General features: G+C 39.3%; 1 pseudogene; it reads left to right on the forward strand.

Annotated features, from left to right (window-relative positions):
• The first annotated feature begins 23,214 nt into the window (after positions 1–23,214).
• LOC131276889 (vomeronasal type-2 receptor 116-like) lies at positions 23,215–47,270 on the forward strand (annotated as a pseudogene).
• Positions 47,271–72,089: the final 24,819 nt, after the last annotated feature.

Genomic DNA, 72,089 nt, shown 5'->3' on the forward strand with positions numbered 1-72,089 from the left:
GCTTTTAGCATGTACTCCAAACATTCTAGGTAAGCTTTTAGCATATTTAGTTTGCATTTTCCCTAAATACTTAAAGTTTATAGACTTTGCATTGTTAAACTGTTTCCTGGGACTGGAGTCCTTGCCATTGTTACCAAGGGCAGGACTGCAGCCTCTTACCATCACACCCACAAGTCAGAGAGCTTAGCATATCTCTGAAGAGACAAAGAGCCTCCCACCCATAGCCCACATCATTTCCCCCCTTTGCCAAAGTTTAACTTGCTAAGCTTTGGCATAATTATTGTTGGAGCTATGAGGTGGATGACTCTTTGTTGTTTTCATTGATTATTTTTCAATCTTTAGTGTAGCATCCAGGACTGTTTTTTAAAAGATTAGAAGTTTTCATTCTGGACAGCAGAATCCTGGGGCAGTGGCCTCCTGCAGTCACCCTGCGGCCACCGGTGCTCACATGAATTTCCAGTGAGGTTCCAGATCCATCAATTACTTTTATTTTACCCTTGAAGAGTTTACACCTTTAATTTAAAACGGGTGCTGAAGGCAGATGATCTCTTTTCTGTAACTGCTTCCTGCTGGCCATGGGCTGTAGTCATTGCCTAATAAGGTGTAAAGCTCTTAATTTATTTTAACTGGAGGAAGATGGATCTGGCATTCTGTATGAAGTTGGATGAAGTTTTCATATGGTTAATAAGATGTTCACTCTGAAAGAAACAAACTTAATTAAAAATTTGGAATACCCATTTTTAAAAGAGGACATTGGATTACAGAGGTAGACAAGGTTAGGTGCCTATAAAGATGGCACTCCTTAAAAGCTGGTGGGAACAGTATATATATTCTTTTTTAAGTTATTCATCTTCAGAGAGAAATTGCAACAGACTCTTAGCTTTGTCTGAAGACACATTCCAAGCTGTTCAATGATTGGCACTCATTAGCTCTGTCAGATGCTCCTGGTCAACTGGCACTCCTTGGGCAACTGGCTTCATTCAGGATTAGAACACTAAGTTGGAAATTTTCTTAGTTTTCCCATGTGGGAGTGATCAGAACTACAGAATAAGGTTTTTTACACCTTGGTTTTAAATGTACAATTTCTAGCAATTTTGATTTGTTCAATAGGTGACTCACCATCAGCAAGCAAGCCTCACTTTTGCTACACAGCAGAGTACAGTAGACTATAGTAAGTTGACTGAGACTGGCTGAGACTGCCACCTTATTCTATAGACATGTTTATTAACTGTTTAGAAAATGATTTTACCAGGAATTTAACATGTCTAATATACTTCTGCACTTGATCCAAAATAGAAAAGATAACGTTATAATTATTAGACATATATTTAGTACAGGATAAAAGTACAGCACTTAATATTAACTAATGTATTACTTAATGCATAATTATTCAGAGTTGCAATTATTAGTTTTGAGTTTCAGGTTTGTAATACTTTACATGTTATCTCTCCATGAGAGCAGGCCATAATGCCAATTGTGTTTAAGTTTCACTTACAGTATCCTGTAATCATGGCTCCACTTAGCATGTTCTTCGAAGCAGTGAGCAAGTCGCAGCATCCTTGATCTTGGAGAGATTTTCCATTATTCTACTAGCCTGGTGCATAGTGCTCTCAGGCACCATGGAATAGTGCCAGTCTGGAGGCAATATCCATTGTACACTTGGCTGTACCGAGTCATTATTGGCTGCAGGAGCTTAAAACTGCAACATAGTTTCCATCGACTTCAGGAGCAGAACTAGAGGCTGATATAGCAAATATTTTTAATTGAGGGTCAGTGACCAGCCTAGCCAATAACTCACATGGAGAGGCCACCTGTAATGTATTCAAGTCCTGGTTTGAATGCACAAGAGTTTGACAATGTTAAAGTTTATTCCTTGTTTATATATATATTTTAAACAACTTAATGCAACACATATATCAAATGACTGCTTACTTACACAATTTTACTATGAACAGTAGGTACTTTACTTTAGTAATAGAGGAAAAATATTATTTTTCATTGTTAAAATGAAAACAGAATATTTCCAATAGAATCAAGATAGCTTTTTATTACCATTTACTTAAATATGTACTTTGTGGTGGCCTTCAGACAGGTTTTATTATCATTAAGTTATTTCTGCTACCAATACCAATCTAAGGTTTAGTTAGTAATGACTTCTAGAACTAGAACTATTTAAACATTTTGAGGTTGGCAGATGTTTTACAAACTCCTTATAATTTACTATAACCATATTGACTAGCCATCTCATGTTTAAATAAACTTATTAAATTACAATTACCAAAGAAATTTACTCTATTTATTTAAGAGAGCATATCTACAATCTTTTTCCTTTAGCCTAATTTCACCAATGTGAACTTACAATTTTCATTACTCTAAAGATTTTGTACATAATGTTAATTTAGCTTATAAATTAACTATGGGAGATTACACTCAAGTTAAATAAAATTAAAACCATTATAGCTTATGCAAGGAATGTTCTCTTTTTCCCTTACAGGAAGTTAAAAACTTCTTTTCTTTGTTTAAGTTATGAAAATGAATAATTTAAAAGCATATTGACTACCAGGTTTTAAAACACATTACACAATTACTTAACTTTTTAAATCATAACCCAGGAAAGATCTCTCCATAGTTTTTATGGACTTTACTTACTGAAATTTGTTAATAGAGCCACTAATTACCTTATTTTGTTGGAAAGAAATCTGGAAGTAAATAAGGCTCACCAGATTGTGGAGAAGAAAATAATTTATTCTCAATCTTGCAAGAAGGGGCACAGAGCCAGATATGGCTGGTGCCCTGAACAAAGAAAAATGACACAATTTATACCCCTAAGCCTAGCACACAACCTCTTCCTCTGTTTTTCCATAGATTGGGTACTTCAGAAGTTACAGCTTATCTGAGATCTAACTTTCCCATGCAAAAGTTTGTGATTTAACTGCTTCCTCTATCACATTCCAACCATTTTAGTATTTACCTGTTGCCCTTTGTTAAATAAGGAATAGAAATGGCACCGACTTAGCTCCTTCTTGGGCATCCTTTCACTGCCCATAGGACTGGCCTAAAATGGTCTCCTCCACTGCTGTCCACCCGGGAGTGGGAGACTGAGGCAGCAGGCCACCAGGTTACAAAAATCAACATTTTTTTTTCCTTTATGTGAAAACTTACCTAATCCTTGTTATTTTTCTTTTACATTTTATGGCTGACCAAAGGTTTAAACTGGGAAATTACTGGGAAAACTGATTCTTAATTCCCTGGCCTAGTAGATAGGTTTAATCTGCCACACCTAGTCTTGCCTTTAAAACTTTTGCAAAGAGAAGGCCCTTTCCCAATTGTTTCTATAATCAGATTTCTGACTTTTTCATCCTGCATATTTTAATTTGGGGTTTAAGAACATTTATTTACATATAACTGCATATTTAATTTTTAACAATTTGAGCAAATAGGCAGACATGAATAGTTTGACACAAAAACATAACTTTAAACTTCTAATGTTTACAAAACAAGTGTGACTACAAAACATTTCAAAGACTCCTGAAACTTTTCTTAATTTGCACTATGACTGTGCAGTTTTACACTATGACCATGCAGTTTTACACAAGAATTTTTTAAATTAATGGATTATAAGCAAAATGTTCTCAATGCTTTAGCACTATTTTTTGCTTCAGAACTTTATATTTTACTTTGAAATTAGCAGAATTTTGGATAAGCAATAAGATTAATTTTATATATATTTACTAAGGCTATTTGAAGCCTTAGGGAGACAGATTGCTTTCTCTCATGAATTACTACTCTTAGGAACACTGACTGTCAAAGCAGGAGACTTCTCCCCCTCCACCCTCCCTTTTTGATTTTGGAGATAATAAAACTACAGTGGTCATTTAACCTTATTCCATCAGGCAGCAATTTATTTAGTTTACACCTGAATTCATGAGAGAAAGGGTTACTAATGCCAGGAGAGGAGACAGTGATGTCCCAGCTCTTCTTAATTATGAAATAACCATAGGCAAAGGCAAGGGGTGAGGTTAGGCTTAAAGTAACCATAAACAAAGGAAAGGTTAGTTTAGAATTTACAATTAAATAATAGTTTCAGGCTAAATTCACTCAGCTTTAATTTCAATTATTATCTTTTCACTGTTTGATAATATAAATGCATTTATAAATTATTTTAACTCTTAGTTACAGTTTTTATTAATTTTTTAAAAACCTGTTAATTTTATAACACCTTTAAATACCTTTTATTCGACTTATAACATATTAAATGAACTTAAAGATTACCTTAATTTTTTCCTTTAAAGTAAAAGAATAAATCTCTTGCAATTACTTTGAAATAAAAAGCTACTTTTCAGGATTTGATTTCTAGAACATTATGTTCTTTTAAAAGAGGTAAGACTCTTCTTCAAACACTGAGGAAATGATGAGGTTAAAGCACAAGAAGCTATTTTGATAAAACTGATTTTCTTTGTATACTGATCTTACTCAATTTTAATCATAAAATTTTCCTTCCACAAACCTTCTACACTTTCAGTATTCATTCGGGTTTTGTCCCACACTCTACTCTTTCCAATAATCAATCATTTTATCTTAGGACAAAATCATCTTCTGTTTCCTTAACAATAAAAACACATTCCATATATCCCACATACTAAGTTACCAGGCAAACTTCTTACAATATATAATTGCCATTAATACTAAACAAGCTTGTTAAAATAATGAACTTTTCTTCACTTTAAATACTTAGTAGCAAGTAATACCAGAAACAGTTTTTTTGGGAGCAAGTTGGCAGGGGAGACTGGCTGCTGAATAAGTTTGTTATAAAATTACCTTTTATTATTATTATTATTATCAATTCAGTTTTTGTTTAATAATGAATTTCTGCAATTAGTCATTTAAATACCTTAAGTTAAACAATGCTTTGTAAAACTTTTATAATTATTTATACCCTTAAGACAAATTTTACCTTCACAGAACACATTCTCTTACGTAAAGTTACTATAATACCTTCTAAGAAACTGGACAGAATGCAAACGTATTTTGGCTTTGACACCCTATGGAGGGAACTTTCCTGCCTTTATTATGATTCTGCTTTTCACCCCTTTCACTTCCCCCCCTTCTAGGCAGTCGGGTGCACAACGATCAAACAGGAATGCTGCTTATGAATAGAATGTGTGGACTCACTGGAAAGGGGCAAGCCGCTCCCCACCTTCCAGCTCTCAGCCAAAATGGGCAGACAGAACCTACTCAAATTCAGCAACTCTCCCAGGGACTTAGCCACCCTGACTGGGACATCCCCAACAAACTTGGGTGCTTGGTGTGGACACAGAAGCCCTCCAAGCCCCGGCAAAGGGACAGACCAGAGACAAGAAAGCAGAGCATGCACAAACATCTAGACTCTGCAAACATCCAGACTCCTCAGTTTTGCCCCGTAATCATTTCACCCCCTTGCCAATGGCAAGGGAGGGCTCCAGCTCAGCTGTAATTCTACTTTACATAAGGACACAACCCCAATACTAGCATTGAGCTGACACAGACAGAAGCACAAAGGTCACTAATCTGACCCACAAGTTCTATATATATATTTTCAGCATGGCTGCCCCCACAGCCATCACAAACCTTAGAACACTTAACATTTGGTATAAAGAAAATTTCTTCAGAATTTAGCACCATAACAAAAGATTTCAGCTAGACTTTTTCCACTGTTTAACTTTACACCGAGACCAAGCTCCTCTAAAAAGCCAATCCATTTTCCTATAACCGAGTTTTGTTTTGTTTTGTTTTTTTAATCTAGACCAATTTCCAGGACGTTAGGACTCAAACCTATACACAGCCCTTTCTATTAAAGTAAAGCCTCCACTCCTTTAGTGGATATAAAACTAGTACCAGATTGTAACATGCAGTTAGACAAACCCAAAACACCAGGGTTTTTTGCTGGTTTTTCTCCTTTTCCCAGGCCTAGAGAGAATGGCTTCCCCCCCAGTTTTCTGGGGCTACTGGGGTTCTCTCAGGAGGTGATCAGCCTCCCCTTCCCAGCAATTAAAGCTAAGGCTTTCCAGAGTGTGCTCACCTGGGTAGAATTACCTTCTTCCATGTTCAGAGTTCTTTTTTGTTCCCAGAATCCTCCTCCTCAGACCTTCCATTACCCTAGATTTTTGTCTGGAAGACTCCGGTGGATCCCACATCTTTTCTGGATTAAATTTAATCCAGGGGTGCCCAGATTTGGGGTTCACCTGAGTCCTCCTGTTTTACTCAGGGATTTGAAGGGGCAGCAAAATGCTACCGTCTCTGGCCTTCTTTTGTTGTCCCAGCGGAGTAGCCAAAAATGTAGAATTTGAGAGAGGTTCAATTATTTGTGTATAGAGAGACCAGGACTCAGGAATGATTTTGAGAAGGAAAAATGGATTATTGATGGCTGGCCGGACTCGGTAGCTTTCTGTTTCAATCCCGAGCCCTGAACAAGATTTTTGAATCCCTTTTATACGGAGAGGAAAGGCCAAATGGTCCCTTTGTTTCAGTTCTCAATAGGCTTCAATTAGCATATATATCTTCCACATCTTAGGTGAGCTTTTACCATGGACTTCAGACATTCTAGGTAAGCTTTTAGCATATTTAGTTTGCATTTCCCCTAAATACTTAAAGTTTATAGACCTTGCATTGTTAAAGTGTTTCCTGGGACTGGAGTCCTTGCCATTGTTACCAAGGGCAGGACTGCAGCCTCTTACCATCACACCCACAATCAGAGAGCTTAGGTTATCTCTGAAGAGACAAAGAGCCTCCCACTCATAGCCCACATCAAACCCATTTGTAAATAGAACTTTTGAGGAAGCTATTAGGTAAGCTGTGCCCAAATTGAATGAGGGTAGGTGTTAATCCAATATGGCTGAAGGCCTTAGATGCAAAGATAATTGGACACAGAGAGGAAGCCATTGGGAGTAGCCAAATAAAGGAAATCCACAGAACACAGGGGAGGAATTATATCCCAAAAGTATCTACAGGTGGACTAATTTTTTTTTAAAGATTTATTTTTATTTTATTTAATTCCCCTCCCCTCCCCCAGTTGTCTGTTTTCTGTGTCTTTTTGCTGCGTCTTGTTTCTTTGTCCGCTTCTGTTGTCGTCAGTGGCACGGGAAGTGTGAGCGGCACCATTCCTCGGCAGGCTGCACTTTCTTTCACGCTGTGTGGCTCTCCTTATGGGGTGCACTCCTTGAGCGTGGGGCTCCCCTACGCGGGGGACACCCCTGGGTGGCGCGGCACTCCTTGCGCACATCAGCATTGCGCATGGGCCAGCTCCACACAGGTCAAGGAGGCCCGGGGTTTGAACCCCAGACCTCCCATGTGGTAGACGGATGCCCTAACCACTGGGCCAAAGTCCGTTTCCCTAATTTTTATTTACTGTACAAAACAGCACATATTGGACATTTTCCAGTGGAAAATATCAAGCTTAAATTTTGGACATTTCTATCCCATTATTTCTTCTAATTTGTTTTTTTGTTATTCACTGTATTCTTTCTTTCAGGAACATCTTTAGTGACTGGAATCACTCAAGATTATCTCAATGACACTCATTTTCTTTGTTATTGTTCACTGCTTTCTCATTCTATTCTGAGTTATTGGTAAATTCTACAGTTCATTTACTATGTTCAGGTCTGGTCTAAGTATTTGTACAAATATTTAAATTGTATAATTCATTTCCACTAGCTTATACATTGTTTTCATGAATTACAATTTTGCTTTTTCTTAACTCTATGTTCTTGATTACTATATTGTTTCTATTTTTATTACTATTTTTTGTCTTTATTTAATTTTTAATATTACATTAAAAAAATATGTGGTCCCCATATACAACCACCCCCCTCACCCCACTCCTCCACCCTTAACAACAATCTCCTCCATCATCATGAGACATTCCTTGCATTTGATGAATACATCTCAGTGCACTGCTGCACCTCATGGTCAATGGTCCACATCATAGTCCACACTCTACCACGTTCCACCCAGTGGGCCATGGGAGGACATACAATGTCTGATAATGGGCCCTACAGCATCACCCAGGATAACTCCAAGTCCCAAAAATGCCTCCACATCTCATCTCTTCCTCCCATTCCCTACCACCAGCAGCCACCACGGCCACATTTTTTCCACACCTATGCCACATTTTCTTTGGTTACTAATCACAATAGTTCATGAATATATTATCAGTAAGTCCACTCTAATCCATACTATATTCCTCTATCCTGTGGAGCTTGGAATGGTTGTGTCCACTCCATATCTATGTCAAAAGTGGGATTAGATTCCACAAGGATGCTGGATGCAATCTTCCTGCTTTCAGTTGTAGGCACTCTAGGCTCCATGGTGTGGTGGTTGACCTTCTTCAACTCCATGTTAGCTGAGTGGGGTAAGTCCAATAAACCAGAGTGTAGGAGCTGAAGTCTGTTGAGGCTCAGGGCCTGGCTACCACATGGACAGTTCAGAGATTCACGTCCCCTGGATATACATTAAACCCTAAAACAAACTACAGTTCTGGTAAAAGTAACAGGATAGGCTTGTGAACAAAGATCACATCTGAGTCCAGCTCCATCACATGGAAACACAAACTCCAAAGTAGGACCAACTGACATGGCACTGAACTCCATCTGTCATGACCACAGAACATATGGGTCTCTGGTAGCCCTTAGAAGAACCAATACCTGGGATTGTATCTACTTTATCTGTCACTGGGACTCTGCTGAGGTGTGCATAAGGACATCTCCTCTGATAACCTCCTGGCTCTTTTTGGAGACTCATAGCCATATAAACTCATTTGTCCTTTCCATTTCCCCCTTGATTCAGGTCAAAAAGCATTTTTAACTCCTGGTATTATATGTAGATTGATATATTATGCTGGTCTGAGTTGACCCTTTTATTCAAGGTTATTTTCTAGTTACATCCTCAGCTGGTACTTGGTAGTAATCCCTCGGTGCCAGGGAGGCTCACCTCCAGGAGTCATGTCCCATGCTTGGGGGAAGGCAATGCAATTACATGCTGAGTTTGGCTTCGAGACTGGCCACATTTGAGCAACATGGAAGCTCTCAGGAGGGAACTATTAGGCACCCTACAGCTCTGGGCCTAGTTCTTATTTCAGGTGCTCAGGGTCACAAGCATAGTCATTAGTATCAAGGGTTCATTGTTGAACCTTCCTTCTTTTTTTGCCTTTGCCATTGCACTTGGGGGATTCTTGCTGCTGCCTTTAGGGACTGTGATAGAGCTCCCCTGACTAGGAACTCAGCACTCTCTCAGTTGTTGTTTTAATTGTATCCACTATGAAAATATCCAAACATTTTTACATACCCTGGATGTATGACCTGGAGAAATCCTGGCCAGCCATGTCACCCCTTTCAATAACATCCCACACCGGTATTCCTTCACTGCCATTGTTAAACTTCTCTGTGATCCAAAACTTCCTGAAAAGTGGAGCCCAATATATTGCCAGGTTCCATTAATAGTAACATGGATTATAGTAATGAGTTTAAAAGTTAGATATAGAATACAAATTAATTTGGAAAAATTACGGTAAAAATAAATTGGTGTATCAAAAAATTGAAAAATGCAAAAGATTGGTTTTTGATGTTGTGCCTTCCATCACTGCAATGTGTTACCCTGTATGCAAATTGGCAAGGCAACTACTTCCGTCTTTTCCTCAGTGTCTATGTTCTATATTTTATTTTCTTTTTTCTAATTATTATGCTTATCTTCACCAGAGTTTTAGATCACAGTACTTCATATATACAATATACAGTACTCCCACATATCTAACATAAAAATCTTTTCACTTCCACAGCAATAATCTTTTTACATATTCATACAATATTTACTGAAACTAATGTACAGATATTGAGAAAACAGCTTTCAAACAAGGTAACATTTGGGTTTACATTGTGGTTTATATTTTAGACTATATGATTTTCTAAATTTTTAGTTATCTTATGTTTTACATTATGATTTACATTTTAGCCTATGAGCCCCTAAATATTTTTGGTGTAATTTTACATGTCTTATATCCATCCTTGCATACATTTGTGGAACACTTCTATTGCCCATGCAGTTACATTGGTTCCATCTATTCAATACCTCTTTCCCCCACCCCTTAGGGTCCCCAGTGACAGTCAATCTTCGTTGTTTAAAGGGCCATGTTCAGAGTTACTTGCAACAGTGTTAAGAGCTTGACATGTTCACCTGCCCTAATGCCCTGGGAGGCACCATTTCTCTTGAGAGATACAATTCCCTCTATTTGAGGGCCTCAGTCATCCCCAGGATGTGTTTATACCTTCACTCTCATTATATGGGTCTCTATCCAATGATGTAACCCACTTTGGAAAAATGACCATTCCCATATTCCCTAGGAACCTGTCCTGCATCAGATTATCCCCTTTAAGCATCTTAAACAGGTAACCTTCCTCATTATATTTTTGAAAACGTTTTCTAAGCATTATACTCTCAACCAAATACCTGACAATCTCCTATGTTTGTACGTTGCCCCACCCTCCCCCCAATTTCTTGGGCAATATTACCCATCCTCCCATCCCTAGCTCCCCCTCAACCCTGCAAAGCCCCACCCAAAGGTAACCCTGTGCCCCCATTTTATCCTTCCTTGTACAAATACTTACCTCCAGTTTATCAGAGATTTCACCCATGTAGGTATCAGCTAACATCCTTCCTCTACCCGCAATTTCCTGTAAGACTATCATCCAGTCTTTAGCTCTCTGAGGCAGCTTGGCTTATTTATTTCATATCACTGAGGTCATGTAGTATTTGTCTTTCAATGCCTGGGTTGCTTCACTCAACATAAGGTTCTCAAGATTCATCCATGTTATCACATGTGTTTGTAGTGTATTTGTTATTAAAGCTGAGTATTATTCAATTGTATGTATGTAACACATTTTATTTATCCATTCATCTGTTGATGGGCATTTGGTTTGATTCCAACTTTTGTCAACAGTGAACAATGCTGCTATGAACATTGGTGTTCATATATTGGTTTGTGTCCTTGTTTTCCGTTCTGCAGGGTATATACCCAGTAGTGGAATTGATGGGTCATATGGCAAATCTATGGCTAGTTTTTTTGAGAAACTGCCAAACTATCCTCCAGAATGGGTGGTTCCTTCTGCATTCGCACCAATGCTGGATGAGTGTTCCCATTACTCCACATCCACTCCAGCATTTGTAGTCTTCCATTTTTTTTTCATAGCTGCCAATCTCATGGGTGTAAGATGGTATTTCATTGTAGTTTTGATGTGCAATTCCCTGATAGCTAGAGATTTGGAGGATTTTTTCATGTGTTTTTTAGCCATTTGTATTTCTTCTTTAGAGAAGTGTCTGTTTAAATCTTTATCCAATTTTTAAAATGGGTTGTTTATCTTTTTATTTTCAAGAAATAGGTGTTCTTCATATATGCAGGCTATAAGTGTCCTATCAGATATATGGTTACCAAATATTTCTCCCATTGTGTAGGCTCTCTTTTCACTTTCTTGACAAACTCCTTTGACGTGCAGAAGGCTTTAATTTTGAGGATGTCCCATTTATCTATTATCTATTTGAGGATGTCCCGGTATCTATGAGTGCTGCTCATGCTTTTGGTGTGAAGTTCATGAAGTGATTTCCTATTATAAGGTCTCATAGATGTTTCCCTACACTATTTTCCAAAGTCTTTGTGGTCTTGGCTCTTATATTTAGGTCTTTGATCCATCTCGCATTGATTTTTTTATAAGGTGAGAGATGGTAATCCTCTTTCATTCTTTTACATATGGATATCCAGTTCTCAAGGCACCATTTGTTGAAGAGGTCACTCTCTCCCAGTTGAGAGGGTTTGGTGGCTTTATTGAATATTATATGACTATATATATGAGGATGTGTATCAGAACTCTCAATCTGGTTCCATTAGTCTTTTGTCTTTCCTTGTGCCAATACCATGCTCTTTTCACTAATGTAGCTTTGCAGTATGTTTTGAAGTCAATTAGTGTGATTACTCCAGTTTCGTTTTTCTTTTTCAATATGTCTTTGGCTATTCTGGGACTCTTTCCTTTCCAAATAACTTTCATACTAGTTTTTCTAGTTCCTTAAATAATGATGTATTGATTTTTATTGGTATTGCATTGTATGTGTAGCTCAGTTTTGGTAGGATAGACATCTTAATAATATTTAGTATTCCTCTCCATGAACAGGGAATATTCTTCCATTTATGTAGGTTTTATATGATTTCCTTGAACAGTGTTAGTAGTTTTCTGTGTATAAGTTTTTTACATCTTTAGTTAAATTTATTCTTAAATATTTGATTTTTCATTGACTATTGTAAATGGTATTTTTTTCTTGATTTCCTCCTGAGCTTGCTCATTATTGGTGTACAGAAATGCTACTGGTTTTTGCACATTGATCTTATAACCTGCAACTTTACTAAACTCATTTATGAGTTCTAGAAGCTTTCTTGTAGGCTTCTCAGGGTTCCTATGCATAGGACCTTGTCATCTGCAATTAATAAAATTTTGACTTCTTCCTAACCAATTTGAATACCTTTTATATCTGGCTCTCACCTCAGTGCTCGAGCAAGTACTTCTAAGACAATGTTAAATAGAAGGGGTGAGAGTGGGCATCCCTGTCTTGTTCCTGATCTTAGAGGGAAGGATTTTAGGATTTCACCATTGTAAATCATGTTGGCTGTGGGTTTTTCATATATACTCTTTATTGTATTCAGAAAATTTTCTTATATTCCAATCTTTTGCAATGTTTTTATCAAGAAAGGGTGCTGTATTTTGTCAAATTCTTTTTCTGCATCTATAGATATAATCAGGTGATTTTTTCCCTTCAATCTGTTTATATGGTGTATTATCTTGTTTGATTTTCCTATATTGAACCATCCTTGCATACCTGGAATGAATCCCACTTGGTCATTGTGGATAATTCACTTAATGTGTTGTTGAATATGGTTAGCAAGTATTTTGTTGAGGATTTTTGCCTCTCCAGTCATTAGAGAAATTGGTCTGTAATTTTCCTTTCTTGTGGTGTCTTTGTTTGGCTTTGGTACAAGGGTAATGTTGGCATCATAGAATGATTTAGGTAATGTTCCTTCTGTTTCTATTATTTTGGAAGAGTTTCAGCAGGATTGGTGTTACTTCTTTCCAGAATGTTTTGTAGAATTCACCTGTGAAACTGTCTGGGCTTGCACTCTTCTTAGTTGGGAGGTTTTTAATGGTGGATTCTATCTCTTTATTTGAGTTTGGTGTGTTGAGATCATCAATTTCTTCTTTTGTCAATATAGGCGGCTTATATGTTTCTAGGAATTTGTCCATTTCCTCTGAATTGTCATTTTTGTTGGAATATAGTTTTTATAGTATCCTCTTATGATAGTCTCTATTTCTGTGGGGTCAGTGGTGATATCTCTTTTCTCATTTCTTATTTTGTGTATTTGCATGTTCTCTCTTTTTTTCTTTGTTAGTCTTGCTAAGGGTTTGTCAATTTTATTGATCTTCTCAAAGAACCAGCTCTTGGTTTTGTTTATCTTTTCAAGTGCTTTCTTATTTTCTATTTCATTTAGTTCTGCTCTTATCTTTGTTCTTTCTTTATTTCTTCTTCCTGTGGGGTTACTTTGTGTTTCATTTTTTTTTTTTTACTAATTCCTCTGAATGTGCTGTTATTTCTTCAATTTTTGTTCTTCTTTTTTAATGTATGAATATATGGCTATAAATTTCACTCTCAGTATTTCTTTTGCTGTGTCCCTTAAGTTTTGGTATGTTTTGTTATCATTTTCATTAATTTCAAGGTAATTATTTCTTTTGAAATTTCCTTTTTGACCCACTGTTTTTCAAAGAGTGTGCTGTTTAATTTCCATATCATGGTATGAAATCTGGGCCTCTGAACCTTGCAGAATTCCAGCCTCACTCCACTGTGATCAGAGATATTGTTTTGTATGATTGAGATCTTTCTGAATACTTGGAGCCTTTCTTTGTGGCCTAGGATATGGTCTATCTTGGAGAATGATCCATGTACACTGGAGAAAAATGTATATCCTGCTGTATTTGGGTGTAATTATCTGTATATGTCTATTAGATCCAGCTTCTCTAATATACTGTTCAAATATTTTGTTTCTTTATTGATTCTCTTTTGAGATGTTGTATCCTAAGCTGATAGTGGTGTATTAGTCTCCCACTATAATTGTAGAGGCATCTATTCTTTCACTTAGTTTTTCCAGTGTTTGATCATGTATTTGGAGGTGCCCTTGTTAGGAGCATAAATATTTATGATCGTTTATTCTTCTTGAAAGATTGTTCCTTTCAGTAATTTGTAGTATCCTTCTTTGTCTCTCACAATTGTTTCACATTTAAAGTCTATTTTGCCTGATATTTATATAACTAGTCCTGCCTTCTCTCAGTTATTTTTTACATGTAAGATTGTTTTCCAGCCATTCACTTTCAACATCCATGTAACCCTGGGTCTAAGTAGTGTTTCTTGTAGACAGCATATAGATTGGTATTATTTCCTTATCCAATCTCCCAGTCTGAATCTTTTGACAAGTGAGTTTAAGACATTGGCATTCAGTGTTATTATTTTCAAGGGATTATTGATGTTAGCCATATTGTGATTGGACTTGTGTTTGTCATATTTTGTTTTTTTTTCCTTCTCCTTCTGTCTTTTTTGTTGCTCTTACATTCTCCTCCAGCTTCACCTCTCCTGTTTTTTTCTTTCTTCCTGCAGAACTCCCTTTAGTAATTCTTGAAGGGCAGGGTTCTTGTTGGCATACTCATTCAATTTCTGTTTATCTGTGAATATTTTGAACTCTCCATCATTTTTGAATGCTAGTTTAGCTGGGTAGAGAATTCTTGGCTGGAAATTTTTTTCCCTTTTGGTCCCTTGACAATATCTTACCACTGCCTTCTTTCCTCCATGGTTTCAAATGAGAAATCAGCACTTAATCTTATGGAGCCTCCCTTGTAAATGATTGTTTTCTTTTCTGTGTTGATTTTAGAATTTTCTCTTTGTCTTGAGCATTGGATAATTTGACAAGTATATGCCTTGGGGTGGGCCTGTTGGGATTTATGGTGTTTGTGGTGTGTTGTGCTTCCTGGACATGTACATCCATCTCTCTCAGTAGATTTGAGAAGTTTTCAGCCATTATTTCCTCCAATACTGCTTCTGTCCCTTTTCCCTTCTCTTCTCCTTCTGGGATGCCTATAATACGTATGTTTGTGCATTTTGCCTTTTCATTCAGGTCCCTAAGTCCTAGGTGGATTTTTTCTATCTTTTTATCGGTCAGTTCTACTATCTGTTTAATTCCAGATATACTGTCTTCCATGTCACTAATTCTCTCTTCTGCCTCTTCTAATCTGCTGCTATTTGATGAGAGTGTATTTTTGATTTCTTGAACTTTGGTTTTCATCCCCATAATATCTGTTATCTTTTTGTGTATGTCTGCAATTTCCTCTCCAAGTTTTTTCTTCATTATTGTTAGTTTCTTCCTTTACTTCATTAAGTTGGTCTCTAATGTATGTTTTGAGATCTTTAATTACTTGTCTGATGTTCTGCTCCCCTTCCAGGTTTTTAGTTTCATAATTGGATTCAGCCATGTTTTCTTGATTATTGGTTTGTTTTGTAGTTATTTGTTGCTGACCGGTTATCATTTTATCTTGACGGATTTAATCAGTTCCTTAGCTTCTTTGTCTACTCTGGGGGATTAATTAGTTGTTGTTCGTGCATAAGTGTTATGTCTTCTCTTTGTCATTTTGTTCTTCTTACTCAATTTTCTTGTTGCTTTGTAAGTTCACTATGATGGAATATATTAGGGTCAGGGAAAGCAAAACGTGTAAGAAAAGAAAATGTATAAAGTAGTATTGGTAATATATGTTAACAGAGCAACAATATCAGATCTGGAAGAATGGGTATTAGACTCATGTAAGTTGGGTAGGTTTATAGCAGTAAGTAGAGTACCTATAATGAGACAGTCAACTGAATATGGGGAGGAATACTGTATGAATTAAAAAGCCAGTGTTTTCAGGAGAGAGGGAAAGAGAAAAGAAAGACAATATTATCAAGAGTGGGTAAAAGACAGAAAATAGAACAGAGGTATTAGAAATTAAAAGTGAGACAATTTGAGGGACAAAGAAAGGAAGGTGGAATGTAAGAGAAGCAGTAGATGATGGATGATGGTATGATGTGGGGGAAAGTGGATCATGTAGGTTGCCAAAATCAATTCACACAGAAAAGAGGAAATGGAGGATGAGGGAACACAGCAAGTATGAAGCACTCCCTGCAGCTCCTATTGTATAAATAAAATAAAATAAGATGACAAAGAGAGAAAAGAAAAAAAAAGAGAAGAGAAAAAATTCGTGGGCAAAGAAAAGGGGATGAAATAAGCAAAAAGAAAAAAAGAAAAAGAGAAAAAAAAACTAAATAAATGAAGAAGGACCTTGGGGGATAAAATTGGAGAAAAGACCAAGAGACAATGCAATATTACCAACCAAGACAAGAAAAAAAAGAAAAAAGAGAGAGAGAGAGAAAAAAAAAAACACAAGTGCCAAGGGCTAGGGTAATCAGGGACATCAGATGGACCTCAGGGTGTGGTGGATTCAGGGATGGGAAGTCTTTGACACTGCAGACTCAAGACTCAAGGTGTGTATCTGGAGCATGGGCCACCAGGGTTTAGGGCACTCAGACCTGGGAACCATGCATCTGGTTAATAGGGGGCCTGGGAGCACCATAGCACAACACAGCCTTCAGTGATCCCAGCAGCTGGGCACAAGCCATAGTGGGAGGTGTCCCACCTACACCCTCTGACCTCTGTGTATAAACACAAAATTTCACCTCTCACAAGAGTCTCTTCTGTCACTGTCTTACCAAATTGACATCTAGATACCTCCTGCCATGTAAGCCCCCAAAACAGTCCACTGGGGGTGCCACTGCACTACAAAGATTTCAGGGACAGCTGTGGCTGGGCTGTCAGCCCTAGGGGGAGGGGTTCCATCTAGAACTTCTGACCTCTGTGTCAGAAACCATAAGTTCCACCTCTTGCAAGAATCTCTTCTGTCACTGTCTCACCAAATCGACATCCAGACACTTCCTGCCCTACAAGCCCCCGAAATAGCCCACTCAGGGTTTGGGAACTCCCCACACAACAAAGATCCCAGGGATCACTGCAGACCAGCCACCAGCCCCAGGGGGAAGGGTCCCACTCACAACCCCGACCTCCATGAAAGAGACCCAAAATTCTACGTCTTGCAAGAATCCCTCTGTCACTGTCCCAATAAATTGATGTCCAGACACATCCTGCCCTGCAAGCACCCAAAACAGCCCAGTTCAGCAGGACTTCAACCCTACTCAGCCGCTTCTTTGCAGGAGAGATTATGAGGTTCACTCACTCAGATGCCATCTTGCCCCACCTCCCATTTTACTATTCACATTTGTTTCTTAATGCACATAATATTCCTTACTTCTTTGAAGAGCTTAATATAATTGATTTTTGAGATTTTCTTATTAGTTCTATTTTTTTCCTGAGGGACTTCATCTCCCATTTTTGTAGACTGAGCAGTCTTAATTACTAACATATTCCCTCATATCTTCAGATGAATTGTATGAACTTTTTCTCTCCTTCCATGGCTTACTCCTTTCTACCTCAACCAGCACACAGGAATTTCTACCAGAGAAGTAGGATTTCCATGATTATTCAAGAATAATCTTTAAAAATCTAATCTCTCACACTTAAAAGCTACAGAATTCCCCTGGAAAGACAGTTGCTAGAAGCAGGGAAATAAGAGAGGTGAGCTGCCCATCTTTGTGAGCAGGGGGTCACCTCATGACTATCTTGCACAAGATGGCAGAATGAAGAGAGATGATGTCATGCTAACTATCAATGCTATAGACTTCATCAATTTAAATCACAGTGAGGTGGTAGCTATGCTGAAAGTCAGTGCTGCTTCCCCAGCTGATGCCCTTAAAACACTGGAGTTCCAGTTTTAGAGGAGCCAGCGAAAGCCATGGAAGAGTGCCAAGTGCTTTCAGTTACAATGAGAACCATGCCAATTGGTCCCCATCGTGGGTCACTTGCCTTGGCCTTCCAAGACCTCTGCATGGCTGCCATGATCTAGTTCTAAGAAGCTATTTGGGAAGTTGGGAATTTCCTATTGTTGGTTGACAGGAGGAGAGCCACACCAATCATACTTCCTTCCTTAAAACTATCATCCTGGAAAGGCATGCTTATTAAGACAGAAGACTAAAATGTGGAGATAAGATTGTAGGGGTGAATGGCTTATCCACCATGGGAGTGAGCCATTCCACCCTAGTCCCCAAGCTGAGGGATCAGAGGAAGAAAGTCACATTGACCATTATTTGTTGGCCTGGAAGCTTCCTGTAGATTTTTTAAAAAAATTTAATGTATTTTTTATTTATTTTTAAAAGATCCAGGGATCACACAAAATGTAACAAAAAATAGAGATTCTCATATGCCCCACTTCCCCAGCCACAACTTTTTTGAAATTGGTTGTGAATCAAGCATCTTTTCTAGTGAAAAGAGAAATTATAAGGTGATTATAATTTAGTGCTGAAGGTGAATAATCCTGCTGCATTAAAGATTCATTTCCAAAGGAGTATTTTGTTCTGAAGCAGTTTTTACTAAAAATCCTTTCTGGAATTTGTATTGTATTTATCAGCAAACTTGTCTGGAAATATTTTTTTATTTATGCAATTAAAATGGATAAAGATAAAACCATACTGCTATTAGATATACACTCATATATCACTGTTGAGTAACAGAAGAAGATAGTTTTTGTAAGAGTCTTAAATGTTTTAGAGGCTCTTGTTTTCCCCATTATTTTTTTAATTATGAACTTAATTGTTTCAAGTAAGTGATTGAAAAGTTCTTTTTCTTAATCTGAAACATTAAATTTTTGATGTGATCTTTCAATCAAATATCGGTCACTAGATTATTTCATATTTTGAAATATTTTTGAAAGCTATGAGCACCCATTTTGTTGGTCCTTTATTTGATATGGTTGTCCTTTGTAAAAGCATAAATAATGAATAAGAAAAAAGTATCTTTTCCTTTTAATGTTATGCATACTTGAAAAAAAGTTTCATTTAGAAACCTAGTTCAGAATGTATGTTAATTTATAAATGACTCTGGAATAAATGGTCTTGATGATCAGAGAATGTAATTCAAAATACTATGTCTGTGGAGAAGCACAACCACTTTATTTTCCAACTTAGTGGTTTCCTTGCTGTGGTATAGTGTATCTGCATGTCACTAATGATTTCAGTTAATTTTATAATGATTAAAAAAATCACTGGGGTGGGGGGCGGGGGAAAGGACAGAAAAATCAATCAATCAATAAATCTTAAAAAAAAATCATATCTCTTTTGAATAAGCAAGAAATTGCAATTATAATGATTACTGATGTATTCAGCCCTTTGCTGCACTCTTTGGTCAACAAAAAACCAGGACACAGTGAAATGCCCTCTATGTTATAGTATGGTTATTTGATGATTGCTTTTGAAATAATTTGATTATAGAATTCTTTGATATTTTAATTGACATGGAACAAATGTTTTCCTGCTCTGCAGATAGAATTTTGTAACATACTTTGCTAATTTTAAGAACATTTTATAAGAGTATATCATTTTTCCTGGGACTAGCTGTCCATCAAAAAATATCATAATTACTGGTTTGTTATATATGAAATACTTACACTAAGCCCTATGGTATAATAAGCATTTTTGGAGGAAATTTTTTTTCAATGTTATTTTTACTTTTGGAAGCCTTGGAATGAGCTTAAGCCACGTTTTCTTACAAAGGACTGTTGATACAGGTCAGAATGATATTTTGAAACTATGAAAACACTTGGATTTTCTCATTTTAAGCTATCTGATTAAATATTTTTATTTGTTCTGTGCCTTCTTTACATTATTTCAGAATTTTTCAGATTTAGGAGATCTCAAGACTTATGGGTTCTTGGGAAGCAGACTTGGCCCAGTGGTTAGGGCATCCATCTATCACATGGGAGGTATGCGGTTCAAACCCTGGGCTTCCTTGACCCGTGTGGAGCTGGCCCATGTGCAGTGCTGATGCATGCAAGGAGTGCCCTGCTATGCAGATGTGTCCCACACATAGTGGTGGACCCCATAAGGAGAGCTGCCCAGCATGAAAGAAAGTACAGCCTGCCCAGGAATGGCATTGCACACACAGAGAGCTGACACAAGATGATGCAACAAAAAGAATCACAGATTCCCATGCCCCTGACAACTACAGAAGCGGACAAAAAAGAACACACAGCAAAATAGCCACAGAGAACAGACAACTTGGGTGGGGGAGAGAAATAAATAAAATAAATACATCTTTAAAAAAACAAATGCATTTATTAAGGCATTCTTCTATGTGCTTGGGAGACATCACTGAACATAACTGGCAAAAATATTTAAAATAAAAAAGACTTATGCCTTCCTCTCAAGTTCTGAGACTTACCCTTCACAGACCAAATGAATTGTGCCTTAAACATATGCTATTTTACACAGTCCCATGTTAATGCATGAGTTTCCATCTCTCATCCCACAAGCTTCCACATACTCCTAGTTTAGCATATGTAAAAACAAAGAAACCATTTTTTCTTGGAAAGTAGAATATTCAAAGTTTCAGACAACTATTCCAGCACTAAAAAGAAAAAAAAGATCAGTTTCATAGAAGACCTTATTTGCTTCATCATGAATTGGATAAGGAAACATTATTTCTTGAAATATAACTGAGGAAGGACCAGTTGGGCATGACTACATTTACCTTTTTAAAATATTTTGTATTTTAAACATAAATGTTCCATGAAAAATTTAGGGGATTCCCATATGCCCCACTCCCTCCCCTCACACACTTTCCAACATTAACATTCTTCCTTAGTGTGGTACATTTGTTACAGATGAGGAACACATGTTGAAGCACTGCAGCTAAGAGTGGATTTTAGTTTACATTATATTTTGCACTCTGTCCCACACAATGTAGTAAGTTATGATGAAATATATAATGGCTTATATCTATCACTGCAATGTCATTCAGGACAATTCCAAAGTCCACAAAATGCCCCATATTACACCTGTATTTCCATTTTCCTGCTCCTCTGAACCTCCGGTGACCGTTGTCTCCACCTCAATGATAAATATCTTACATTGCTAGAATAACAATAAGTGTATAGAAGAATACCATGAATTTTCTATAGTCCACATTTCATTTCCTTATCCTGAGGATGCTGGGATAGTGATATTTACCCCTCCTATAAATGAGAGAGTCTTAGAATCCATGGAGCTGATGGATGGGAATACATTGCGTGCAGTTGAGATTCTCTCTGTTCCTTGGGATGGATGTGGTCCATCATCATCTCCTTGATACTTGTCCTGGGTGAGTACAATGAACTGGAGAGTAGGTGCAAGAAATCTGTTGAGATATAGGGCCAAACTGGCACATGGAACACCAAAACATTTAAGTCCTATCAAGTCTAGTACTAAGTATAGTTTTAAATAGAATGTGCAGAAGAGCAATTTGTAGGAAACCACAAAGGAGTCTAACTCAGATACACATGGGAGCATAAATTCCAAAGTAGGGCCAATTGGCAGGGTACAAAATACAATTTCAGCTTGAGAGCCCTTTTTGCCAATTTGAATCACTTGGATCACATACATCCCAATAAACTTCAGCATGATATTCATCCTCACATAAATGTCTCAATATCCTCAAATATTGTAATGGCCTTACCAATACCTATGACCTCAATAAAACCACAATGGAGTATGTTTATATGTGAACTTCACTACTACCTGGAAGAGAGAGAAAAAAGCCCCTGTTGTCTGTTTATGTTGTCTATTTGTTCCTTGTGTTATTGGATCTCTGCCATCAACAGCCTCAAGGATCAGAAACTGGCCCATAGTCAGAGGAGGTACACTTGATGTGGATTTCCCAAAACCTAGAGCTTCCTGCCCTGACCATTGATAAACTTGCAAGAGTATGTGCCTGTGAGATGGGCACAACTTTACATTCCCTTCCAAGTTAGTGGCCATAAGCCCTTTATTTTTTATCCAGGGTAATAAAAAGCCATATTGGTTGCCTGTGTCTTAGATGTTTGATATGGTGGAGAATATATGGGGTATTAAAGTGACCGTTCTCTGCTTTGGGGTGACAAAAAATAAATGTTTCCAACATAACTCTATGTTCCCATAAAGGTGCAATTATTAGGAAAAACTCTCTGTAGATGAGAAATGGATCAGCACAAGCTGCTGATCTATGGTATTAATGCATTTTACAGGGGCTGAGGAGGAGACAAGGGTGTCAAATTTTAGGAATTCAAAATGCAGTTTTATTTTCGCATTAATCTTATGCTACAGATTTGTAATTTATGAAAATTGCATGACTGCTGAATCCCAGGCAGGGGCACATTGAATCGTGGGTGTTTCTGGTCACAGGAATGGTATGCAGGCCTGCATCTACCTTAGGAGGCATGTTGTTGTCCTAACCTGAGACATAGTTGTGTGAGGCTGTCCATCTCACTGTTGGACCATGGAGTGCATGATTCCAGGATGTCCTTAGCTAAAACATGACTGGCATGAGCCCCTTTTGACAGACCACCCTTGTGATGCAGTTAACACCAGTTTATTCACTGGGCCTGGTTGATTGACAAGGGATAGCACTAAATCTGCCTGGAGAGTGGGTGGTCCCTGGGGCCTTGCGATCCCTGGACTGGGGTGAAATGATAGCACCTAGGGGTGCTGAGGCTAATCCAAAACATATTTTCCGACTTTTGTTTTTCACCTGGGCATGGAGCCTCAGATGCAGAGCCCCAGGGCAAAAAGTGTTACAGGTCCCCCTATTGTCTAGAGGATTTGGAAAAGCTTAGCAAAAAAAGGTCATCACAGCCCTTAGATTTGACTTTCGAGTTCATAACAACAGCATATACACACAGATGTATTTATATATATAAACAGTATATATATATACAGTATATATATATATATACACTTATATATATATTTATATACTGCTTGAGTCTGCAGGTTCCATTTCAGCTCTTCATGCCCCTTACCTTGCACATAATGAAAGCTTTGGCTAAACTGGGAGCTACTTCTAAGATGTAACTATTGATTTTGATTGTCCTGCTCCTGCAACTTCCCCTTTCTGCATGGAGGTTAACGGATCCTGCCTGCTTCTACAGAATAAAACCCAATGTATTTAAGGATGGAGATCTGGTTATTGTGGGGTTTTTCCCCCTCTATACATTTCTAACACAAGAAAGGACTGCCCGGCCTTTCAAAGGATTCTTTTTGCAGCAGTAAGTGCCTTTTTCATTTATTTTCTGCCTCATTATTATGATAAGCAATGCCTAGACAATTTGCAGATGGCTAGATCAACACACTCCACATTATTGTCCTTGCCTTCCCCACTGCACACCTAGATCACAGATTGTCCATAATCTTCTGACTGGATATTTTTCTTTCAAAGGAAAGTGAGTATATTTTATCTTTCTTCCTTTTAGTTCCCATGACATTCTTTTTTCCATTTCTGGAACATAAGGGATTCATCCTTCTCCAGCCTCTCCTCTCTCCTTGCCTCTCTCCTTGCCTCTCCTCTGACCTCAGCTGCCACGAGTAGTGAATGAAATGATATTCTTTAGAAACACAGCCCACTACCATTAGGGCATTGCTAAGAGGTTGTAGAAAAATGTCTTTTCCCCAAATTAAGGGTCTGCTAATGATTCTTTTCCCATAAGAATAATTGCTAATATTCCTACAAAGATGCCACAGATATCTGGGGTCCACTTGCTTGGACAGATTTCTTACTGTAGACAACTGGTTACTCTCTGAAATATCTTTATATCATAGCCCATCAGGTATCCTCCTTCTCTCCTCCAGCTGCCAGCCAAGCCAGGCTTAAAATGATGAAGGATCTGAGTGACACTTTCCACTCCAGCATGATTCTAAATGCCATTTCTGTAGGCAATGGTCTAAAAAACGAATTGATAAATTAAAACTGCAGGGGTGATAGGTTTCAAAAAATTCTTTAAAATATTTTTGATGGGCTTCTGGCTAATAGATATAGCTTGAGTGAGAAGAGGGTATTTTACTAAAAGAAAATGATAGCTTAATCTGGTTTTGAAAGTGCCAGACACATATGTTTTGCAAGCAGCTGCACACATTTGTGACTGGAGATGGCAAGGTTCAGAAATTGCTGTAGAAAGAGTTTGCAACTTAGTTTTCTTCCTTTTCATGTCTAGTTGTTTTTCTGCTTATCTCTTTTATTCTTTGACAGACCTCAAGTGATTCACTGCTCATTTTCTTACCATAATTTTCCAAAATCTTTGTAAGTATCTGTAATACACACACACCTCTTTCTGATGGGTACTGCTGATGGCTGTCTTTCCAGAAGCATCAGGGACATAGGAGTTGAGGGTGATTGATTCAGGTATTCTGGCCTGAATCTCTTAGGAAAGAAGGCAAGTTTGACTCATATCCCAGCTTGAAGCACCCTGTAAGGTGGAGGGGAAGAGTTTGTGCACTGTCAGAGAAGGAGATACTAAAGTATTAGATACTAATTCTGCTGTCCACTCAAACTACCTAAGGAAAATGAGCACTTGTTGGATTTGCATAGCTGAAGAGTAGAAACCAGGAGTGACATTTACTAGAATGCCCTGATAATTAAATAAGGCTTTCTTTTCTGTGGTGACTTATCCACTAGGTTCAGAAGGTGCAGTGCCCAGTGCTGACCACACTGGGGGTCAAGAAATGTTTTAATATCCTTTTAAATCTGAAGAATAAATAAATGTTTTAATATATAATATTATTAAATTTGTTTTTAAAATAACTAAGTCATAAAATGCAAAAATATATATAAATGTCTCAGACCATGAAAGTTGTCATGAATCCCTGAACGTATTCATTACTTTTCTGTGCTAAAAAATTTGTATATTACAAGCGTGAGATCATTCTGTCCCCATTCCCCTTTAACATGCTTACATATAAAAGAAGAAATCACAAACATGTTTCATATAAATATGTGTTTCCAATATACAATTTGTATGTCTACTTATCTTATAGTCTTAGGGTTATTTTATTTCAGCAAAATTTTTGTGTTTTTATTGGGTTCTAATATTTTATTACTATAATTAAGTACATAATGGATATAGTAATAGAACTTTGCATTATAAAAGAAGCTAACAGAATTTTTGTAGTTAAGTGGTTGGGTGCAATTTTGGATATTTTTTAAATGTATTTTAAACCTATTGTAAAAGAATCTTCCAGAAGTACACTAATTGACAATTTTACTAGCCATAAAGAAAATATCTCCTTCCTTGTATTGTTTTTTTATCATACTTGAATAAATCGATGTTAGATATTGGTCTCCTGTTGATCACATTTGCATTTATTTTAACAACTGTTGCATTAATATTTTCTTCAGTTATTTGGTCTTAAGAATATATTTGGTGATTTGTCTTTTAAGTCTTGGGTCATATTTCTATTCATGTATACACCATTTCACTTTTTTCAAATGTTTTCATTACTGAAAATATAAAGTATGTGTTTGCAAACATTTATTTTAGGGCTGTGGATTTAGACAATGGTTGAGCACCTGCTTCCCAAGTACAAGGTCCTGGGTTCAATCCCTTGGACCTTCTAAAAAGTCTTTTTTTCCTGTTGTTCCTTTTTTAAAAAATAGTTTAATCGTGGAGTATTTAAATTAAAAAAAAATAAAAAATCAGTATTAAAGTAAAATCCAATCATCTTTTCTCCTATTCTGTCTGACTTTTTGGCCATGCTACCCCAATCTGTAAGTTTATTAATAGATGTGCTAATTCCAGTAATTTGTTTTATTTTTTGAAATATGGAAAGAGTTTGCCTCTAGTATGAAGTAGATTACCTCAATTTAATATTTCAAAATGATTTCCTTTCTCCATTAATTAAACCCATTATTTCCCCCTTACTAGTTTTTCAAGACCACCTTGAAGATGCATGAAACATTCCCTTAGACATACATCATTTCTCTATTTTCTATTATTTCCTAGAGATACAACAATATCTTCCTCTGTCATTACCACACTCCTTAAAATATTGTGGCTAATTAAAAATTGCAGTTATTGGTTTTGTAAAATCAAAATCTGCCTTTAGTGTTCTCAATTATTTTCCCTAATTTCCTGAACTTTGCATACTTCCAAAAACCTCTAAAATTGTATTAACATTACCTTTAAAATAACTCTCTGAATTTTTATAATTTTTGTACTAACATACATACAACCTCCAAATTTTCCATTTTAAACACTGTCAAGTGTACAATTCAGTGTAATTAATGGCATTCACAATGTTGGGACACTATCACAATCATCCCTTACCCCAAACTTTCATCATCTCTAAAAAAAAATACTTGCCCAATTAGAAACGATTCCCCTTCCCTCATCGGCTGGGCCCTGGTAACTTATCTATCTGTGTTAGCTTTTTTTAAGAAATCATTTTTTGACTATATTAATACAGCATAAATCTATTCAAAGTGTACATATAGTTATGCATTTATCATTTTAATAATTACTAGATCATTTTCATTATTCCAGTAATAGTAATAATAATAAAAAGCAAAAACAGGAAAACTCATCACCTCTCAATCTTTCTATGCTTCCCATACTGTGTTTAGGTACTATTTTGTTTCTATTAGTTTATTTGTATTTATATTTTGTATACATTCTCTTATATGTGCAACATCACCCATATTTGTATTTCACATAAGGTTTTAATGTTATATAGCCCGAGGTTAAATTTTTTAGTTACCCTTATAGTAGTATACATGTCCTTAGATTTTACTTTTCATCCTTAGCCATATCCATTTAAAAGCTCCGCGCTAGTTGCTTACACTATCATGTGCTTTTTCCACTTATATTCATTTCCAAAGGTTTACAAACAACCTTTTAAAATAATTCTGCAAATTGTTAAAAACTGTCCATTCCCTACCCTCATTCTATTTTCTATTTATTAATGCCACGAATTTATACAACATATTTAGTTCATAATAGCACCATCATACAATATTTATGCTGTGTTAACTTTTATAGAAATTTTGTAGATTTGTTTGTGTTAGAGGTTTGCAGGAAATAACAAGCCGTACCTCAGTTCCCATGATATGCACTGGGAAAAAGGTAAACCACCTCCCCAGTGTGGCACTTTCCCACAGCTTAAACAAGGGAACCCAGTCAAGACAGGTGTGAAGGGAGATAGAGATCTTCACCATCTGCATATCAGAGGGATATGGAAATCTTTACTACCTCTACCTGCATATCAGAGGGAGACTTTAAAACCTTACAGATCAAAAGAAACGGTTGCTCCTGCAGCATTCCAAGAAGCCATAGACTCCCTCAAACCCCTCCCACTACCTCACTCAGACCCTCAAGCCCTCTCCCACTAACTATCATTTCCCCACCTAGGAAAGTTCTGTATAAATTCAAGTCCCATCCTTCCAGGAGTGGGCTGGCGTCTCTCTTCAGACTCCCAGGATGCTGGTGGGGGAACTGAAGTCTGTTCTTCAGACCCCCTCCATTGGAAGAGCTTCTCAATAAATAAATTATTTGCTTATGGTCAATCAGTCTCCGTGTCCCAGTAAGAGCCGTATTTTTTCCAACAGTGTGTATCTTTGCGAAATTGTTTCCAACGTTTTACATTCCTTGATAAGAGCTTTATGATTTTATCCACAGGAGATGCAGCAATTTTTTAATCTATTGCTATCATATATATCATCCCCAAAAGCTTCTATAAACTGTTGGTATACTATTGAAAAGCCATTGACTGTTATATATTTGTTTGTGTACTGCCTTATCAATTGCATATCTTTATCACATTTACTATTGGAGTTCCCTTGTGAACAATCTTATCTACAGCAAAGTACTGTGGGTCGTTGCTCTTTCCATTGTTTTTCACCTGTTATTTTATTGCATTATCTGATAGACTAGAAATTCCAACAAGGTACTAATTAATTCTGCCCCCTACAGAACTTATACATACTCTTGATTTTAATAGGAGTGTTTTTTGTTCAAGGAATTTTTAGCAATATTCATCCGACAATACATGAGGAAAATGACTTATCAGTAAACTTGGCTAATAGTGAGGATTCAATTAGACTGCAAGGGGGAGAGTATCTGACTGTGGAGATGAGTCTCTAGATGGGGGTGATTCAACCATCCCTGACCCTCACCTACTTTCAATTGTGATTCACTGTCTCTGTATGAAGCAAAGTCTATATTCTAAAGTTAAGAAAGTTTGTGTTTTTAAGCATATTCAGTAAATACTCTTCTCCTAAAATAATATGTTCAATTGGAAGTTGTTTCATTTTCTTAAATTATTTCTTTCTTTTACTGTATTGTGAAAGCGTTTCTCACTAGGCAACTCAATTTATTTTCATAAAGCCTGTACCATGCTTTTTCTATATTTATGTTTACAAGAAATTTTGAGGAAAAATGGAAAATATGAAAGGCAACATACGGAATTAGACGTAAAGATTCCCAAGGCAGATAATAACCAAAATATATCAGAGGTAGATATACCACACAAAATGGATAAGGATAAAATGCATTATTAGGAATCAAATGATAAATTCATAATGATAAAAACACTCATCACAAATGTATAGTAATTGTTATATATTAATGAAGATTAAAAGCCTAAGATGAATAAAGCAATAAAGAGAAACAAGAAGATATAAAATCAGTTATCATAGTGGAAACTTTCAACATTTATCTCTCAAACAAAGGATAACATATATCTAAGAAATATCAATTGTATTTGGAAAAAAAACAAGTTCGATTTATTGAGCACATTTGGATACCTGTGTCCTACTATTGAAAAATATCCATTCTTGCCAAGCACACGGGGTGCATTAACGTACATTTAGTAATATGTTAACCAAGCCTGAACAGAAGGAACTTTGAAATAAATACAAGGTGCTTTTCTTTTTCTTGGAATTTCAGATACATTTAATAAAAATGAAAGGTGTTTCCTTTGGCCTGGATGATAATTTCTTAATAAATAAATGAGAACTTAGTGTAATCTGCAGAAAAATGAAAATAATAAGGATTATTTGCAGGAAGTACCACTGAAGTTCTTGACTAATTATTAATAACAGGATTTTTTAAAATTAGCAAATGGATGATAGACTTTTTAGACTTTATGATGCAGTTCCTCTTAGATTCCTAAAGTGTTTCCTGTCTTATTAGGTATGCGTAATATTCACCTCCCCCTTCATCATTTTCACTCTCTCAAATCTTCCTGCCTTGCCTGAATCCTCCTTCACTGTGTCTCTGAGGCTCTTCACAGTTTGTTGATTTTTGATGATGGAAGATCCAAAACTTGATGGGGTAGATGTTTAGGCTAACTGACTGTCAGTCTTCTGCAGGTCATTTTGTCTGTCCCATTACTTCTGTCCCTATTGCAGATCTGAACTTTTAAGGAGACTCACACTTTAGTTGGAATTAATCTGTCTTCAAACTCATGCCAATATTCCTGACATTCTACAAATCATTTAATGATGTGCTAATATTTTAAAAAGTATTTTGGTTCCAGAATTAAAGAACAAATCCTACCATGAAGGTATTCTGTTTTTCCATTCATTGAACCTTCCATTGTAGCTACCCTTACCTATTCCCATATAGGTAGAATTCAGTCAGGGCTTTAAAGAAATATTTAGCTTTTTAGCATTAGCTAAAATATTGTGGATTAGAAGACCCAGTCTAGAATGACTTCACGGTGCTTTGCTCCTTAATTTGGTCATTGAATTGGATTGGTAGATAATCATGATTTGTGTCTTTTGCCTAAATATTCCTGTGCCCACCACAAAGGTTTCTAACCAAGAACTACCAGTATGTTCTGGCCATGCTTTTTGCCATCGAAGTGATCAACAGGAATCCCCATCTATTACCCAACATTTCTCTGGGATTTGATATCTACAATGCCCGGCACAGTGAACAGAGAACTTTGGAAATTCCCATCATTTGGCAATCCGGGCTGGGCAAGTACAACCCTAATTACAACTGTAGGAAAGAAAGCAAGTCAGTAGCAGTCCTTACAGGACAATCATGGGCACTTTCCGTTCAGGTTGGGATACTGCTGGAACTCTACAAAATTCCACAGGTAAGCCGGGGCGCGGGGGAGGGGGCCGAGTATTAAATCAAGTATCCTTTGGTGTGATTTTCAGGAAACTTAAAAGTTCAAGTATGGAATTGTTTATGTATTTCTGAAAGGGTGTGGCCATTATACAGAATGTTGGGATGTGCACATGTCCTTTATATGGAATAGATATAAAGGAAAGGGGCGAAAAGACAAAGGAGTTCCCCAGACCTCAGACACTGATGAATGATTTTCTAAAACACTCCCAGGGATCAGGAGATGATTAGAAAATAGAAAGAGCAAGACTTTTCTTCTATGTTTCTAAGAATGCTTGTTATTTATTGGGGTTGAGAGGGTAGTTCACCAATTCTCTGCTTCACATGGACTTATTTTCTCCTTACCCCTTAGCTTTCCTATGGCTTTTATGATCCTAATCTGAGGGATGATGGCCAGTTTCCATCAATTTATCAGATGGCTCCCAAGGATACCTCTCTGGCCCTTGGCATGGTTTCATTGATGCTGCATTTCAGCTGGACCTGGGTGGGGCTGGTCATCTCAGAAGACAAGAGAGGTTTCCAGTTTCTATGGGACTTCAGAGAAGAGATGGACAGGAATGGAATCTGTGCAGCCTTTGTGGAAATGATCCCTATCACTGAGAAATCATATTTCATATTCGAGTGGCACTATCATTTACGTATCAAAGAATCACCAGTGAAAGTGGTTGTCATTTATGGTGACTCTGACTCACTATTGGTTTTGAGTTTTTGTAGATGGAGAGTGTTAGTGATAGGGAAAGTCTGGATCACAACCTCGAAATGGGATGTTACCACAAGTGAAAGAGACTTTTTCCTTGACTCATTCCATGGGACTCTCATTTTTTCATACCACCATGGTGAGATACCGGGTTTCAAAACTTTTATCCAGACTGTTAACCCTGTAAAATACCCAGAAGACTTTTACCTTGCTAAATTGTGGTTCATCTCTTTTGATTGCTTGCTTTCTGAATCCGACTGTAACACTCTGGAAAGTAGTCCTCCCAATGCCTCCTTGGAGTTGATGCCTTGGTGGCAGTTTGACAAGGACATGAATGAAGGGAGTTATAATGTATATAATGCAGTGTATGCTGTAGCTCAGAGCCTTCAGGAAATGCTTCTTCAACAAGTAGAAATGCAGTCAGTGGGAAATGGAGATGGGCTTATTTTTGAGCCTTGGCAGGTAATGCCACTTCCACTTAATAGCATGTGTTTTTTAGAACATATCATAAATGTGACTTTCTTAGAGTGCTGTATGTGCTCAAATTTATAGGTTAGGGTTCGTTCCCCAAAAGCCCAGAATTCAGTGTACTTGTTTTAGTGTCTAGGAGGTAAATCTAATCTTAGGTAGAAAAGTTCATCAAAAAGGAAATGCCATTGGGTGGGAGGAAATGAGTTTACAATCTTTGTTACTAAGGATCTCAACCTCATTCCCAACTAATATTTTAAATAGAAAATATCAAGACATCTTCCACCAGTCACTTAAATGACAACAGGACTTAATGCCTTTTAGACAGTGTTGAGTATTGTACATACATTATCACATTTAATTCCACAACTACTTTAGGTATTGATAACCATGCTTTGCAATATGATTATCTGGGATAATTCAAAGATTAAATGAGTATGGTTAGGTATAATCCACCTTAAGATTTTCTGCAACTGATGTGTATAGATTGGTTTATCACCTTGCCTTTGGAGTTTTCTGTACAAATTGAGTGTTAGTGTATTGACTCTATGATATGTTAGTCCTCCATACATTTTATTTTATTGAAATATTCAGACATGAAAATACAAAAAAATAAGTGTATAGTGAAACTGTGAACTTACAAAACAACCAGGCATATTATCATACATTGGTCACATGCATCACACCACCACCAACATCTCGCATTGTTTTGAAACTTTTGTTATAAGCTATGCAAGGGCATCATCAAAATATTACTAATAATTATAGCCCATAACTTACATTTGGTGTATTTTCCCCCAAACTACTATATTATTTTTTATATATTTTATTATAGAGGTTGTGAAGTTAGAAAACAATCATGCACATGTTTAGAATTCCCATACAACATACATTCACCAACATATCACACAGTGTTGGAATATTTAATATGGATTATCAGATAATATCATCAGACTATTATCAACAATCATTGCCGATAGTGTACATTTGTCAAATTTCTCCATACCCCACCACTATCAACACAATATATTTTTAGCATTGAGGAGAATATTACAGTAACGCTCATAACCACAGTCAAGAGGTCACACTAATTGTATTTTTCCCATGCTTATCCACATTCTCACTACACTGAAATAGTGACACAATTCTAGAATAGCTCACAGAAGGACACTCTTGTAAATCAACCATCAACCATAATTGTCACCCAGCTCTGGGTTCACTGTTTTTCAGCCCCTAGACTATTCTCTAGCTTACTTTCATTTGACTTTTATATCCCTAGCCTACCCTTTCAGCCGCAATATCATTTACAAATCAGATACTACTCATTTTAATGTGTTACCATCAACTATATCAATTTCCGCATTTTAGAGTCAAGTTAATTAAAATCCAACGTACATTAAGCATCAATAGTCCTTCTCAGCCCTCCTCTTATCTCCTAATGACTTCTACTTAGATTTTACCTCCATGCATTTACTTTTCATATTTAGTTCATATTAATAAGACTATAGCAATATTTGTCCTTTTTTTCTGACTTACTTCACCTAGCATGATGTCTTCAGGAATCATCCATGTTATGATAAGTGCCCCAATTTCATTTCTTCTTACTGCAGCATTGTATTCCATCATATGTATATACCAGATTTTGTTTATCCATTCATTGGTTGATGGACACTTGGGTCATTTTCATCTTTTGGTAATTGTGAATAATGCTGCTATGAACATTGGTCTGCAGATGTCTGTATATCTCACATATTCAGTTCTTCTAGCTATATTCCTAGTAAAGGAATGCTGGGTCATAGGGCAGTTCTATATTTCACTTCCTAAGGAACTGCCAAACTGTCTTTCACAGACACAGTATCATTTTACAATCCCACCAACAGTGAAGGAGTTCTCTTATTTCTCCACATCCTCCCAGCTTTTATTGTGTTCTGATTTATGAAATAATGACTGTTCTATGAGGTGTGAGACAATATCTCATTGTCATTTTGATTTGCAGTTCCCTAATAGTGATATGGAACTTTATTTTAATGTGCTTTTTGTCCATTTGAATTTCCAATTTCCTCTTTGGAGAAATGTCTATTTAGATCTTTCACCCATTTTTAAATTGGATTCCTTCCCGTTTTATTGTTGACTTGAGTGATCTCTTTATATTGAATGGAAATTAAACCTTTATTAGATATATGGTTTCCAAATATTTTCTCCTATTGAATAGGCTGCCTTTTCACCTTCTTGGTGATTTCCTTTGAATCACAAAAGTGTTTAGGTTTCAGGGTGTCCCATTTATCCATATTTTTCCTTTGATGCTTGTGCTTTCAGTGTAAGGTTTAAGAATACACCACTAACACAACCATTCCAAGGTCCACAGAATGGAGGAATAGAATATGGATTAGAGTGGACTTACTGATATTCTATTCATGAACTATTGTGATTAGTAATCGAAGAAAATGTGGCATTGGTGTGGAAAAAGTGGCCATGGTGGCTGCTAGGGGTAGGGAGTGGGAGGAAGAGATGAGATGTGGGGGCATTTTCGGGACTTGGAGTTGTCCTGGGTGGTGCTGCAGGGACAGTTACCAGACATTGTATGTCCTCTCATGGCCCACTGGGTGGACTGTCGGAGAGTGTGGGCTATGATTGACCATGAGGTGCAGTGGTGCTCAGAGATGTATTCACCAAATGCAATGAATGTCTCATGGTGATGAAGGAGATTGTTTGTTATGGGGGGAGGAGTGGGGGGAAGTGTGGGGTATATGGGGACCTCATATTTTTTTAATGTAATATTAAAAAAATAAATAAAGACAAAAAACAGAAAAAAAATGCACCACTTACTGCCAGATCTTGAAGATGTTTTCCTACATTTCTCTGAGAAGCTTTGTGGTTCTTGCTTTTCTTTAATCCACTGTTTGTTAATTTTTGTATAAGGTATGAGATTGGGATCTTGTTTCTTGTTTTGGTTATGGATATCCAGTCTCCTAGCACCTTTTTCTGAATAGATAGTTCTGCTCCAGCAGGATGGGTAGGAGAAGCTTCTCAAAAATCACTGGACCATAGATGTGTGAGGTTCAGTTTCTGAACAGTTAGTTCAGTTCTGTTGGTCTATGTGTGTATCTTTATGCCTGTATCATGACATTTTTACCACTGTAGCTAGCTAATATGATTTGAAGTCTGGATGTGAGAGTCCTCCAACCTCACTCTTCCTTTTGAAGATATTTCTGACCATTTGGGTTCCTTGCCCTTCTAAATATTATTTGCAATTTTGTTTTCCATTTTTTAAAAAAACTGCTGCCGGAATTCTTATGGGATTGCATTAAATCTGCATACAAATTTGGGTAAAATTGACTTCTTAATGATATTTAGTCTTCTAATCCATAAGCATGGAAAATTCTTCCAATTTTTTAGGTCTTTTTAAAATTTCTCTTAATGCATTATAGTTTTATGAATATAAGTGTTTTACATTCTTGTTGAAATTTATTCTTAAACATGAGATTCTCTTATTTGCTATTTTAAATGGAAATTTTTTACTTCATCCTTCAGATTGTGCCATTATGATTGTATAGAAATACCACTCACTCATGCATATTGATCTTGTATCCTCACAATCTACTGAATTTATTTATTAGCTCTAGCATCTTTATTGTAGATTTTTTGGATTTTCTAGAGATAAGATCATATCAACTGCAACAGTGAAATTTTACTTCTTCCTTTCCAATTTGGAAGCTTTTTATTTACTTTTTGCCTGATTATTCTACCTAGAAATTGTAGCAGTATATTGAAAAACAGCGGTGACATTGCTCATTGATTTCTTCTTCCTCATCATATTTTGAAAGCTTTCAGTATTTCACCTTTGAGTACAATGTTAGTTGAGGGTTTTTCATATGTAGACTTTATCAAGTGGAGAAAGTTTCCTTCAATTGCTACCTTCTGTACTATTTTTATCAAGAAGATACGCTGTGTTTTGTCAAATGCCTTTTCTGCATTAACTAATAAGATCATATGATTTTTTTTATTTGATTTATTAATGTTCAGTAATATGTTGATTGTTTTTCTTGTTTTGAACCACGCTTTTATGCCTCATTAACACCCACTTGATCATAATAAATAATTCTTTTAATGTGTCATTGGATTCAATTATCCAGTATTTTGTTGAGGATATTTGCATCCATACTCATTAGAGAAATGGGTTTGTAATATTTTTTTCCTAATATCTTTATCTGGCTTTGCTATTAGGATGATATTGGCTTCCCAGAATGAGTTTGGTGTCATTCCTTATTGTTCAAACTTTTGGAGACACTTGAGTAAGACTGGTATTAAATTTTCTTCAAATGCTTGGAAGAAATCACTTGTGAAACCATCTGGTCATGGGATTTTCATTTTAGTGTTTTGTTTGATGATGGCTTCAGTCTCTTTATTTGTGATTAGTTTGTTGAGATCTTTGATTTCATTTAGAAACAGCATAGTTTGTACATTCCTAGGAAATTATTTCTTTCATCTACATTGTCTGGTTTTCTGGCATACAGTTGTTCATAGGATCCCCTTATGATGTCTTTTATTTTTGTGTGGTCAGGAGTAATGTCCTCATTTTCATTTTTTTTTACATATATTTTTATCATCTCTCTTTTTTCTTACAGCAACCTACATATGTGTTTGTCAATTTTGTTTATCTTCTTGAAGAACCAATTTTTGGTTTTGTTAATTCTTTCTACTTTTTTGTTGTTCTCAATTTCATTTATTTCTCTTCTAATCTTTATTCTTTCTTTCCTTCTACTTGATTTGGCATTATTTTGCTGTCCTTATTCTAGTTTCTCAAGCTGATTGGTTAGGTTATTGACTTTAACTCTTTCTTCCTTTTAAATGTAAGCATTGAGGACTTTAAATTTCCTTCTCAGCACTGCCTTGATTACATTCCATAAGTTCAGATATGCTGTGTTATTATTTCCATTCATCTCAAGATATTTGTGGGTTTACTCAAAATTTCTTATTTGACCCCCTGATTATTTAATGACAAGATGTTTAATGTTCATATCTTTGTAAATTTCCCACTTTTCTGCCTCCTGTTAATTTCCAACTTCATTCCATTATGATCAGACAGATTGTTTTGTGTAATTTACATCTTGTTGATTTTATTGAGATCTGATTTGTGACCCAATATACAATCTATCCTGAAGGAAGATCCATGAGCACTTGAAAAGAATGTATATCCTGCTATATTTGGGTCCAGTTCTCTGTATATGTCCATTAGGTTTAAATCATTTGTCATATTATTCAAGCTCTTTGTTTCTTCATTGATCCTCTGTGAAGTGTTCTATCCAATGCTGAGAGTAGAGTATTGAAGTCTCCACTATTATTATCAAAATACATTTTTCTCCCTTCAGTTTTGACAGTGTTTTCCTCATGTATCTTGGGACATATTGCTTAGATCTACATACATTTAAGACTGTTACTTCTTCATGGTATATTGCCCCTTTTATTAATATATAATATCCTTCCTTGTGTGCAATGAAAATTTTGCTTTTAAAGTCTATTTCATCCAATATGGATAGAGCTACTCCAGCATTTTTTTTGTTGTTGTTACTGCATGGAGGAATATCTTTTTCCAATCTTTCATGTTCAATCTCTTGGTATCCTGGGTTTTAAGGTGAGCCTCTTGCAGACAACATATAGGTGGCTCATACTTTCTTTTCCATTCCATCAGTCTGTGACTTTTGACAGGGGACTTTAATCCATTAATATTTAATGTTTTTTTCCAGTAAAATCAGTTCTTATTTAACCCTTTTTAAGCTTTGGGTTTTATCAATCATATTTTATTTTCACCACTCTTTTGATACTTTTAGTTACTTATACTGATATAATCTTCATTTCTAGACTCTCTTCCAAGAATGTCTCCTTTATTTGCTTTTCAGACTCTAGCACTCTCTTTAGTATTTCCTACAATGCTAGTCTCTGTTATAGACTTTCTCAGTTACTGTTTATCCATGGCTATTCTAAACTCGCCCTCATTTTTAAAAGACGGTCCTGCCAGATATAAATTCTTGCCTGGCATTTTTTCCCAGGCAGTATCTTAAATATATCATGTTACTTCCTAATTTTATCCATTGTTTCTTAGGAGAAATCATCACTTAATTTTATATGGTATCCCTTTTATGTTATGCACCACTTTTTTTTTTTACTACTCTTAGAATTCCCTAATTGTTTTTGGTATTTGATATTCTGATTACTATGTGTTTTGGAGTTGGTCTATTTGGATTTATTCAGATGGGAGTGTGCTGTGCATCCTGGACATGGATATCTATCTCCGTCAATAGGGTTGTGAAATTTTCTACTATTATTTCTTCAAATAATCCTTCTGCCCCTTTTCTCTTCTCTTCTCCTGCTCAGAAACCAGTGACATATATGCTTGCATGTCTTTCTGCCATTTAGTTCCATGAGACTCAGTTAAATTATTTCTGTTCCTTCCTATATTTGTTCTTTTGTATGTTTGCTTTTAGAAGCCATATCTGCACGCTCATTGATCTTTTCTTCTGCCTCCTCAAATCTGCTGCTATATGCTCCAGTGTGTATTTAATTTCATTTATTGAATCTTTCATTCTCATAGGGTCTGCTGTTTTTCTATGAATACTTTCAAATTCTTCTTTGTGCTCATTCAGTGTCTTTTTAATACCCTTAATTCCTTTAGCTATCTCATTGAATTTATTAAGGAGACTTGTTTGAGATCTAGTCTTAGTTGTGGCAAATCCTTTGTCATCTGGAGGGTTATCTTGATCCTTTAAATAGCCCATATCTTCCTTTTTCTTATCAAGGATTGTATTTTTATTTTTTTGGTGCCTTGGCATCTGGCTTACAACATTTATTTATAGTGGATGCATGTTCTCCTTTTACTTTAAATCCTTCTTGCCTTTTCTCCTTTGCTGGTGTTGTAGTAGAAACTGAGGGTGAGCTTGGTGCTGCAAGCTGTGGAGGCTTAAGCTGCTTGCATTGCCCTGGAACTGATTAATCTTCTCCAACATTTCTTCTCTGTCAGGGGTAGGGACAGAACTTCAGCCATGCATAATAATCCAAGTTGTTCAGGCAAAGAGTATCTGTAGTTGTCCAAATAGACTGATGAAGCCTCAGGACCCTTCCTCGACTGGTATGGGTGGGGGTAGAGATTCAGGTATGGGCTTCAATCTTATGCCATATAGGTTCAAAATGTCAGGCCGAGGTAGAATGACATAGTTCTGGGGCGCCTCCCTGCTGGGGGTGGGGATGGACTCTCTAGAGTGCACAGCAATCATATTCATTTGGGCTAAATATGGCTTCAGTTGCCCTGAAGAACTTCCCTTTAAGGGGTGAGAACCGAATCACTGATACGCAACAGTTTAGTCTGTGCCTACCAATACCTGGAGAGGCTGAGGAAACACCAGTCCCCTCTTAACCTTTCAGCATGTGGGGGTGGATCCCAAGGCACCTTGCCCTTCCTTCCATGCATGCCAAAAGGGTCTTCCATTGCCCAGAGAGACTGAGAAAATGCCAGCTTTGTCCTATCCTTTTGGGTCATTGATGTGGACCCACAGGTGACCAGAGGTTCAGACCATCAGGCTGAAATTACCTGCCATTGCCTGGAAAGACACTGGAAACCTAAGACCCCTCCTTACCTATTGGGAGTTGGGGGCAGATCAACAGGTACCCACCAGTTCAGTCTATGCAATCCAAAAGTGCCTACCATTGTCCAGAAAGGCTGAGGACACACAGCTCCCTTCCTATCCCATTTGGAGGCAGAGGTGAAGATGGAATTGAAAGTGATTAAAAATCAGCAGGTCTAAGATTTCCAAATATTCAGTCTGTACTTGTCAAAATCACCTGTGGCTACACAAAGAGGTTGGTCCAGGTCCCCCCAGCTTCCTTCCTGCCAGAGGTTGGCTGGAGCCTATCTTAGGGCTGCTATCCAATTCTGGTGGAAAGATGCCAGTCCCTACCTTCACTGTGATTTTCTGTCAGCCCTGCCTCCCATCATGCCAGAGACAGATTTAAAAGGGAGCCTAGCCTACTGTTCTTTTTCTGACTTAGGCAGTTTCAAATTTGAGCTGTTCTTAGGATTATACTTTATCCAGTTGAGGTTCCTAATCAGGAGCTGAAGTTGACACCGAAGTCTCTTTCTCTGCATTTTTTTCAAAGTGGATCTTCCAATTTCAGACTCAGAATAGTTTCCAAGGTGGCTTGCACTGCTGCCACAAGCCTCCATGGTGGGGAGAACTTTACTCACAAATATCTGCAAATGGGCAGTCTCCTTCCATTCTTTCAGATGTTGCAGGATGCTCCACTGTCCCCCAGGTACCCCAAACAAGTGCTTTAGATAGTTCTGGGTGATTACTAATTGTCTTGTAGGACAAGCTGACATTTCTAGCTACTTATTTGGCCACCATATTTTCCCATCTTCTCTCCATTCACTTTTCTTTCTTTTACTTCATCGGATGCTAATAATTAATTTGTATTATGAAGCAGGTCTCCCATAGGTTCATGGATGTTCCCTAATTTGGGTTTTCAATCTTTAATCTTTGGACAAACTCTCTCAACAAATGATGTCTCTTTTAGCTGCACCCATTTCTGAAAAACACACAATTTAAAAATCCTGTTGGTGACCACGTGGTTTTGGATGAGGCAAGGAAATTGGATACCAGGTTTGACATTCTCAACTTTTGGAATTTTCCAGAAGGTTTTGGTCTAAAAGTTAAAGTAGGACAATTTGCTTCAGATATGCCACATGATCAACAATTTTCAATATCTGAGGAGATGATAGAGTGGAACGCAGGATTTTCAGACGTGGGTATGATTCAATCATCGTATTTTGTATTACATATAAAGAAAATATCTTTATGGGGGATTCCTTCCTCCTTATTGCTCAGCAAATTGCCAATCTGTATATTTAACATCTTAACTTTCAACTTGAAAATTTTTCTTACACACTGTCAAATGGATGGTAAGGACACATTATATATATATATATATATAATTTTGTATTTCACATATTACCATGAAAATGAAATCCTTTCAGATAAATTGATTCATGTATTTAAAATTTAAATTTGTGTTTGTGTCAACACCCCTAGCAGTGTATATTTTGGAGAGATAAAGTTACACTTTTTAACAGGTTTTTGATTTTCTTCCCCGACTCCCCACTCAGTATGCAGTGAGAAGTGTATTCCTGGTTTCAGCAAAACATCTCAGTTGGGAAAGCCTGCCTGCTGCTTTCTTTGTACTGCATGCCCAGAGAATGAGATTTCCAATGAGACAGGTAAGTTCATGACAAGAAGAAAGTCCCATCTCTCCTTTATATCCCCCACTCATACAAGTTATTGAAAAGTTTCTGTAGGAAACTAGAGTCAAAATTCATCCTTCATTTAGTAATTTTATTTTATAATCAATAATATTTTCCATTGAGATGACACTCCTCTGCACTTATCTATTATATTTGATAAACTTTAGACCCATTGCAGGCAGTCATCTATAGGAAACACTTTTCTTGAACTCACAATAATAAACTAAGTTTCATCCTTATCCTGTAATTAATACATTGTATTATAACTACCTGCTCTGCATCCTGTTTGAAAGAATATTTAGATTGTATCAAAAGCTTGGGTCTTAATCCTCTTCAGTTTCACCATAACTAACACTGATATGAAGAACAGGTGCTCAGAACGTTTGTTACATTTTTTTAGAAATGAATATTTCTGTGGAGTGCCATATGAGGACAATATACAGCACATCTACAATGAATGGGTTTCACTTTCTGCTTTCTCATAGTTCACAGCTGACCGTGGGGACAAAACATAGAGATACTTTGTGTACCTCCTTAAAGCCTGCAATTAGTGCATGTGCAGAGGTTTAAGGGCTTGCAAATTCATTGGGACAAATGGTTCCATGGAGTTTTTCATAGAAGCAGTAGCATTAGTATTACGTAAGATGAATGAAGGGGCAATAAATTCTTGGCAGAATTATTATAAATGAGAAAGAAGCAAATCACCACTGCATGTATTATTCATAGATTCAGAAAACTGGAAAACAGATTTCAGTGTGACTAAGATCACAGAAGATATTGAGGATGGAGATGGAGACACGGTATATAAATGTGACAGAAAAACAATATGCTATATTTTCTTCATAATACAATTCTTGAAATTAGCCATATTCATGATATTACATGCTGGAATGACATCTTTGGTGGGGAATTTCTGAGTTTCATTTATTGATTAATATGAGGTTAAATTTTCCAAAACACTTCCTATTATTCCATTTTTTGGAGATGTGTTCAGACTAAAGATATAACAAAGCAATTTGTCAATTTGGGAAAATGATCCATGTACACATCGGTACAATACAGGTACAAGTATATGTTCCATGTGCACATATAAAGAATACTGTAACCATCAATGCCTACTCCCACATGTTAGGAGATCAAGAAATATACATTTTAGCAACTCATTTAATTTAGATAATACAATAGATTTTATAAAACTACTTTGAAATTAAAAATGCTACATTTTAAGTGATATGGGATAGAGCTAAAGCTAGCTGTCTTTAGAGAAAAATGTATAATGATAGAATATATAATTTTAAATTATTTATTATATATATTTAAATGAAAAAACTGAACAGCTAAGTATTCTTCAAAAATTAAAATAATAAGAGCAAATAAATCATAAAGAAAAGAGAAGAGAGAAAGTAATAATTATAAGAAACTTAATAAAGGACAATCTAGATAGGATAAAAAGATAAAGCTAAGGCTAGAATTAGGAAAAAAATTAATAATCTCTAGAATGGTGTATTATGAAAAATGAAATTTGCAAAATAAATAATATCAGGACTAAAAAAAAGTTGCCCTCTGTGCAGAATTTTGTATCATAAAAGCCTAGTATAAACTATTTCATTCCAATATATTTGAAAATGTAAATTATATTCACAAATTCCCAGAAAAATAAGTTACCAAAAAATGTCCCAAGAAAAAATGAAATATCTGAAAAGTTTCATATCTCCTTCAATTATTGAATCCACACTTTAAAAACTTTAAAACTTTGTCATATATTTTTATATTCACCAATGGCGTTACTGGGGAATTCCACCAAACTTTCAAGGCAAAAATTAAGCTTATTTACTCAAACTCTTCCAGGAAATAGGAAAGAAATGGGAAAACACAATTCATTTCATGATTAGAGCTTAACATATTTATCAAAATCTTATAAGGTCATTACAAGATAGAAAATTTACAGGTGTCTTGCTTTTTAAATATAAACTCACCTATCAAAGAAAAAAATTTTGTAGTCTAGGTTTCCAGCTTGTGTAAAGATGTGTTCTCATGACAACTCAAGGTAATTCAGTTTGTGTGCCCCCTGAAAAGCAGAGTCATCTCAATGAATACAGGAAAACATTTAATACAATTCAACACCCACCAGTGATTTTAAAACAAACAAAAATATCACTTATCAGATATGGAATAGAAAGGACTTATCTTAATCCCTTAAATGATACTTCCTGAGAACTAAGAAGTATCATCATTTGGAAGCATTTCAGGCCTGGGAGATGAATAATGAGACAGAACTCCACAATGTTAACATGGCTACCAATACACTGGGGTTCTTTCCCAATGTAATATTGGCAGGAAAATAATTGGAATGAATAATTAGGGGAAAGGATAAAATAGAGCTGACATCATTTGTGAAGGATTTTATTGTGTATATCTAAAATTGGGAAGATTTTATAAACTGAGATTAGTGTTCTGAATACAAGTGTAATATAAATCCTTATATATGCAAGTCATAGGACTTTCTAAAATGAAATTTTCAGAGATGATATTTACAATATCCTGAAAGTATTAAATACCTAAAAATAATATTAAGCAAATTTTGGAAAGACTTCTGCACATAAAGATATAGAAAATCATTTAGAAAATTTCAAAAAGACTAAATAAATGGAGGGAGAAACCATATTCATAAGGGAAAGGACTCAATATTGGAAAGGTATCATTATTCTCCAAATGGATTGATACAATGAAATTGCTTTCAAAATCCCAACTTTCTGAGGCAATTGAAGCTCATTAAATCACTCATATGAATCAAACAGGAGAATAACTTGGTCAAGACAAACTTGGAGTAATTATTCTACCTGCTTCATTTTTTATGAAGTCACAATAATGTTCTTTCAGCATAAGGATAGAAAAGGAAAAAAACAACAACAAAAGAAAACCCAAATGTCATATCCAGAAACAATCTGGTTACATAAAGATTCATCAAAATCAGGCACATTGGAATTCTAAATGTAAAAATAAAATTCTTAAAAAAACATAAAGAAGAATATTTTCACCTTCAAAGTCAAAAATTTCTTAAATAAAACAAATATAACATCAACCTTAAAGGAAATTTTTGATAAATGTTAACTACAATAATACTGCTATTTTTTGCTCATCAATGAAAGATAAAGCCACAAGTGGATTAAATTATTTAAAATAGATCTAGTCAACAATGAATCACATCAGGAATATAATGAGAGCTCCTACAGAAACAAGGTAAGCAAAAAATTCATTAGAAAAAAGTTCGATGTGTGAACAAGCCCTCCTTACCAAAACATCTCCAAACATGCAATGCACATATGTGATAGTGCTCAGATTAATTGTTCACAAGGAAATTGCAGTTAAAAAGCATAATGAAATACTCAAAACATCCCATAAAAGCTAAAATTAAACATTATTACTGTGTCCAATGTCTAAAAGAATATGGTGGAAAGCGGACTTGGCCCAGGGGTTAGGGCATCCGTCTACCACATGGGAGGTCCGCAGTTCAAACCCCCGGCCTCCTTGACCATGTGCAGCTGGCCCATGTGCAGTGCTGAGGTGGGCAAGGAGTACCGTGCCACGCAGGGGTGTCCCTGTATGGGGGAGCCCCATGCGCAAAGAGTGTGCCCCATAAGGAGAGCCGCCCAGCATGAAAGAAAGTGCAGCCTGCCCAAGAATGGTTCTGCACACAGAAAGTTGACACAAGATGATGCAATAAAAAGAAACACAGATTCCTGTGCCACTGACAACAACAGAAGCGGACAAAGAACACGCAGCAAATAGATGCAGAGAACAGACAGGTGGGGTGCGGGGCGGATAGGGAGAGAAATAAATAAATAAATAATCTTAAATAAAGAAAAAAAGAGAAAAGAATATGGAACAACTGGATGGTAAATTGGTGTAAAACTTGGGAAAGCTCTATGGTATTACCTGTAATGGTGAATATTTGCTTATTACACGATCCAAATTCATAGTATCCTATTGTACCAAATATGTTCATGGCAGTAACTTTAATAATAACCAATACTCATAAACAACCAAAAGTCCATAAACTGTAAAATGGATAGATAAAAGATGATGTATTAATAGAATTCTGTACAGCATTATAAGAGAATGGATTATAACACTTCACACCCACAAAGACTATGTTTTAAAAATGTGAAATAACAAGTGTTGGAAAGATGCAGAGAAATTGAAACTCTAATAAACTGGTGGTGGGAATGTAAAATAGTTCAGCTGCTGCAGAAAGCAATATGTCAATTTCTTAAAGAATAGAATTACCACATGATCTGCTAATTCCATTTCCCTGGATATACCGATACAGAGTAATAACATGTACTCCAACAGATAAATGTGCACAATGGTTTTAGCAGCATTTTTCACAATAGCCAACACATGGAAGTGACCCAATGTCTATTAATGAATGAATGGGTAAATAAGCAGTGGGACATACAAACAATGGGATATGATTTGGCTACAAAGAACACTGAATTTCTGATATGCACTGCTATATACAAGAACCTTGTAAACATTATATTCTTTGAAATAAGGAAGTGAAATGTCATTTATAAGAGATGTTAAAAAGGAGCAAAGCCCCAGGAGCAGAAAGCAGTGAGGAGGTTACTAGGGGATGACGGTAAAGGGAAGAGGAAATATTTGTTGGTGAGTCTGTAAAAAGGAAATAAAAATATATTTAAAAAGTGAATGAAATCTAAATTATGAAAGAATATTATCACAATCTTACTATTAACTATATTTCATATGTTATATTTAGTGTATTTATCACCAACCTACTCTATTATTAGTATAAATAGTATAAAATATATTTTTATTACAAAGTTGGCACTTATAAAACAAGCATATGTGTAGAATTCCCATACAACACCCTTTCATCAACACACCAAAACAGGGGAATATTTTTTACAGGTTATGAGATAATATCATCAGTATATCACCACCAGCCATCATCCATACCATATATTTGGTACACTTTTTCCATACTCCCTGATTTTGTCTCACAACAATGCAGCGTGTTGGTGGTAATTTGACATATGGGATCTCTGTATGATGTTATGCATGTTTGTTTGTAAGTTCACAACTTTCATTTTACACTTAGTCTTTGTGTATGTTCATATACTAGTAATTTTGAATAAAAATTTAAAAAAATGAATGAACTATACAAATACATCCAGTGAAATGAATGATTCTCACAAATAATATTGGTAAAAGAACACAAGCAGAAGTAAGCTAGGTGCTTAGAATTCAAGAAGGTAGTTTATTTGGAGATTTGAGAGGGAGTAAATGATTGAGAGAGGTTGGAAAAGAGGCCTCTGGAGGGCTGGGTGTGTTCTAGTGCTTGGCCTGTGTGGTGTTGCCCATAGTGTCACTTCCTCATAGTTCATTAAGGCATACACGTATGGTTTGTTCCCTTGTATGACTATATGTTATCCACCAAGAAATACATTTTAAAAAAGAAAAGAATGGCTGTTCAAAAGTGAGTAAAGTGGGACTGTTATGAAATTGAAGGACTGAACTTCCAAAAGAAAGCCAGAAGTCTAAAAGAAAGTTTAGGGGAAGGAAAACAAGGAGATTAAAACACAGAGTTATTTCGAGTCATCACAAACTGGACAGATTTGGCTGAAATTGTCCAATTTTATTCTTCTGGGTCGAGTGAATAAGTGAGAATTACTGAACATGTGCTGGTGACACTTTACATTTCTTGTCAGATACAGAGCACTGTGTGAGATGTCCAGATCATCAGTATGCAAACAGTGAGAGAACTCACTGCATCCAAAAAGCTGTGACCTTCCTGGCTTATGAAGACCCTTTGGGCATGACTCTGGTCTGCACAGCACTTTGTTTCTCTTTCCTCGCTGCTGTTATTCTTGGAGTCTTTGTGAAGCACCAGAACACTCCCATTGTCAAGGCCAATAACAGGACTCTCAGCTACATCCTACTCATCTCTCTCAAGCTGTGCTTCCTCTGTTCTGTGCTCTTCATCGGTCGTCCCAACACAGCCACCTGCATCCTCCGACAAATCATATTTGCAATTCTGTTTACTGTGGCTGTGTCCACTGTCTTGGCCAAAACAATCACTGTGGTTCTGGCATTCAAGGTCACTGCTCCAGGGAGAAGGATGAGGCAGTGTTTGGTATCAGGGGCTCCTAACTTTGTTATTCCCATTTGCTCCCTGATCCAGATGACAATCTGTGGAATCTGGCTGGGAACCTCTCCCCCATTCATTGATAAAGATGCACACTCTGAGCCTGGTTATATCGTCATCGAGTGCAATAAGGGCTCAGCCACTGCCTTCTACTGTGTCCTGGGATATCTGGGATGCTTGGCCCTCGGGAGCTTCACTGTAGCTTTCATGGCCAGGAACCTTCCTGACACCTTTAATGAAGCCAAGTTCTTGACCTTCAGCATGTTGGTGTTCTGCAGTGTTTGGGTCACTTTCCTCCCTGTCTACCACAGCACCAAGGGGAAGGTCTTGACAGCTGTGGAGATCTTCTCCATCTTGGCTTCCAGTGCTGGGTTACTAGGCTGCATCTTTGGCCCAAAGTGCTATATTATTTTGTTAAAGCCAGATAGGAACACTCAGCATGGATTATGGTATAAACCACCTTCTGGGGGAAATAAGCTGGCTTAAGTTCTAATTGAATATTTTCCTGCAATAAATAGAAGGTCTGAAGAAAATCTATGCCATGATTGTGTTTACCCTCATTGATTATGAAGCAAATCTAATTTTCCTCCTCTCTAAAAATATCAGAATGACAAGCACAGCCATCCAACTTTTCAACTTTAAATTTCATTTTATTTTTATGTCACAATTAATCTAACACTGAATACTGATATACTAGATATTTTGTGTGTTCTGAATATATTTATATAGTCATCCATTTTGGTTTTCAATTCTTTGTTTCTCAATTTCTTTTTTTCCAAATTATCCTGGAAAACTGGATATAGATTTCTTCCTTTTCTCTGGCTATGGATTTCTTCATTGTTGTTGTTTAATTTTTAAAATATATATTTAATTATTTTTAGAATATACATAGATCACATGAAATGTTACATTAAAAAATATAAGAGGTTCCCATATGTCCCACTCCCCACAACCCCAATTTTTCCACATCAACAGCTTCTTTCGTTATGGTGGTACATTCATTGCAATTGATGAATACATTTTGGAGCACTGTTACACATCCTGGATTATAGTTTAAATTGTAGTTTTCACACTCTCCTCATCCATTCAGTAGGTTATGGCAGGATATACATTGTCTTGCATCTGTCCCTGCAGTACTATTCAGGACAAACTCCAAGGCCTGAAAATGCCCCCATATCACGCTATCTTTTCCCTCTCCCTGCCTTCATCAACCCCTGTGGCCACTGTCTCCACATCAGTGGTATAATTTCTTCCATTGCTAGAGTCACAATAATTCTATAGTAGAACATCAGTAAGTCCACTCTACTCCATATTTTACATCTCCAACCTGAGGACCCTGGGATGGCGATGCCCTTTCCACCTCTCAACTGAGAGGGGACTTCTATCATGCATGGCTTGTGAATGGGAATCTCATGCCCACACGTCTAAACTCTCAGTTCCTTGATGTGGTGGTCATTCATCCTCACCTCCCTGTCAGCTGACCTGGGCAAATCCAATGAATCAGAGTGTAGGATTTGCAAGTCTGCTGAGGCTCGGACCACAGCTAGCACATGAACAGTCCAGAAATTCAAGTCTCCTTGGCATACACCAGCCCCAGCACCAAAAATGGTTCAATAATAGCATCAGAAAAGGCTTGTGTGGAGAAGTCACATTTGAGTCCAACTCCATCACATTCAGGAGCACATATTCCAAAGTAGGGCCCACTAGCAAGCACCAAACTCCAGAGCCATCTGCCATGATTGTAAGACCTGGGTGTCTCCATACCCTCAGGAGCACCACTACCTGGGGTTGTATCTACTTTGGCTGTCTCTGAGATCCTACTGAGATGTGAGATGTGCATAAGCACCACCCTTCTGATGACCTCCCAACACATTTTGAAGTCTCTTAGCCATAGAAACTAATTTGTCTTTACCTGACTATGGTGATCCTAATGATCCAATAACATTTAGGGAATATTCCTTACTTTCCCACATATTTGAATTGCTCTATTTTAAGGATAATAACTACATATAAAAGCTCTGTTTCTGGACACATTCTGTAGCAGTTTGAATTATACAGCTTTTATTGGGCCATATCAGTTGGACATTGAGTCCCCATTCCCTTGTATCTGAGATTCCATGATTTGGAGTCAGAAACCAATAATCCCCCAACATCAAAATAATTTGCAGAGCAAATAATGCATGGTTAAGTACCATACTGCCCCTAGCCCTAGAGGTACTCACTGTCAAGACATCGAGACTAAGCTGATACATAAACTTTAACTGAATTCTGTACAAAGAACTACAGCATTTTCCCATCGCTACAGGCAGCAGGAAAACTGCAGGCAGAAACAAATAGCTCATCTAGGAAATAGCATGGACTAGGTGAGAAAGCCCCATGGTGTGTGAGTGGCGGAGTGGACCATGGTATAGCCTCATCCAGTCATTTTGGTTATCATGTTAATGCATTTTTTCTACTCTCACCTGAAAATATGTACAATGAATATACTTGCTATCTAGAAGTACTAAAATGGGACATGAGATCAGATTTTTACTCTCTACTTCTGAGTCCCATTTTACCTGCTCCAGTTTATAGTCACTAACACTGAATTACTGACCCTGAATTTATCCCTATGTGAAATGTTATTATGGGTTTTACTCTTCAAGGCTTCAGAGGAAGTGTTTTCTATGTACAAGGCCTTGTCCACACTAGACTTCAATAGGAGAGTTAAATAAATTTGTGAGTGCATAAAATTGTGATGCTATGTGTGCATTTCATTTTGTGGACATTTGTTCATTCATTCAACATGTATGCATTAATACATTTAAAGTATTTATTCTATGAAGATACAAAACAGAACATCATAGAACCAGAAATTGTCCTCATTAATCTAAGTGAAAAGTTTGATTTGATGGCATTGGCCTTTGAAGGGAAATTCAGGATGCAATGAGAGAATAGAAGGGAATGCCCTAATCTAGATATGGTAACTAAGGAAAAAGCCTTGCATGATAAGGAAATTAGAAAAGATACCTGGAGGATGAGCAGGATTTAGGACTAGGCAGGGAAAGGGGACAGAGATACAGAAAAAATAATATTACAATCATGGGAATAAGCTGAGCCTAGAACCTGAGTTTGACAGGTGCACTGTAAAAGACAGAGGTACTGGAATCCAAGGCAAAGGGAGAAGTGAAAATAGACAGGCATAATCAGATTGTACAGATTATGTAGTTCATTTTAGGGGGTTAACTTTATTCTAAGAAGGCTAATTTATTGAAAGATTGACAACTGGAGAAGTGGAAGTTGTTCATAAAAAGTGACCTCATTTTGGTAGCACATTATTGTGAGTTTAATTAACACCCCTGAGTTATACAGGCGACTTATATATTACTGGGGAAAATGTTAAAAATAAAACATAGGGCTGTATAACACAGGGAACCTTATTGTAGATGATGGACTATAATTAATAGTGCATTTGTAAGAATGTTGTTTTATGTATAATCACTAATGTAGAACATTTTAATACAAGATGTTAGTAATAGTGTGGTACATGGGGAAAATGCACCTAATGTAAGCTATGGATGGTAGTTAACAGCACTATTTTAATAATCCTCCATCCACTGCAACTAAGGTAATTACTAATGCAAAGTGTCAAGAATAAGGGACATATGGGAACACTTCAATTTTTACATGATTTTTCTGCAAATCAATTACTTTTTAAATTAAGCATAAATAATAATGATAATAGGAAATATTTCATGTGCTGAGTAATGTTTTTTTTTATTGTAATCCATGTAAATTGCTTCACACATTACCTAGAACATAAAATCTTTCATTTAATACTGGCTATTACAGTAAAAAATAGAGATCACTTATATTTTAAAAATCTATCATCAAATTTAACAATTATTTGACATCAATAAAAGGTGTTGATGTGGTGGTGTATGGGAATCCTGTATTTTCTACATGATTGCTCTGTACACCCACAACTTCGCTAATAACATTTTTAAACAAATCCATTTTATTGATAAATATTAATAAAGCATAAATCCACCAATAGTGTAAAATCAGTGGTATTTGATCTAATCACACATTTGTGCATTCAACATATTTTTCATTCCTAGAGCACTTTCATTACCCCAGTAATAATAATAATTAACAAAAAACAGACACACACAAACAAAACTCAATACCTCTCAATCTCTGTGCTTCCCCAGCCATAGATAGCTGTTATACATTTTCCTTCTCTCTAGTATATCATTATTTGTATTTGTAAAAAGTCTTATATATGCAATATCATGCATATTTGTATTTTACATGAGGTTTTACTATCTTATAGAGTCCCATGTTGCAGTTTTTAGCTTTCTTTCTAGTAATATACATGACCTTAAACGTTTCATTTCACTCACTGTCATACACACATAATAGCTCTGCTAGTTACAAACACCATGATCCATGATGTGCTTTAACTATTTCTATTTATTTCCAAAGTCTTAAAAACAGCCTTTGTTTTTAACCAATTTTGCTGCTTAACCATCAGGTTTCTAGTCTCTATCCTCCTCCTATTTTTGTGTCCTATATTCTAATTACTATCTCCATGAGTTTATACAATACACTTAGTTCATGAGAGTGCCATAATCCAGCATTTGTCCTTTTGGGTCTGGCTTGCTTTACTCAACAAAATATCCTCCAGCTTCTTCCATGTTCTCATAGGATTCATGATTTCATTTCTTCTTACTGCTACGTAATATTTCATCATGTGTATACTCCACAATTTCTTTAGCCATTCATAAGTTGATGGACACCTGGGTTGTACCCAACTTTTGGCAATCGAGAATAATGCTGCTGTGTGTGTAGATGTCTATTCATATCTCTGCTCTCATTTCTTCTAGATATATTCCTAGTAATGGTATTGTCAGGTAACATGGCAAGTCAATAGTCAATGACCTTCGGAACTGATAAACAGTCCTCCACAATGACTTTACCTTTCTACACTCCAAACAATGAATAAGTGTGCCTTTCACACCACATCCTCTCCAATGTTTATAATACTTTTATGATGTTTTAATAGTGACCAGTCTAATAGGTGTAAAATGATGTCCCAGTGTCTGATTTGCATTTCCCTAATTTCTAGTGATGTTGAACATTTTTTCATGTGTTTCTTCACCATTTGTATTTCTTCTGTCAATAAATGTCTTTTCAACTCTTTGGCCCATTTTTTTAAAAAGGGGGTATTTTTTTCTTGTAATGGAGTTGTGTGATCTTTTTGAATATCATAGATATTAAACTCTTAGCAGATACTTTATGACCAAATATTCTTTTGAAGTGGCTGCCTTTTCACCCTTAAGGCAATGTCCTTTAAGGTGCATGTGTATATTTTTCAGAAAGTCCTCATTTGCCTATTTTTTTCTTTTGTTGCTCATGCTTTGGATGTAAGTTTTATGAAACTACTGCCTATTACAAGATCTTGAAGATATTTTCCTAAATTTTCTTCTAGGAGTTTTATGATTGGAACTTTTATACATGGGTCCCTGATCCCTGATCCCTGATCCATTTCCAGTTAATTTTTTTATAAAGTATGAAATAGGGATCTTCTTTCTTTCTTTTGATAAGGATCTCCAGTTCTCTCTGCACCATTTGTTGAAAAGACTGTTCTAGCTTAGCTAGTGGGGCTTGTCCACCTTCTAAAATCACTTGAGTGCAGATGTGTGGTTGTATATCTGAGTTCTTAAATAGGGTCCAGTGTTCAATATATCTGTCTTTATGCTAGTACTATGTTGTTTTTAAAACTGTGGCTAAATAATATGATTTAAATTCCAGAAATGTGAGTCTTCCAACTTTGTTCTTGTTTTTCTAAGATCTTTTTGTCTATTCAAGTCCCCTTACTGTCGATCCAATTGATAAATATCCAATTTAGTATAAACAGTCTTTCATTTCTTTCTAGCACCCTCCTGGATGACCCGGGGCACACACCTCCCTGTACACTCCCTATATATCTTGAGGTGCTGGCAGGAAGGAAGAAGCCTGTTCTCCTCTTACTCAGACACCTTTTGCCAGGTGTTTTACCCTTGTTGGATATCTCAGGAATAGGGAAGGGGAGAATTTCCAGTGACTAGGAGGTTCAATATCTCACCTTTTGCTATTTCAGCTTCCTCCTCTCTGTCCCTGACTCTCTTGTTATTATGAAGCAGTGCCCTGGTCTGCTGTACTCGAAAGCAGGTTACCAAGACAGCCTTAGCCTCCCTCTCAGGTGTTTTAGTAAGAGCTAAGCTTTATCTGTCTAACCCATCTGTCCTGCTCCCACAATCCTCACCTATACATATATTTTCTCTCTCTCTCTCTCTTTATTTTTTTAATGTTACATTTAAAAATATTTAAGCAGTCCCCATATATCCCCCAGCCTCTCCCTCCACTCCTCCCACCTCAACAAACTTTTTCATCATCTTGGCACATTCATTGCATTTGGTGAATACATTTTGTAGTACTGCTACACCACATGGATAAGGATTTACATTGTAGTTTACAGTCTCCCCCAGTCCACCCATCTAAATTAAAAAAAAATTCAGTTAAAAAATAAATAATAATAATTAGTACTTGATTAAAGAAAACAATGGCTATCATTTAACTGTAAAAACTCCAGTAATATATAAATGCATATTTTGTCAGATGTGTTTCTCTAATATGAATTTTTGCCAATAGGATGGTATTTTACATTACTTTTACGATTTAAAATTCATACAATTTTAATATTGATCCTCTTGAAGTGATTCTAATACATTAATCAACTCTCTGGCAAATTACTGTTTATGTGGTTGTATGTAAACCTATATGTAAATAGGCTTCATAAGTTGCCCCTTGCAAATATTGAAGGCTGTGTTAGTAATTTTCCTGTAAAGAGCCAGGTAGTAAATATGTTTAGCTTTGTAAACCTTGTGGGCTCTTTCACGACTACTCCACTTAGAATATATGTAGTGTAAAACCTGCCACAGATGATACGTAAATGAAAGAATACGTCAGTGTCCCAGTAACACTTTATTTAGGAGCACTGAAATTTGAGATTTGCATAACATTTGCATGTTATTAAATATTTTGTTTTGAATTTTTCACAATCATTTAAAATTACTAGAAAAATTCTTAGCTCATGGGCTACCTAAAAATGGAGGTACAGATTTGGTACATGGGCAGTAGATTGCTCACACCTGAAATAAACAAATCCAAAGTAAATGAAAAAATTCTTACATAAGGAAAAAATTATCCTATAGCTGTAAGAGTCATCCTGACCTCTCTTTTACCCCCATTTGTAATATGAGAAAGTTATATCTGCCTCGTAGTTATATAATCAAGTGTCTGATTGTTGATGAGTAACAATTCCCTCCCTCAACCTTCCTCTCCTTTATTCCAACATTCATCCTCATATTCACACAGAATTTCTTGGATGTCTGGAAAATCTGTATGGCATCACCTATGTGGTAAAAAATCCTATAGCAAAACAACTTATGCTAAATGCTTCTAATTATCTGAGCCTATATTATCTTGTGTTTGGGGTCATAGACACATCTTTATTGAGGGAAGAAAGGTGATCTCTCCTAAATCCACAGGGCTATCAAAACAAGATAAAATTTATCTGAGTTTAAAATAGATAAACTACAGACTATTGCAGGCCAATAAGTACATCCAGAGTACAGAGTGCTAGATAACCAGGGGAAAAGGTATGCCTCCATATTTAAAAGATGTTGAGACTAATGTGCAGTAGAACACGGATTCTGGTAAAATATCATTAGACCTCTCTGCAGACTTACAAAGGAACCATGTGGAGAGGGTCAAGTTAGACAGGAATATTGCAGTGTAATTTTCCCATCATTTACTCTTCCTAGGCATGTGGGCACATAGGAAGACATTTCCCAGCATCACTTACAGATAATCTGGTACTTGTGACTTAGTTCTTGTCAGAGAGCTGTTGGTAGCCTATTGTATGTCTGGGGTCTACCCAGTGTTCCAGCTTTCTTCCATTTAATCAGCAAACAAAGGAAGCCCAAGATGAAATAACAGAGTTGCAAGATTAGAGTTGCCTTAATTCCTGAGGCACTACATGGGAAAGAGCAACCTCACCCATGCTGGAATTTGCAGGAGCAAAATATAAATCTTTGCTGCACTAAACCACTTAGATTTCAGGATATATTTGTTACATTAGTATATCTTAGCTTAAAATATCTGATCATAAGCTATATCCTAAGTGGGAACCATATACAATGGTTGCCATAATTTTAGGACACTCAAATTTCTTTCAAATCATATTTAATTTATCATAATAACAGCAATCTTTTTCTAGATCATACATGATATGCTAGGTGCTGGAGATACACATATCTTTCTCTTTATCCATCAATAATGAAATATACTCAAGCATTTTCCACCTTAAAGGAAACAAATGAGTGTAAAAATAATAGCTATTATAAACTTCAACATAAAAAAGAAAAGAGACATAATAGAAACATTCCAACATGACTGTAGAAATGGGTCCTATGAAACTCCTGATAAAACCTTTATGTAAGGTGATCCAGCAACTGAAAAAGATAAGACTAGTAGCAGCAAATATGAAAGCAATATAAAAAATGTTATAAATATATGAATGTTATTTTTATGATAATTCCTTTTTGTCAGTCACTATTGTAAGGGCTGTAAAATGGATATATTATTATCCGCATTTTAAAGATGAGAAAAATTTAGAAAGAAGTTAACTAATTTATGACAGCTATTAAGTGAGGGACCTTAAATGTGAGCTAGGCATTCAGGCCACAGTGTCCATATTCTTTCAAATTTATTATAGGTGTCACCTGAGAGACATGTTGCATGCCCTTTCTGTAAATCTCAGCTTACATAGGCAAAAAAAAAAAAATGGCTATAATAATAGTACCTTCCTCTTAGGGTAAGGTTGAGGGTAAAGAGAAATGTTGCATGAAAAGCCCTTTACACAAAACTGGCAGAGAAAATGTTCAGCAGTTTTAGCATCAAATTTGTCAGAGTCAGCTTCTCTCTTCTTCCTCCCCTTGGATTCACAAGTAGACAGGATGTATGCAGTTCCCTGTTACCAGCAGTTCACACCACACTCACTGCCTAGTGTGCTGTATCCATGCTGGTTAGACCTGGAGAACAGAGCCACAATCACAGATAAGATGTAGTAACCAACAGGGGACATGCTTGCATGTGTGTAGTTAGCCATCTTGAGGCTCCTGACAGAGACAAACAGGTAGTGTTCCAGGGAACATCCAGGTGAAGAAGGTCAAGTAGAGATAATTCAATTCCTCTGCAGTGATGGAGCACAGCACCTGGAGATGGGGAGGAGAATTCCTACAGTGTTTGATGGGCAACAAGAGCCCACCATCCATTATTGACTAGGACAAGTTTGATGGGTGATAGCTCATTAGATTTTTTAAAATATCATTGTTTTATTAGATGCATGACTCTGAGTGGATTGTGTGATCCCCTTCTCTATTCCTATGAGTTGAGAAGGTATCATTTGGACCATCTATGAAAATGAAAAAGTATTTAACTTAAAAGGAATCTTCATTTTATAAAAACCCATCTTAAAATGGAAGAATAGTCAATGCATGCTTAGGGTTCTAGACATGTATTAACCTCTTTGCTGCCTAATCCATGCTAGATTTCTATAAATCAAGTTACTCTGGGTCTAGCCAGTGCTGGTGAATCCCACTGAGGCCTGTATTGGTTTTCTTTTCCCTTCCTCCTTCTCAGGGTGAAAGTATTCAGCATTTGGTGATTAACTTACCCTCTCATGAGTCAAAATCCCTTCAATCTTGTTCACTGCCCAGGATGAATGAGCCTCTAGACATTTGGCATATAGTAAGGTATTCAAATAAGTGTAGGATGGATGAATGAATGAATGACTTCTGAGAAACTCTTATTTCCCTAAGGCAGCAGAATGTTTCATCACTCTTGAGACATAGCCCATAGCATCTCACATTGCGAAAATTTCTGAATGGAAACCCATTTTCATAGTAACCTAACTCTTATGCCAACTAAGCATCTTCATGGAATTTTCCTTCCATATCCTTGATTCACATGTAACCAGACTTTCATCTGAAGACTACTTAACATGAATTTCAAGTCGGAAATGGCCACTCTCCAGATCCAGGGTGCAGTTGGATTCCTCCCCACTCCTAGATTCATTTTTCACACAAAACCTTCCTCCCATGCCTAAGGCTTTATTGTTTCCTCCCCTTCTTTATTCTATCCACTTGCTAACTAGTTTCTTTTCCACATTCCCTGGGGCCTGTTGTAATTAGCACTCTTGTCTGGCTGAAATCAAACAGCTCAGCCCATGATATTAATCCAGGGCTTCTAAAACCTGTCTCCTTCTTGCAGATCCCTTTCATTTCATTCATGCTGTTTAAAAAATTGGCTATTACCTGGAAAGGAGCACAAGGGAAATGTCTAGATCTTGATCAAAGTGATGGTTACCTGAGTGTTTGTATGTGTGTGTGTGTGTGTATATATATATATATTGCACTTTCATTTTTTATATCATACTTAAAAATAGTCAACTAAAAAACAGCCATCAACGTTTACAAATTGGATGATTTTGAATTATATATCCAGACATTCGACTTCCCTAAAATGTGATGACGGATGCAGCATTAATGTTTCCATCCCTCTGATTGGAACAACAGAGTGGAGCAGAGAAGCTATCTTTGTAAATAGGCATATTTTCCATGATGTCTGGAAAGCCTAGGGTTGCCATGTGTTTGATGAAAAATGAGGTAAGAAATGATTAGTCTAGTTTCCACATGAAGGAAGAAAATATTGATTAATGTAACCTGGCAATCTATTGCCTCGGTCTCCCACTCCCAGGTTAAACAGCAACAAAGGAAACCAGCTTAAGCCAGTCCTATAGGTAGTAAAAAGATGCCCAAGAAAGAGCTAAGTCAATACCAAATCAGCACTAAATTCCATTCCTTATTTAATGAAGGGGAGCAGGTAAAAACTAAAATGGTTGGAATGTGATGGGGGAAGTGGTTAATCACAAACTTTTGTGTGGGAAAGTTAGATATTCTTGGATAGGCTATAACTTCTAAAGTATCCAATCTATGGAGAAACAGAGGAAAAACTTGTGTGCGAAGCTTAGGGGTATAAATTGTGTCATTTTTCTTTGTTTGGAGCACAAGTCACGTTTTCTGGCTGTGCCCCTCTTCTTGAAAGACTGAGAATAAATTATTTTCTTCTCCACAATCGGGTGAGCCTTATTTTCTTCCAGAAGATTTCTTTCTAACAGCTTTGGGGGCTCACCCAGGATTCTGAAGCTTCAGAGAGCAGACCCCTGGGGTGGACAACAGGGAGATGCATCCCACTTCTTAAGCGGTCTTGGACTCTGTCGGCGGGGGCCTCACCTCTGGCAGCCAGGAGGCCCAAGAACAGACACTTAGATCTGCCAATTGTGGATGAGAAAAAGGGAAGGAAAAACCTGCCTCTTGTTGACCAGGTGACAACATGCATGGACCAAGGTAAGAGCAAAGGTTTTTAAGTATTACCTCGGTGGTTGGGAATTCTGATGAGTCTGAGTTTCTCTGTGTGTGCATGAGATGCATTACATACAGTGTGAATTGAGTGCAGGGTCCCAATTCGCATTTCCCTTCACCTGTGAGGGAAAGGGCTGGATACGGACAAAGCGAAAGATTCAAAAGAAAGAGACCCAGACAAGATTCAGAATGGGAAATAGAGGCAGTCAGTAGACTGGGAAAAAAGGGGAAGATGGTATCTGTAGGATCTCCCGGAGACATTCCTCCGGATAGTCCACTAGGGAGGATGTTAAGGCATTGGACCAATAGCAATCAGACCAAGGGAAAAGACAAGCAGAAAATGATTAAATATGGCTGTTGTAACTGGACCAAAGAAAGTATTTTACTGCCTGACATATTCTGGCCAAAATACGGGGCAGATGAGGATTGACTTTGTGCTGACCTTGTACTATGTGTTAATGGAAAAACACCCTTCTCCAAAGAAGAGTCTGACTATGCCATGTGCTGGTTAAAGGGAAAGGGGGCCACTTTCTATCCATTGAAAGCTGAAAATCCAGGCCCCAAGACTAAGTTTGTAGAAACTAAGGCTGCAGAATCAAAGGCTGCAGAAACAAAATCTGTAGAAACTAAACCCTGGGACCCCCTGCCTAATCTCCCTCCTCCTTATGTTCCCCCTCCCCTCCCAGGAGAAGGACCGTTAAACTTGGAGGGTCTAATAGAACCCATTGTAAACCCTGGGGAGCCAGAGAATCGAGTGGGGCCAAAAGTGCCACCAGTTACAACACACCAACAGCTGAGAAAAGATTTGGAACAGTGTAAGAAAGATAAACAAAATTTCCCATTGTCCAGAGCATCTGAGGAGAAGAGAGTGAAAGGACAAAACTCCATTGAGCCTTTGTATCCACTGAAAGAATTACCAATGGGGCCAGGGGAAATTGGCTATGTAAATGCCCCACTGACAAGTACTGAAGGAAGGAACTTCAAAAAGGAGATGAAATCTCTAATGGAAGATCAGGCGGGGCTGGATCTAGTTTATACACCTTGCCTGAACTTATGTCCATACTGAATATCCTCTTTATGGGAGAAGAAAGAGGAATGGTGCAGAGGTCAAGTATAAAAAGGAGTGGGAAAGGCAGCATCCACCCGGACAGGGGGTAATGGCAGCAGAACAGAAGTTCCCAAACACAGACCCTAATTGGGATAAAAATGACCTGGGGGACAGAGCACAAATGAAAGATCTTAGAGACCTCATTATACAGGGGATCAAATTGGCTGTACCCTGTTGCTGAGCGGGGAGGTCTCAGTCTTGCTCAGGCCCAAGAGTCAGGGGGGGTCAGCTCCTACCAAACCACTGGCGGGGGGTTCTCCAGGGATAGAGCACCGGGCTCTCCAGGCGTGGGGGACGCGCGGTTAGGAAAGAACCACAGAGACCGCCTGAGCACAGGAACAGGTCTGCTTTATTGCGGAAGTACACTTGGTTATATAGGGTTGGGTAGAGGGAGGAGTGTGATGAAGGGAGGGTTGCCTACGGGGCGGCTGTGGATAGGCTGAGGCAGGCAGGCAGATCTGTGGTGGTCTGCCATAAGCAGTTACTGGGGAAGAGGGCAGATTGTAGGTTGGCAATATGGGCAGGACTGGCAGGAAGGATGGCAGGGGCTGAAAGGGGAGGAGGGGTAGAGAAAGACGGTAACAATTGCTCCTTCTGTTTTAAAAGGAAATTGAAGCAACAAGTTTTGGTGTGCACGGTGGGTGGGAATGGCTCAGCGTGCGCAGCAACAAAAGACAAGGATTATGAGGAGGAGGAGGAAAAGGGGATCATAGGAATGTGTACTAGGATAGGGCGAGTGGTGGGGGGAGACCACGAGGACCGGCTGGCCATGAGCGGACGACATAGCATCTGGCCAGGACGCATGTGCCCGCCATTAGGGTCGGCGCACGCCGGCGCCTGGCGCGCGCCGAGCCTTGCCAGCGAAACGGGCCCACGATGTCCCTGAACACCCCTGCCTGACAGGTAGAAAAGGTGGGGAGAGGTGCAGGGAGAGGGACAGGAGGTTACAGGCGTGTGGTTTGGAGTAGGTGGCATGGGCGGAAGGGGCGTGGTGGATGGCTAGGGGGGGACTCATCGGTGGCGAGGCGTTGGTAGTGGACTTGTACAAAGGAGCTGAACACTGCATTGGCTTGGTCTTTGGCAAGGCGGACAATTTTTCTTATGGCCCAAGGTCCTACAGTGAGGGCTAAGATGATGATGATGAGTGGGCCTAGGAATGGAAGGAGGTATGGGAGGAGGGTATGGAAAACACTGGAAAAATAGTTCGCGTTTTCTTGCTCTTTGCGGCGTCTATCTAGTCCCTCTTGGACTTTCTTCAGGTTGTCCTCGACCAGGCCGGTGGAGTTGGCGTATATGCAGCATTCTTCTCCAAGGGCGGCACATAGACCCCCTTCTTTAAGGAGGAGGAGGTCGAGGCCGCGACGGTTCTGGAGAACTACTTCAGAGAGAGAGTTAAGAGAGTCTTTTAGGTATTTTACAGCATTATGAAGATAGGTGATATCTTCGTCAACGGCCTGTCTGAGAGAGGAGAGGGCAGAGGACTGTGTGGCAAGGGCGGCGATCCCTGTGCCTGCTCCTGCAATACCCAGAAGGGAAGCAACTGTTAGGACTGCAGTGATTGGCTCCCTCCTCTGTAATTGGAGAGAGGCTTGTTTGCGCAGCAAACGGTGGAAGAAATCGGTGTCAGAGTGTTAAAGGACTCGAGCGGCGAGAAGGATGAGCAGACAAGTTTCATTGGTGGCATTGAGGGTGGCAACATTGAGGCAGGGGGTTAATCCCGTGGAGGTACAAAGCCATTGGGAGGTGTTAAGGGGGATTAAGAATTTGGCGGAAGCACTAGGAGAGGAGTAGTTAGAGCAGGCGTGCACAAGAGGATGAGAACCTTGGCGGGAATGAACGCAGTGCCCTGTGGAGGAAACAGATTGGAAGGTTAGGGGAACAGAGGAAGTGTTCCAGTTGCACTTGGCTGGGTTGTCTGAAGTGGGTTCATTGAACGTGAAGTTAACAGCAACAGGCTCATAGATAGGAAGGGAGGGGGAGAGGCAGAGCCAACAACTCCGGGTGAGGTTGGGGTGGGAGGAGTTTAGGGAGGTGTAAGAGGCTTTGATTAGGCTGATGAGAGGGCTGGAAAGCTGACTAAGGGGTAAGCGAGGCTTGGGGTGGTGGGAGCTAAGGAGGGCAGTAGCGAGGAGGGTGCTGGGCGAGGGAGAGGGTGAGGCAGAACGGGACGGAGGGGGAGGCTGTGCTTGTGGAGGATTGAGAATCTGATTTGGGCCCACTGGGGTGGAACGTGAGGGAATTGGCTCCTCTTTTATAGTGATAATGGCGCCGTAATCGTAGCCTACTGCATACAGGCGGGCTCCCCACATGCGGCCCTGTAACCAGAGGTCGGAGTTGGGGTCTTTAACTGTGAGTGTGATGGTGTTCCATCGAGTAGCATTACGCTGGAGAGTGAGGTATGGGTCTTTGTTAGGGGCGCCGGACCATCCGTGAGCGATGGTTTCGCACCCCCAGGAAGGACAGTAGTAATGCGTTGGATCATGGCATCCTCTGGCGGAGGATGGGCACATGTAGAAACCTGTGGCAGCGGGTTGGCCTGCCCCCCAATTATAAGACGGAAGGTTTATGCGTCCAGTGAGATTGGCGACATCAGTTGTGAAAGAGGGGGCGGAGGCGGTCACATTTGAGGCGAGGAGCCTTTTTTGTTCGTGGCAGCCTTCGCAGGTCAAGAGGGAGAGGGTCCAATTGAAGGGCTGGTGATTCGGGTTGGCAGCGACCGGGAGAGCGAAGGAGGCCAGAACGATGAGGATGGTCGCGAGGCAGCATGGGGGCATCATCCGGTGGCGAGGCATCTGTGGAGACAAAAGAAGAGAAAATTCCTCGCTCTCCACGCATGGCGAGCGGGCAGCATGAGGGGGGTAAAGAGAGCGGGGTGAGGGTTGGAAACATATTAAGAGGGGGCGTTCTTTGATGGTGGCTGGTGCTGGATCCGGGTGAACGGGGCGACCTCTGGGCCGTAACCACTGTCAGTGTTATCTCTCACCGAAGGCATAGGGTGCTGATCGTTCGGTGGAACTAATGGGTCGGTGGCTGGCCGGATGCAGCATCCAGGGACCCAGAGCGGCTGTGGCTCTGAGTCAGGAAAAATACAAGCAAAACCTCTCCCTTGGGCTAGGAGAGGAGCTGGATCTTGCCAACGATTCGTGGCGGGGTCCTTCCAATGGACAAGGGGGACTTGTGAGGGGTGCCACATTGGTCCCCAATGTTTGTGGGTGGGGGAGAGTCCATTGTCATCGAAGGTTAGGAGATTGTGGTGGATAAGGCAGGCAGTTACGATGTCGGCTGGAGCCTTGTGGGGAGATGAGGATTTTTCCTTTTGAATGAGCAACTTGAGATGTTGGTTAGTACGCTCAACGATTCCTTGCCCTTGTGGGTTGTATGGAATGCCAAAGTGATGTGTGATGTGATACATCTGCACGAAGCTGGCAAAGGCGGCACTGCGATATGCTGGTCCGTTGTCTGTTTTGAGATCCCATGGAATTCCCATGAACAAAATAGCCTGGTGAAGTGCCTTGATGCATTGTTTAGCACTTTCTCCTGTGAGAGGAACTGCATAACACAGGTGTGAAAAGGTGTCAATTGCCACATGAAGATATTTGAGGCGGCCAAATGCGCTGACATGAGTGACATCTAATTGCCACCTTGAGTTCGGGCGGAGGCCGCGGGGGTTAACACCTTGAGGTTGCAAAGGCCCAAGTGGCAACAATGGCGCGCAAGTCCGACACGCACGCACAAGGTGTTTACAAGTTTCAATGGGTAGGTCTGGGAAGAGCTTCTGGATGGACCGCGCAGAGAAGTGGAACTGGGAATGTAGGAGCTTGGCTTGATTAACAAAGTCTCCAAGCCGCGGTTCATCTATAGAGTCTTCATGAAGGGTGACCGGGTTTATTTGGCGGCTTGACACAGAAGCATCAGCAAGGTTATTCCCTTGAGTGAGCGGTCCTGGTAGGCCAGAATGGCTTCTAATGTGAGCGATGAACTAGGGCTGCTGCCATTTTTCAAGCAGCCGCTGTACGAAGGCGAGCGCCCGATCGATGTTTGAGTCACTTGGTAGGAAAGTGGCAAGTGGGAGGCTGCGACACACCTGAAGAGTGTACAAGCTGTCAGTAAAGATGTTGAGAGGCTGGTCTGGGTGGAGATTGAGAACTGCAGCGATGGCTAGAAGCTCGCCCACTTGAACAGAAAAGTCGTTTGCGAACAGCAGCTGCTGTGGCTCAGGACTCCCAGGAGTGTATATGATGGCAGCGAACGCCGTTTTTGAGGCATCTGTGAAGGCAGTGATGGCTGAAGGGTTCGGGTTCCATGCGGGCAATGGCCGGAACGGGTTAGAAAACGCCAATTGGGACATTCCTTGCAGCAATCGGTGATGAGGATAGTGGTTGTTAAAGGAGCCATGAAAGAGCTCTACCAGGCTCTGCATTTGGGCATTGTTTATGATGAGGGAGGTAACTTCTTTGGCATCTAAAGGCCAGACAATGGTGTGTGGTGGGATACCATACGTCTGTATGGAAAGAAGCACTAAGTCAGTGGCTAGCGCGATCCAGGCCCTTATGAAAGGGCAGATTTTTGGGAGCTTGCTTTTTGACGTATGAAGAAAGAGGAGGGGGCCATCTTGCCATAAGAGACCCGTGGGAGTGATTGGCGTTGGCAGGACTAAAGCCAAGATTGGAAGGCCAGGGGAGAACCGCTCTAGGCGACACTGTTGCAGAGCGGCGCTGACTTGTTGCACGGCTTCTCGGGCCACAGGAGTGATGATGATGCTGCGAGTGGTCGCCGTTGGAGGGCTGTCCTTTGTCTGCAAAAGCTCGAAGAGAGGCTGCATTTGCGCTGTTGTGATAGGAAGCGCTGAGCGAAGCCAATTGATTTGCCCGCAGAGCTGTTGGAGTTCAGTCAATGTCATTTTTTGAGAGAGGTGGATTTTTGGGCTGGCGGGCTGGATAAACCGATGAAAATGAAAGCCTAAGAATTGGAAAGGAGGTTGGAGGTTTATTTTATCCGTTTGTATGGAAAGCCCGAGGCTGGAGAGATTTGTTATCACTGCAGAAAGCAAGTCATTGAGGAGCGCACCGGAGCTCGCGGCTAGGAGGAGGTCATCCATGTAGTGGAGGATGTATACCTGCTCTGGATTGAACTTTAAGCGTAGCAGCTCAATAGCGTGGTTAACATAAAGCTGGCACATGGTTGGACTGTTGCGCATGCCTTGAGGCAGCACTCACCACTGAAATCGCAGCGCTGTGCCTTGGTTGTTGGTGCGCGGAACTGTGAACGTGAATCGTGGACAGTCCTGGGGGTGAAGAGGAATGGAGAAAAAGCAGTCCTTGATGTCGATGGTTGCTGCATGAAAATGCTGGGGGACTGCGGTGGGATGCGGGCATCCTGGCTGAGGTGACCCCATAGGCTTAATATGTTTGTTAATCTCACGGAGGTCGTGGAGAAGGTGGTATTTGCCAGTGTTTTTCTTGCCAATGACAAAGACTGGTGAATTGTAGGGACAAGTGGATGGCTCTATATGCCCTGCTTGTAGCTGCTCTTCAAAGAGGGCAGAGAGAGCTTGCAGCTTGTGAGCTGGCAAGGGCCACTGCTGGACCCAGATGGGCTCCTCTGTGTCCCATTTCAGAGGGATAGGGTCAGGTTTTGAGATGGGAGCAGTGGTCCCTAGAAGGGGGGGGGCAGCGCAGCTGAGAAGGCTTCTGTGGTGATTTGGGCCTTTAACTGGCTGAGGACATCTCTCCCCCATAAGATGGTCTGGACTGACGAGAGGACGAGTGGGCGAATTTGGCCTTCATGGCCTTCTTGGTCACTCCAATGCAGAGGCTGGGATGTTTTCCAGGAGGTAGCGGCTCCTGTGGCGCCGATGACTTCAGGGCCGGTTTCTAGGGGCCAGTGATTGAACGCGGCGATTTCGAAGGGAACACAGGAGACTTCAGCGCCAGAATCCAGGAGCCCATCGAGCCATTGCCCATCGATCTTGAGCTCTAATGAGGGTCTCTGGCGGCACGTGATGGGCATTGTCCACATTATGGCTTGGGAATTTTTTGGAGGGCCTCTTGAGGGTGGGGCTGAGGCCTGCCCCACTGGGAGTTTAAAGGCTGCTGGGAACCTTGGGCGGAACGGCAGTCGCGGGCCCAGTGATATCCTTTTCCACAACGCGGACACGGTGTAGAAGGGCCCCTTGGCTGCTGCAATGGCGGGTCTGAGTGAGGCGTTGGGCCTGGCTGGGAGCACTCGCGGACGAAGTGGCCGGGCTGGCCACACCGAAAGCAGACAGGAGTGGGGGCGGATGAAACAGCCATGGCAGAGGCAAAGGCAGCGGTGAGTGACTTGACTTGTGGGTCGACGTCACGGCAAGCAAGGACCCACTCGTGCAGAGCTTTGTCACGTATGGGAAGGACTACGGCCTGGAACGGTGCAAGGCACCCGTCTATGATAAGTTCTTTGGCCAGCGCAAACTGGGCATCCTCGCTAGAAATTTTTCGCTGACAAGCTTCAAGGACGCGGGCGACAAATGCTGGGAAAGTCTCATTAGAGTCTTTAAGCAGTTGTGCGAGTTTGGTGGGCTGCTTGGTGAAGACTAGAGAGAAAGACCGCTGGACGAGGACTTTTACCCGGTGCCAAAACCCTGGGTCAATTTGGAGATAAGAACGAGGGTCTGCATAATTGTTGGTCCCCATATATGCATTGAAGGGATCGATGACGCCAGCTTGGGCATTTTCCACGATTTGCCGGTCAACAGCCGCTTGGTAATGGGCGCGCCATTCAATAAATAGACCCGGCATCAGGATGGCACGGGCCAGTGCAATCCAGTCATATGGGAGAACGAGTTGGGTCCCCAACTCCTCAAGGAGTTGCTGCGCATAGGGGCTGCCAATCCTGTCTTCCTTCACAGCTTTGCGGAGGATTCTGACCTCTTCAGCTGTAAAGGGTAACCAAGTTTGGGGTCACTGCGGCATGGGCTGTTGATTCAGCGGATACAGCTGAGGGGTTTGAGAAGATGTGGCATTGGGGACTGATTGAGCAGCTAAGGCAGATGAAGGGCTATTGCCGTACAGCGGAGGCAAGGGATAAGCGGAACACGGGTTAAAAAATGGCGGCTTAGTGGCTTCCGGGCGATAACAAAATTGCGGTGGGACCCTTCCGGGTGCCGGCCAAGATGGCGGAGCAGCTACATCCGGCAGCGGACAAGATGGCGTAAGGGGCGCTTCCAGTTTAGAGGAAGATGGCGACCATGCAGTTTCCAGGCCCGAACCGGATGTTGACTGGGCAGGAAGAGGCGGGTAGAGGCGGGAAGAGGAGGACAAAGGTGCTGGCAGAGAAGAAGCCAGATGCGCACCATCTTGGGCAGAAGTGGAAGAAGAAGGCGGAAGTCCGCCATCTTGGGGAGCGGCAGGAATGATTTCTGTCTGCTGCGGGGAGCTCGAACGGGGAGGTTTGCGCTCGAGAGCAGCAGCAAGTTGGTCAGACAGAGAGTCAGTGTCGGTGGGCTCATCGGGATCACAGTCTAGAGGCCGTTTGGGAGAAGCTTCATAAACAGCCTCGTTCAGAGCGCCAAGGTGACAAGCGCGAATGGCAACGAGAATGGGTAAGAGGCCTGTTGGGAAGGCGCGTTTCTCGTGCTCCATGGCAGAGGTGACTCGATCTATGAGACGCGAGTACGTAACTGGACTCCAGAGTTGACAGGTGGCGAGCCATGGATTAAAAGGGAGCAAGAGATCCCAGTACTTTTGGAGCTGCCGCAGGGAGACGCGGACTCCATTGGCATTGAGCAGGGCAGCGAGGGCCCTGACTTGAGGCACCTGACGCAATGACAAAGAGGCGCCCATGACGAGATAGGAGTGGGACGACGGCAAGGGGTCCCTACCTGGAGAGGAGGATGATCACTGATTACAGCAGCAGCAGCAGCAGAGAGGGGCCGGGGGAGGAGCCGCCACGTTGGGCGCCAGTTGTGGCAGAGCGGGGGGATTCCAACCTCGCTCAGGCCCAGGAGTCGGGGGGCTGCTCCAGTCGAACCGCTGGCGGAGGGTGCTCCGGGCAGAGCACCAGCTCTCCAGGTGTGGGGGACGCGCGGTTAGGAAAGAACCACGGAGACCGCTTGAGCTCAAGAACAGGTCTGCTTTATTGCGGAAGTACACTTAGTTATATAGGGTTGGGTAGAGGGAGGAGTGTGATGAAGGGAGGGTTATCTACTGGGCGGCTGTGGATAAGCTAAAGCTGATGGACCGACCTGAGGTAAGCAGTTACTGGGGAAGAAGGCAGATTGTAGGTTGGCAATATGGGCAGGACTGGCGGGCAGGACGGCAGAGGCTGGAAGGGGAGGAGGGGTGGAGAAAGGCGGTAACACTCACATTTTTAAATAACCAATAATTTGGATTCATGTGATTCAGTGGTTAAGAAAAGTTTTCTCAAACTTCATGTATATACCATAGAGCAGGTGCTTATTATGTGCTATTGTCCTTTCCTTTTTTATCTAGAAAATAGAAAGCATGGATGTTGAAACATCATAGCCAGAGATTGTATTTGAGAACCCAGACTCTGGAATCCACTTCCACTACTTGCTAACCCAATATATTAGGAACTCAGAAAACAGTAATGAATCGATCATAATTTTTGTTATTAGTAACGAGCTCCAGAGTTTGTAAAGGAATTAGGAATGGAAATAACACAGGGCCCCAGTAGAGGAGGGTCTGGAGTAAAAGACAGGAAATCCAAGGCAGGGTCACAAACGCAGGAGGGAAGCCTCTAGATTTCTTAGATTAGATCCATGGGGGCTTTAGAAACAAAAAATAATATAAAAATCAATTATTAGAAAAAACATCTTTTCTAGGCTTATGGTTCAGGAGCTGGGACATGTGGAGGCATTGGGATGAAGCCAGGATGTACCCCATTTGCCTCTAATTTGCCAACCTATCAGCATAAAATTTAGCACTGATATGTTACGGAGCTCTGGTGGCTTCTTTCATAAACCATTCATGGGGACCTCCCCACAAAACATTTGCCTCTTTAGTGGTCCCCACCCCTTTCATAACTTCTCTGCTAGCAGCAACTCCAATTGGCCTTTTAATGTCTTTAGCACAGGTGACATGGAGATGAAACAGATGGAGACCTGGCTGCTTTGGTGCCAAGGTCCCAGAACCACTGTACCCAGAGGAAAAGCTAGAGGACCCATATGTGGACATCAACTGAGGGTGGCCCTGGGGAAAATGTGTCATGACTCCCCAGTACTCATCAAGATCACAAGGAGAGAGTCTTGATTAGGAGATTAGGGACCTGCCTACTCCTTCTAACATCCCAATGCTCTTTTTGATTCTTCATTCTCTTTCCTCAATTTCCACCATACCCACATTTTTCCTCACTCTGCCACATTTTTCCTTGGGCAATGTGAACATTTCCAGTATGAATGACTGAGTAATTCCTTTACCCGCAATAAAGTCATCAAGCCATATCCTGGCAAAGACTTCATAGGGATGGAATTCACCTCCAGATAGAGTACACCCAATGGGTGATATCATTGCCCAGTTCAAACATCCCCTAAGCCAGGGGTTCCATGGACCACTTTGCCAGTCAGGGGAAAACTGCAGACCCCTTACTAAGTCCACACTATACAGTGTTTTAATATGTCACATCTGCACCTACACACCCCCAAAATAATAATTTTTAAAATTTAAATTAAAACTCACTTCCTTAAGCTAATAGTCTATTCTTCACCTTTACACCATCCATCCCAGAGCACATCATACACACACCCCCACCACCAGTATATATTTTGTGAAATGATAAAAGCCACAATGTTTCAGGAAGTGTTCCCATCCCTGAAATCCTCTACAGCTGGGTTAACCTGTGCTGAGGGGACAGAGGGGACACCTGACCCAGACCTGAGGTCAGTTTTCATATTTCCACTTTCGAATCCAGTTCTCATCATATGGCTATAAACAAACCTGTGAAGCACTTGAATATGTGAAGAGATGTCTTGCCCAAGCTTATAAATAGCCTCTCCTCTTATCAACCCAATTTGAAAGGCTCATTCCGCTGAACCACTCCCTTCTATCATATACCCTTTCATTTAGAGGAAAAAAGAACAGAGAAAGGAAATTTCTCTGTGTGTCCCCACAAAGCCACCACCTAGGGCTACCGTGTCCAGCAGTCAATAGCCAAGGTCACCACACCTGTGTGTGCAGTCATCAACATTCATGGACCTGCCTGCCCAGACTCTGGGCTTGAGAGAGGTTACATGATCATTGAACTTTTCATTGGGGCTGAGAGGAAAACAAGTCCCACAGTAGATTCCCTGGCTGTTCCCTGTATACACACATAGATACAATAGCTCTAAAGTGTGTTCAGGGGTAGAAGAATTACAAGCGGTGGAATTTTTCCATTTTATTAAGGATAAACAAAAAAAGTGGAAAGCAGGGCCCATGTCCCCCATCTTCATCAGGAAAGAAAGGAGACTTGGGTGAAGGTGTCTTTTTTTCTCATAATAAATTGATAGACATAGATTATTTCCACCCTTCTAAACTCAGCACTGAGGCAACCCCAGACTTCCCCTTCTCACATTGGAGATATGTGATGCTGCAGGTCTCCCATCTTCCTGGATGGCAATTTCTGTTTCTGGTAAACCTGTGTATCCCCATCCATCCCATCCTTCTCAAGAAAGGGATAGGGAGGAACTTCCTGAGGCAGGACTGGGATTGGATCTCTATGAACTTTATAGATTCATAGAAATTTTAATGGGTGCTTTTTGAAATTTTTAAAATGAAAAGGTAAGGAAAACATATTTTAAATGTAAGATATCTGAGCACATGAAAATGAACTGCCTGGTGGCAATGGATGGGCAATGTCAGTATTAAATTCCCTCCATGAACACGGGCTTCTTTTAGAGGCCAAAACAGGCACCTAATAGGTGTTAACACTACCACTTTATTTAAGCTCAAGCTATTGGAATACCCTAAACTACAACCCAAATATGGCAGAGACAGACACGACACTCTTATTTGAACAAATAAATATATTTTTAAATAATTTTTTTTAAGTTAGAACAAAAAATGTGGTATGTCGCTGGGGGCGGGGAAGAAGATTTATAATTCGGTGGAGGAGACACAGGACATAAAGCATAGCAGGGGGAAGTGTTGACGGCGGTCTCGGGGACCTTGCACTCTAGGTACATGCTGGTGGGCCCTGATGGGATTCATCAACTCCATGGGTAGAATGGTAGGAGTACGGCTTGGACGCTGTTGCTCGGAGACTGACACTGACCTAGTTGATTTCAATGCTGCTTGGTGGCTATTTCTTTTTCTCCCTAGACAAATCCACTGTAGCACACGGCTAACCCTTTTCTGATGTTTGCTTTCTTGATGTCCCTGTCCCTTTTGGGGCAAGAGCTGGGGCATCACACTCTCTGTTGATCCCATATCCTGAGAAGGGTCGTCCATCATCTCTATTCCAAGGGAGGACCCTGACCCTGACTCTCTTTCTGGGTATCTTTCCAATGGGAAATCCTTAGGGTCCTCTTTTTCTGTATTTAGGTTTAAACTGGCATCTTCGACCATCCAAGAGATCTTAACCTTAGAATCCCTTTGCTCCTGCAGGCCCAGGTTGCTCCCTCTCTCTTCTAGGTGGATATAGGGGACCTGGGAATTGGTCATGTTTCCTCTACACACATTTGGGAAACAGGGCTCATAGTCCTCAGAAGACAAACTAGGTGAATTAGGGAACCCTTCAGTAGCACAGCCAGGAGGAGACTGGCTCAGTGGCTCTCCCTCCAGTTGGAGCTTTGGCTCACTATCAGGATAAACTTTCAGAGGTGACTTCCCTACATCCTGCTCCCCCATTAGGTTCAATATTGTGGGGCATTCACCAGGTGATATATTCCTTATATTGAACAATTCATTGATAGATTGGGAATCTGCAAAATCACTGGCCCATGGGGAATCTCCTGATTTGGGTCTGGAGACAATGGTCTCCCCAGCCTTGATGGTTTCCTCATACAACTGTCCTGGTTCATCGCCAGTGCTCAGGAAGGGAGGGGGCCCTGGGAAGTCCCCATCAATATCAGGTAAATCTACAGTTTTTTCAGAATTGAGTCCACATTTCCATCTGCATTGTCTTGGAAATACTTCCTCCTTTTCTTTCTCCAGCACCATCTGGACATCCACTCCCCTTGTTCTATCAAGGGGCTCCTGAAGAAAATGCCAAAAGAAGTCACTTGATGCCATATGACAGCATTCACGGTATGCCCGGGGTAAGGCCTGTGAAAGATGAAGAGAAAGACACACTTTATGGAGAACAGTGTGGGAAGGTGGAAAAGACAAGCTCTTGTCAGGTAGCTGCATCCAGGAGAAGGCTGAAATGGGCAAGTCTGAGTCCTCCAGACCTGATATTGTTAGAACAGAAGGCTCTAATCAAAAGGGACACTGTGGAGTTGAGCTCTCTGGGCCAGTGTTCAATAGAAAAGGAGGCAAGTCAGACTGAGTCAGTATAAGATGTGTATGTGGTATTGGAGTGGAAGAGCGGGTGGTGGAGCATGGCAGGCAAGTGATTTGTGGGATTCATGGGATGGCAGTCTTGGGGGAAAGAGTGATATTCTGAGATTGTGGGCCCAGCTAAGGACATCCTTCTCTTGACTCTGAATTGACCCAGAAAGAATGAGGGGCTGAGACCCAGTTCGTACTGTCATTTCTTAGGCAAACTGCAGAA

Source organism: Dasypus novemcinctus, chromosome 30 (assembly GCF_030445035.2).
Source record: "Dasypus novemcinctus isolate mDasNov1 chromosome 30, mDasNov1.1.hap2, whole genome shotgun sequence".
NCBI lineage: Eukaryota > Metazoa > Chordata > Mammalia > Cingulata > Dasypodidae > Dasypus > Dasypus novemcinctus.